At 37.1% G+C, this 72,089-nt stretch overlaps 5 protein-coding genes across 8 annotated transcripts; 2 read left to right on the forward strand and 3 right to left on the reverse strand.

The window, feature by feature from the left end:
* Positions 1-624: 624 nt before the first annotated feature.
* On the reverse strand, positions 625-6,005 carry LOC141685546 (uncharacterized). Its single transcript, XM_074490640.1, has 5 exons — positions 5,846-6,005; positions 3,501-3,602; positions 3,174-3,341; positions 1,201-1,355; positions 625-808 (listed from the first exon to the last, which is right to left on the reverse strand). Exons 1-4 carry the CDS (start codon positions 5,945-5,947, stop codon positions 1,233-1,235), a joined length of 495 nt encoding a protein of 164 aa, XP_074346741.1. The 5' UTR covers positions 5,948-6,005; the 3' UTR covers positions 625-808; positions 1,201-1,232.
* A 1,400-nt stretch (positions 6,006-7,405) lies between these two features.
* LOC141682781 (protein EARLY FLOWERING 3) lies at positions 7,406-12,858 on the reverse strand. 4 transcript variants are annotated; one of them, XM_074487476.1, is made up of 5 exons: positions 12,697-12,858; positions 11,838-12,166; positions 10,214-11,061; positions 8,793-8,844; positions 7,406-8,680 (listed from the first exon to the last, which is right to left on the reverse strand). In XM_074487476.1, exons 2-5 carry the CDS (start codon positions 12,048-12,050, stop codon positions 7,709-7,711), a joined length of 2,085 nt encoding a protein of 694 aa, XP_074343577.1. In that variant the 5' UTR covers positions 12,051-12,166; positions 12,697-12,858; the 3' UTR covers positions 7,406-7,708. The 4 variants fall into 4 exon arrangements, with proteins under 4 accessions (XP_074343577.1, XP_074343574.1, XP_074343575.1 ...); XM_074487473.1 differs by having other exon boundaries at positions 11,838-12,115; positions 12,697-12,857; XM_074487474.1 differs by lacking the exon at positions 12,697-12,858 and adding an exon at positions 12,400-12,670 and having other exon boundaries at positions 11,838-12,115.
* A 16,055-nt stretch (positions 12,859-28,913) lies between these two features.
* LOC141684848 (vacuolar protein sorting-associated protein 32 homolog 2-like) lies at positions 28,914-31,693 on the forward strand. The gene is made up of 8 exons (XM_074489987.1): positions 28,914-28,990; positions 29,078-29,200; positions 29,368-29,467; positions 29,738-29,823; positions 29,931-30,022; positions 30,216-30,330; positions 30,412-30,604; positions 31,405-31,693. The coding sequence occupies exons 2-7, from the start codon at positions 29,129-29,131 to the stop codon at positions 30,598-30,600; spliced, it is 654 nt and encodes a 217-aa protein (XP_074346088.1). The 5' UTR covers positions 28,914-28,990; positions 29,078-29,128; the 3' UTR covers positions 30,601-30,604; positions 31,405-31,693.
* A 1,219-nt stretch (positions 31,694-32,912) lies between these two features.
* LOC141684847 (transcription factor RAX1-like) lies at positions 32,913-34,483 on the reverse strand. Its single transcript, XM_074489986.1, has 3 exons — positions 34,180-34,483; positions 33,853-33,982; positions 32,913-33,756 (listed from the first exon to the last, which is right to left on the reverse strand). The coding sequence occupies exons 1-3, from the start codon at positions 34,313-34,315 to the stop codon at positions 33,243-33,245; spliced, it is 780 nt and encodes a 259-aa protein (XP_074346087.1). The 5' UTR covers positions 34,316-34,483; the 3' UTR covers positions 32,913-33,242.
* A 30,872-nt stretch (positions 34,484-65,355) lies between these two features.
* Positions 65,356-66,048, forward strand: LOC141686478 (protein FAR1-RELATED SEQUENCE 5-like). Its single transcript, XM_074491512.1, has one exon. The coding sequence runs from the start codon at positions 65,356-65,358 to the stop codon at positions 66,046-66,048; it is 693 nt and encodes a 230-aa protein (XP_074347613.1).
* The last annotated feature ends 6,041 nt before the right edge of the window (positions 66,049-72,089 follow it).

Raw genomic sequence — 72,089 nt, forward strand, 5'->3', positions numbered from 1 at the left:
TTTTTCAACTTTTCTCCACTACTTTATCATTTTTCTTAAACTCCGCGCCCCACCCAAATGTAAACATTTGGGAGGGACGGAGGGAGTAGTATATTATTTTTTTTGAAAAAAATGTGAATAAAAAATTAAATCTTAATATTTTATTCAAAAAAAAAATATCGAAAATATGCGGCAAAGACACCTTAAACTACGTGCAAAGGTCAAATAACACGATTAAATTGAAATGAATGAGTATTATTGGAGTCAGACACGGACATTAAGAAAAGTGAGAAGAAATGGATAGAAATAGTACGATATGGGCATTTGCTATGGCACCAAATGAAATTCCCCCTCTTCTCCCCAATAATCATTCTAACTTTTCTTCAAATTTCTTTCTGCATAAAAAAACATACATATAGATACTTATTTTTTAATATTTCTTTTATAAATATGGAGACGGAAGGAATAGTACATAGCTGCTGATTTAAAATCACTATTCATTGAATAGAAATATATGTAAAAACGAATTCAGCTGTTTATTTAACTTTACCAAAGGATTTAGCCAGGGAAAGTATACGTAATTTAGACGAGGTTGTCGATGCAGTGTTTCCATACGACTGAAATTAGATGGTTTGATATCAGAAGTAATTAATAGAAGTTTCCCTTAACAGATAAAACAGTGTATGGAGCTGCTGTCCATTTGATATTGAAAGCATTAGATTGTATCATGATCCTCATCAACACTCTCAAATGAATAAACATACACAATGTCATTGCAATCCATGGAAATCTTGAACCTAGAACACGGCAACGATCGCAATGCACAAACCTGCACAAACAGTATTAGAGAATTAAGCCACTTTGATGATCTGAGGACAGAGAGGAACCCATATTTTTCTCTTTATTACTTTATCACGAGTTAACGACATAATAAACTACTTCTAATCAACAGGTCAGATTTATTGTAATTACTCTGTCTTATCATATATCTACACAGATCACTATATCACTCCCAGACTTCCAGGTCCTCCAATGGCAAACCAAACTCAAAAAGTAACCATAACAGTTCCATCATAATAATTCACATATTGCATTTGACAGATGAATAAGTTGTGCTGCTAATCCATGTCCGCCTAGTTCCCGTTTATGCTAATATAGCTAATGTTCACATTAATTATATCAGACGGTAAAGAATCAATAATGGTATCAACTATCATATACCTGTCGGACATGAAATACGCAGATGATACAATCTACTTCACCACATCAAAAGTGGCACGGAGGTTGGATATCATAACTGGGCATTCTCCTTTCTCATCATATTCAGAAAATTCTCCTTCAGACAAGTCGATGTCCTTAAATTTGGTCCCTGCAATCTACACAAATAAAAAAAAGCACACAGGCTAGGTCAACTGATTGGGAAACTTAGAGCTCTACACATTTAAGTCTTCTAAATGTATGGAAGATCCACAAAGCCTATATATGTCTGAAAATTCAATTGCATTTACAAGAACATATATACATCAAGAAATAAGATACATCAATGTTAGCACAATAATAAAGCTTTGCAGTCTGGCAGTCCCTTCTTATGGGTTACAAGAGGTCGAGAGTTAAAACATCAATGGAGGCATCGCATAAAAGACATTTACAGTGACAATTCATCGCAAATTCACAGTTATTCTATTACCATATTATATGTGTTTGATTTGACTTTTGACTGATTCTTTTGTTATTGAAATAGAAGAGATGGATATCTGACACTTAGGGATAGAACTAGAGTTGAAAAGTAGTGGGTTTAAATCGGAAACTAATGGTTCAGTTTGGTTATTATTATAACTATACTATACTTGTATGATTTACTAAAAACTATACATACACAGATATTTTTTTATGTTACTATCATATAATTCATTAATAGTCATTTGAAAAAATTTCTCCAACATCGATATATAGTAAATATTTTTATTTTCACCACAATCTTTGTTTTATAGTACAAATACATTATCTAATTGACAATCGTCTATAATTCAATTTGTTAAGAATAAATCAATATTCTATACGAATACAAAGATATAACACTACACACACATATATATTTAGAGATAGAGAGAGAGGTGGGGGGGGGGGAGGGGGAGAGAGAGAGTAAATATTTTAGTTTGCTGTTTTTATATAAACTGAAACTTAACCTGGACCAAAATAATTACTTTGGTAATTATTGTTTTTAGTATTGATTCTATTTTGATTGCTTGCTCATATTTAATTATAACCAGAGATATACGACTTCTCCACTTAACTATAAAGGTTAAAATTTTGATAAGAGGGAAACAGCTGCCTTCCCAAGAAGGCAAGTAGGAGGTAATAGAGTTGAATCTTAAAAAAAAATACATAGAAACAAAACTGACCCATTATAACAGAACATAGAAAATCATGGAATTAATCTAAGTCCATTTTTCACTTTCACAATTTTGATAAGAGGGAAACAGATCCCTGCCTCTCCAAGAAGGCAAGTAGGAGGTAAATAGGTAATAGAGTTGAATCTTAAAAAGCAAATACATAGAAACAAAACTGACCCATAATAACATAGAAAGTCATGGAATTAATGCAAGTCCATTTTTCACACTCACCAAGTGGTAAAAATGTACGGAAAACTCAAAATGTATTCCGAATCTTAAGAAAACCTAGTTTTCTAATGAACTGTCAGCACATGTGTTTGGCATATTTGTGCATTTTAAGTTAATGCAACTCAAAAGCTAGCACAGGGAAATCAGATAGAACAATCCTTTCATGTGTCATGATTTAGAAGTTAGAAGTATTTGGGCGGAAGGGAAACAGACCTAAAAAAAGTCGAAAACATATCGAACAAGTATATCATGTAATACTATTCTGAAAATACAAAACCTATTACACATGAAAATATCCTATATGGTGTTTCTAAAATCAATACCATATAATTTCATCCTCAGTGCAACATGTAAAGAGCAAATAAGGGTTTCAAGATAAGTGAAACACACTTAACTAACAAAAGGAAGGCTATACAATTTTCTTGCAGGAATTAGTACACAAGGATATTAACTTCTAAGTGATTAATTTTATTGGTAAGAGTGTTAACTTATATATGGCTACCAGCCTACCAGTACAGCTTTTAACAATCCTGCATCATGAACTGGTAATATATACAATAGTAAGAGACTTACAGATTCAGCCTCCCAACCAGTGCCAAACACAAACTCCACAGGCTCATAGCCCCTACAATCAAACTGCATTACAGGGGCATATTTACCTGATTCACTTAGTTCTTGAGTCAGTGCACTGCCTTTGCCACTGATCATAGTCACATTTCCCTCTCTCCCACAAAATTTACACTGCAAACAAAATAGGAAGGTTGAGAACGGGTGACAAAAAATAAAAGAACGGGGTAGGACATTACACAAAAGTGATGTACACAGAACGCACAACTAAAACCGAACCTAATTTGAAAGATCCATTTTTTAGTTGAAGATGAGAGAGTGGGGGGGAGGTACCTTCTGAACGAGATTAGCAGTACCCTTCCCCATAGGCACCACTTCATTCAAACTAACATAGGTTTCTTTCTTCGTCAGCTCTCCACAGTTCCCGCATTTCATCTGATGATAACATGAAAAATGTGAAGTAATTTGTACATACAACAGTTAATATGAAGGATATTTGAGGATACAAAATTATACTGCACGGCATCAAGTTAAACAAATACAAACGATTTGGTTTTATTTATGTAGATAACTTGTCAACTTTGTTATAATGGAAATAACAATGGACATAAGATTAGGAAGAAACTGGAGTAACATACATTATAATAAAGCAGAAGTCTACAGACTTGCAAGTTGCCATGCCCATGGGGAAAATACATTAACACATACTAATCAAAAATTCAAAGCTATAATGGTCAATATAAACAAGGAATTTCGTAGAGAAAAACACTAACTAACTTTTAGGATAAGCCTCCTCACTCTAGTGGTCACTGAAAGATACAATATGACCCATCACACATATACATTGAATTAATTTCATAATTGTTTAAACAGGCATAGTTAGAGATAATATGCACATATTAGAATTAAGAACTTAAAATGAACTAATGATCTGTCTATATTTTAAGTTTGAGAGTATAGATACTGGGAAAAAGAAAATACAACACAAAATGAAGAATGAGATTACGAACCGGATAACTAACTAGGACTGCTCATCAAACCACCCACACTGAACCATATGTGGTTTATAAGTTACTCCCTCCGTCCCACTAGGTTATTAACATTTGAAATGGAGTGATCGACATGCATTTTAAGGTTCTTATCTAGTATAGTTCCATAACTCATTTTAAAATTTTTCTTTTTCTGAATAAAAGTATAATTGCAGAAAAAGAAAATTTTAAAAATAAGTTATGGAACTATACTAAATAAGAACCTTAAAATGTGTGTCCAACTTTCTATTTCAAATGTTAAGAACCTTGTGGGACGGAGGGAGTATAACATATGCCATTGTTCAAACTGCACCACACTATACAACTAATTATATTATGTTTACTTACTAATATTTTATTAATTTTTATAGGTAAAAAGTTTCCATGTTGTATTTATATTTTTGGTATTGCAAATTTTTCATTTCAAGTTCTAAAATTAGACACAATCTTTATTTTACCACATATTAACAACAACGAAATAATTTTGTTGTACTTGCTACCTACTTAGCTATTTTATTGACAAGCTTTTTTATGTTCAATAAAGGTCACCTGCTATTCTATATGCATATGTTGAAACAGGTGATTCTAATGAGCATAATGTTAATTATATGATCATATTGGGGCCTTACTTTAAGGCCTTAAGGTTATATATAAGCTGGTTACTGTCCTGTGGACCCTAGGCGCCTCAACACATAAAAATGCAAAAATGCATGTCATCATAATAACTAACTCCATAGAAAATACCATAATGATTCTTTTGTTGTTAATCTTATAGTAAATCATGGTTTGATGATTCATTTCGAGGGCAGAACACAGTAAACACAAAATATATATGCGAGCCATAAAAGTTAATTAAATTTAGTACTATTTTGTAAAAGTGCATTGAAGCGTGGTTTAAACAACATTAATAGGTTTTACACAACAGACCACGCTGCACAGCAATTAAAACCGCATAGAAAAATGTTTTAAACCCGTGCAAGAGTGCGAAGGTTTGGATGAACATCCCTAGTTACGAATACAAGAGTAACAAATAAAGTGAAAAAGTTACATTTAGTTGAAGTAAACGGCAATCAGTATACCCCTAGTTACTAATACAAGAGTGAAGAATGTAGTGAAAAGAATTTCATGTGTTTGAAAAAAAAATCGGAAAACCAAGGGCATACTAATAATCCAATTGATATTAAGAAAACACAAGGGGAACTCGTAATTTGTGCGCACGTATTTGATCAACTTAATTATTCCTCTAAAAGAACCAACATTAACAGACAAAACTAGATATCAAACACGTATTTGAAACAATTAAATAATGTCAAATTAGGACAATCCAAGACCTGTGATTGATAGTGTGATACGCAGTAGAAATAAGCTTAATAGTAACGCGAAGCTATGAGAGAGAGAGAGAGAGAGAGAGAGAGAGAGAGAGAGAGAGAGAGAGAGGAGGGAGAAAGAGATAGGAGAGAGGACGGAGAGAGAGAGATAGGAGAGAGGAGGGAGAGAGAAAGAGATAGGAGAGAGGAGGGAGACAGAGAGAGGAGGAGGGAGAGAGAAAGAGATGAGAGAGAGAGAGAGAGAGAGAGATGGATTGAGATAGCTCGTAAACAGATTAACAAAAAATCACACACAATACACACACATAAGTATAAGATGGACCTTGAAGTAGTAGCTGAAAGTAGGATTATCACAGCCACCATCGGGTTGAAGCTTGGTCAGATTCTCCAGCTCCGCGGTGATCATTAGCCTGTAGTTCACCATCTCTCTCCCCTCTCTCTCTCTCACACTTTTGCTCTTATATCATTTGTTGGGCCTAACTGGACCAATTCTATCATTAACATGCTTTAATTTAGATTGGGCTTCAATGGGCAGTCTACTACTGGCTTTTCAATTCATTTTGTACAAATATAAGTAGTATGAGAGAATTTATCAACCCAGTTCAATTAATTTCGGTTTTTAAACTTTCAACCCAATCTGAGATGTTTAAATTTGTAACCCAACCCAATTTGTATATTTCGGTTTGGTTCGGTTTGGATCGTTTTATTAAATACACAAAATTAATATACAAAATTATACTAAAACATAAGGTCTCAATATCTAAAATACTTGAAAATAGTTCAAAAAAATATTACAATCATCCATGTTCAAATAGATCTTAAGCATCCAAATTTCGACACCAAAAAGACAGATGATACAGTTCTTACTCTTTAAATATTGGAATGAATAAAATAAAGACCTCACACTAGTCAAATATCTATTGCTCTTACGAAATGAACTATGAATACTAAGGTTATAAGTTGCATTTAGAGCCACAGATAAATGGATATATGTAATAGGCCCAAACATATTAATTGGATTAACATGTACGTATATTTTTTAATCGGGTTGAGTTGGATTCATTTAAAAATATCGAAATCCATATCCAACCCAATTAAATTGGGTTGACATTTTTTCAACCCAAATATGTATCGGGTTAAAAAAAATCAGTTTGGATATGCCGAAATAAGGTCGGGTTGGCCAACCGGTGTACACCTCTAAATATACCTGTAAAATATACAGAGCAATAAAAAAATATGGCAATTAGTCAGAAGGTAAAAATCACATTGAAGTTAATTAATTAGTCGAATTATTTTTTTTGAAACATGTAAAATATCATCAAAATCAATTGAGTTTTTTACGTATTTGTAATTATCCCTATAGCTTCAAATTTCATTTTTGGATATAGTCACAAATATGCTTCTTGTGCTTATTACTATTATTTTATCTTCCTTTATATATGCCTCTTCAAACTTGTACAATGCATATGATTATTATTCAAAAGTATTTTTTTCACTAGTAGAACGCATTCACACACCCTCCTAATTTCTAAAAAATTTGAATACCCGACATAACATAAAGGGGAACAAGAAAGATAACGCTTGTACGTACCATAAAGGGAGCAAGAAAGATACAGATACATCAATAATAAATATTATTGGCAGTTGAATAAGAAACAACACCACCTAATGACCTTAATTATGATGATGTCAACAAATTCTAATACAGGCATTTTCTTCTTCTGCTCTGTTTAATCAAGTCTCTAGTTTTCATGCCAGAAGCTAGAGGCGGCAGGCCGGAAGCTAGCCCATCAGTTCAGTCATCTGTTGATTACTCGCAGATGACGAAACCCGGTTGAAAATGAAATTGTATCCCATTCTCATATTCAAAAATCTTAAGGTGTTAGAGTAAAACCCCAATAGGATCATATATTTAACAAATACATCTCTATTTTTCTATAATAGAGTCAGCTTATAGATACAAGACAGTTCCTTACATAGTTAAGGGCGGGTATCATGCATATACTTAAAAGAGTTGAAATACAACATAACAAGTATCATGTATAGATCTATATAGCTCTGACAAAACCCTCTCACAAAACAAAGCAAGGTGAAAACGACAAAGCAGCAAAATAGTTAAGGCGGATATCGCACAACATCACAACCATGGTGATAGTTAGCAGCCATTGATATCCATTTGTAGATATTAAACACCATCATGATGCCTCCTTTCTTCCTGTATTGACTGGAAAATCCGAGCAACAGACTCTGTGGCTGATCTAGCATTGTGAGGAACGACTTTGATCACGCGTGTTGGGCGGTCAGTGCCTGCATTTACCACCTGATCAACAGGAGATGTAGGAAAAAGAGGAAGTGCATCGCTTCTTCTTTCTTCAGTCTGAGCTGACCTAGATTTTTGTTTCCTCTCACTTGGGCTACTTGCGGTACTTAGCTGCACCTCAGTGTTTTTTGATGGATTCAACTTGACAGCTTTTGGAATGTCTCCAGTCATTTGACTTGGCATGTCTACATTCTTTTGACTAGGCACGTTGCATGAGGCCTGGTTTTGCACATTAAACTGTTCCATGTTTTCCATAGGACCGGCGAAGGGTGGATGCATTACAGGCATGCCAAATGGGGGGAAGTAGCCATGACTAGCTGGATGAGGAAAAGAGGCAGGCCCGAGTCCTTGATAAGGATACTGAGGAGTTGGAAGCCCGTAATTGGGGTAGTTTCCCATTACTGGAGTTGACCCTGGAGGCGCATAAGTTGGATTCATAAATCCAGGTGCTGGGTATGGCTTGTACACAAGTCCTTCAGTAGGAGTCATAACTGGAATTAACCACTGATGGCCAGATGGTTGATTAAAACCCCAAGGGCTCATGTTTGTATCTGACATTGCAGGCATTGGAGGTGGATTACCCAAAAAAGAACCATAGTTAGGAGGCTGACTATCTTTTTCCAAAAGTGAGATAGATGTCTTCTCAACAGCATTCTCAGCAGAGCTCTCCAACCTGTTATCGGGTTTCTCTGGAACATCGTTGTGCCTCACAATCTTGGGAGTAGTTTTTACAATACAATCAGAGGCATTTTTCTTTTCAGATGAGCCCTTTAGATGTTTTCCTATGAAGGCGTCTTCAAGCAAAATATGTGGTGATTCTGCAATCAACTTCTGCACCTGTTAAAATCATCAAAATCTTATGTACAAATCGAAATAAATATACATGTACTTTAGATTGCATTCAGCTTTTAAGCAAATGTTAGGGCCCTTAACCTCAAGAACACCATACCTTTATCAATCGGTGCAACTCAAATACTTGAACTGCAAATACCCTTTGCTGACTGTAAATGCAAAAGAAAAGATTCAATCAAAGACACATTTAAAGAAGATATTGAAACCAAATAAAACAACTGCATTGACAATACATCGGTTGGACTGCAAAGCATGTAATCAATATACTACAAACAAACATAGATACATTATAAAACCACAAAAGTTTCACCAAAGTGGCTCTTATATTATTAGTTGCATGTATGAGAAAATGTCCTAATTGATGATACACTCAACAAAGACATAATTGAGAACAAAGTCAAACTCTTCTACATTAACATAAAAGGACTCCTAACCAACACGTCACAATTCTATTTTGGTTACGGAAAGTTGAAAATACTGAGACATCACATATCTTCCCCCATTCATAACAAAAGAGATGAACAGATTAAAAAACAATCCAGAAGACAAAAACCTCATGACAGAGTATTACAGAAGGCATAATGGAGCGCTTTTGACCAATGTCCAATCATATTAGTGTTTTATCTCACAAAAGCATATATCTTATGAGGATGACTACATATTCCAAGTTCAGGTAAAAGAAGACACAGTTTCATCTATATGCCGCCCTTAAAAGAAATTTGATTGGGATATTATCTACCGAAAACTTATACCAAGACCTTGTTTAATGTTGCGTGGCATCCCTCACACACTTATTTGTTATTTGTGTATATTGTACAGAAGATACCTTCTTTTTGCTGATATATTTATCATATTAAACTTACACCAACAATAAATGTAAGGAGCCAAGCACCCTTACTGTAAAATTGTTGGTACGCTAGTTTTGCCATGCGTAAACATTCTTGAATGATCAACTTTATATTAAGTAGCAGAACATGATCTATCTTTACGTAGAAACACGGTAAAGTTGTACATGTACCATATTACACTGTAAACTGGCACAACCACTATAATTTTAATTAAGACATAAAGAGAGTAATGGACAGCCATGATACCATTTACCATTGATGCTCGAAAATCCATGAATCCAAAAAAAGGCTGCAAACCTTGTTGTGGCCATTCTAATTCATACCAAACTTCTCCAAATATAGTGGGGAAAAATTCCAAACTTCCAATATAGAAGTTTAGGTAAAACATAACTTTGGAAACTATAAATTTAACATTCACCCCCCCTCCTTTATTTTACGGGGGGTCCGGTTTTGGGCTACAAGCTCCTGGAAATCCGCCCTTTTCTCTCCCCCCCCCAAAAAAAAGAAAAAGAAAATAGTTTTTAACAGTTTATCGGGCGGCAAAATAATAATATAAAAACATGTTCAGTTATATGGAAAAGGATGGGATCATAAGTTTAAAATGCATCCTCAAGTCTAATGCACCAGCAGGAAACATCTTTCAGAAAATATATTCATATACATAACTTACTTGACAATAGCTCGTCTTGCTTTCCAAAAGTGTTTCTGGCCTATTACACCTACGACGTCATCAGGACATAAATCTGTGCCGGACATAGAATCTACCATTGAATTCTCAGATACATCATCACCTATGTCCAAAGTTTCTGTATGTACAATTCTACGATTGTCTTCACGAGACTCGGCATCATTAGTAGGTATGCTGGGACTTCTCTGCTTGTTGTGCTGAAGATCTCCAGTATAGGTAGAAGAATCTCTGCAACCCATTCCCCTAGAATGATCGAGCAAGACACCAGTGCCCCATCCGGTCTTCATTGGCTGTGACTCCTCTCTATAGTCAGGATGTAAACTATCATGACCATTATTTAATCTGTTTAACAAGTGTGTAGGATGATCGTTCTGCTTAAATGTTGAAGAGGCGCTAAATTGCTTTAAGGGGCTTTCAGATCTATCTCTGCATGATTGATCTGGATTGGAATATTTTGAATTCACCTTAAGCTCTACCAACTCATTTGATTTTCCTTCACTCCCCCTATTATCTTCATGTCTCCTGTTAACCCTTGATGTGTCGGGTTGTTTTGGCCCTTTCTCACAGGTTTTCTGAATGTTCACAAGGCGGTCTGAATAAGATGTGCCGAAAGGAGACGGTCTTTCCCTATCTATGCCATTATTGTTTACACATGGATCTTGAGCCATGTTGGATTGGGAAAATATGGGAACAGTAAAATCTTCTTCTTGCCTCCTTTTCATCCCCGTCGGCTCCACTGATGGGCTCAAATTTCGATTTGGCTCCTCGAATCGATGTACTGAGGAAGGTGGCTGACGTTGAAACAACATGGTTCGTTCATGTCCACTCCCCTGAATCATACATTGTTTAACAATTAGCAATATGAATATGATAATGAAAGAATGAAAGTTAAAGCATCTATGCATGTGTAGCACGCCATAGTTGAAACCAAATTTATTTAATACAATATTGTAGAATATGAAGCTACTCCCAGTAAAAAATAGACAAAAAAGAACATAAATATTGGTGTGGGTAAATAACTATGTTGCTTTAAAGCACTTTATCCTTCCCATGACATAAGGGGCCTGAGGTCTTTCCGTGCAAAGACCCTTACAAATGTGCTAAAGACTAGTTCTTAGTACCTGCATTATTATGAGCTTGCTTCAAGATACTTATATCACCAACATGAAGAATATAAATAGAGCAGGCGGTTTTTTTTATCAGATGTCAGCCTTAGAATCAGACACCGTCTACTCTTAACCAAGGAAAGAACTGATAATTTTTCCCACCAATAAGTGATCTACACTACTGTCTACAACTCTACGCTTATGTTCATCGTCATAGCCAACACAACTGAATACAACTGATGATGTAGACTTTGAGATTAAATATTTCCCTCGAATGGCCAAACAGATGACAAAATATCATCTATAAAGTAAAAAATTACAACTGCAACATCTGGAACAGAAATAGACGATGACTGTCATATCAAAAGAAAACACTGATTTTCATAAAACAGTCATTTTAATTATTTAAAATAAAAGCAAAAACACAAATAAAAGTGACAAATATGTCAAGGAAACCTTAACTAAAACAACAAATCAAAGTATGCATATATTCGACTCACCTGGCTTGACGATGGATGATTCAAACTATTACTACTATTAGGATTAGCAGGCAACATCCCAGAATTGAATCTCTGAGAAGGAATACTGAGCTGTTCATAGAGTGCCATCTTGTTCCTCGGAGGAGCTCTCGGCCCTCCTCTCTCAGTATCGTTCACATGAAGCCTAGGAAACATAGGCTCCACACTTTTGTCATCATCTTTACCTCTCTTCATCTTTCTTCAACACTATCTCCCCCTCTCTCTTCTCTCTTACACACAACCTCAACCAAGAAACACACCTATTTCAACAAATTCACCAAAAATCCATCATCACAAATCACTTCCACAAACTACAAATCCAGAAACTAAAATAAGTCCTCTCTATAGACAATCTAGTAACTACGAAATCAAGCCTCAAAATCAATAAAACACACACATACACACACACAAACATACACACACAACCTTTACCAGAAATTAAAATAAGTTATTTCTATAGACAATCTAGTAACTCAAAATCAACAAAACACACACATTTACACACACAATCTTTAAATACTTACATAAAAACAACAAGGGTTACCTCAATTTCACAAAACCAAACACCCAAATTGATCCAAATCAAATTCTTGAAATTCAACACAACCCCACTTGAAAAAAAACCAATCTTTAAGCAAGATCAATCCAAGAAAAGCAAAACCCACTTACAAATCACCAAAACAACACCACCCCAGATATCAAAATCAGATCTTTTTAATTTCTGACTCAAAAAAATCCAAGAAAAATAGCTTACACACACCACAAGTACAAGTATTACGCTCAGTACTTTCCAAAATGTAAATAAATAAAGAAAACAATGAAAAAAGTGAGAGATTCTTACAAAGATGGAGAATTAATGTCCACTAAAATGAAGAAAGGGGCATAAAGTGCGATTTTTTTGGGCCCGGATTTCGGATAGAACCAACAAGCAGAACCTAGAAATAGAGAGATACAAGTGTGTAAGTATAGTTTGTATGTATTTGTACCACGGTAATAAACTAACTTTGGTTTTTCTTGCACAACCCACTAATGTAGAGATTAGATAATGAGTTGTGTCTTAATTTGTGTGATTATTACAGGTTATTATGACATGTACAAAATCTTGTTTTTTTAAGTGGAGGATCAGCTCAAAGTCTAGAAATTAATATAATATTTACAAGTTGTGGATAGTTTAGAATATTTGTGTAGTGAAAATGACAAATAAATGTAGATGAAAGTGGTTAGTGTAAAGTATGCTGCATTTTAAATCTAGTACTTGGTTATTGGTCTATTTGTAATTTATTAGTATGCAATATGAACTAATACTAATAGTTGGATTAAATTATAAATTAATGAATAAACATTAATAACCTTTATTAATAATTGAAATCATTTTTAAATTAATACTATTAATTTTGGTTTCACCAATTTTTGTCACCAAAGACTTTTGGTTTCACTTATTATTTCACATTTAGTATGCAATTTGAACTAATACTAATAGTTGGATTAAATTATAAATTAATGAATAAACATTAATAACGTTTATTAATAAACGAAACCTATTACTATTAATTTTGGTTTCACCAATTTTTGTCACCACCGACTTTTGGTTTCACTTATTATTTCACATATATCTTCACTTATCCTTTAATGTATATCTTATAATTCTATTTTTGTATATCTTTTAATTCTATTAAACGTTTGATTACACCATTTATTCTTGTTATACTTCTACATATATTATGATTCTATTAAATTTGGTTTTATTTTTGTAATCATATACTTCTACATGCAGTATAATTCTATTAAATTTAGTTTATTTTTTTGTTTCCTTATACTTATATCTATTAATAATTAATAACTTTTATTAATAATAAAACCCCCTTTTCAGATGGTAATATTAATTTTGGTTTCCCCGATTTTTGGTAACACCAATTTTTAGTTTCACTTATTATTTCACGTATATCTTCACTTATTCTTTCATGTATATCTTATAATTTTACTTTTGTATGTATTTTAATTCTACCAAATTTTTGATTATACCATTTATTCATGTTATACTTATACATTTAATTTTTGATACGACCAACTTTTGGTTTCATTTATTATTTCATGTATATCTTATAATTATACTTTTGTATGTCTTTTATTTCTACTAAAATTTTGAATACACCGTCGTTTATTCATGTTATACTTCTACATGCATTATGATTATATAAAATTTTGTTATATAATTTTGTTATCTTACACTTCTACATGTAGTATGATTTTTTTAAGTATAGTTTTATTTTTGTTTTCTTATACTTCTACTTATTAAGGTTTGTTTTATTTTTGTTTCACCCTTTTGGCTTTAATGTGTTCTTAATTTCTTTATGTATTTCTAATTCAATATATTATACCTATTTGATTTATTTCGAAAGAATGCCCCAAAATACACAACTTTTCACCTTCAACTGCCCAAAATGCTCAGATGCGCGCGGACCGCCCAAAATACCCACGAAATACGCATTTTGGGGATGCGTACCTACCATTTCAAATTTTTACAAACAATACGCATGTTCTCACATGCGTATTCAACGGGTATTTTGGGCGCACAGTACCGCCAATTAGCATTTTGGACATTTTTTCCCAAATGGTGGGTATTTTGGTTTTTCACCCTTTGATTTCATCAATTTTTTATTTCACCCTTTTTTAAATTTCATTATAACCCTGAATGTATAATTTTTATTCTTCTTTTACTTTTATACGACTTATAATATTATATGTTTTATTTTGCCCGTTTTTAATTTCAATTCTTATATTAATTTGAACTCAGTAATCCTATTTTTCATATGACTCATTAGTATAATTTAATGAAATAATAAAACTTTTGAAATCGTATAATAATTGTAATCTTTTTATTATAATCATAACACGAATATCGTAATCAATAATTTGAGTTGAATTTTCTAAGTAAAATTTAAATTTTTTGACATAACACTTAAATTTTTATAATTTTTAAAAATTATTTAAATAAATTAACTCGGTTCGTGCTTTCCACGGGTTATCAACTCGTACGTTATAAATTAATGAATAAACATATATACGGCAGGGATAAATTTATACATTATCGATGTGTTCATTGATAAAGTTTAAAAAATTTACTATACTAACATTTCCGGCGTACAATATTCACATTTAGTATTGTATTAAATATTTATATAAGCATAATTTTCATCCAAAAACCGGAATGCTATTATTTCGTCTAATTTCATAATAGTGTATTTTCATGTAATGAAAATGTTATTTTCAAATCTAATATTTTGTTTCCGGAGAAAAAAGTATAAAAAGACAAAATTGCCCTCATATTAGATTTTTATTTTGCCTTTTATTGTGCATCCAGGGGCATATTTATCTTCCATGCGAAAAATTAACGTTATCGTGCCATTTTTATATTTTTGTATTTCATGAATATAAGATATTAAAACAAAAAATTAATTTTCGTATCATTTTTATATTCTGATACTAAATTTTTGTATTTGTTATGTGAGTATAATCTAATATAATCACTTGTACTATTTAGTAATTCATACATGACATCCTTACATTCTTATGTCATTTAAATTACTAATTAACTTTTTTCCGTAAATTTATAATAATTATCAATGGACTTTTTTGTCATTTAAATTACTAAATAACTTTTTCTTCGCAAATTTATAATGATAATCAATGAACAATTTTACACAATCAAATTCTTAAAATGAACTCATTTAGGTTTTTTTATAGTAGAGAACTCGCAGCTGTTACCCTTCGGGTGCGCACTGGGTAAACTTCACGGCCTCACGCAATAACCTGCAAACCACGTGAATCAAGATAAACCGCATTTAAGCGTCAAACTCTGACTCATGAGGCATAATCATAAATTCTCCTGCCGTGGGATTCGAACCTGTAACCAAAGGATAATTATCCTCTCTTTAACCAACTGAGCCAACCCTTGCGGGCCTCATTTAGGTTAGATCAGACTAAGAAGATTTTTGGGCAATGCAAAATGACCCGGAAATAAAAATTTGTTCAATGACACGTGTTATTTTTAATTCATGAGATTTATATTAATACACGTAAAATATATTTCTTTTATGTGAGAGCAACTAATAACACGATGATAAATTATTGTTTAAAAATTGTTTTTGAATTATTATTTTTTGAAATTAAACATTTCTCATTACTTTTATGAAAACAGGTTTAATGGTCACCAAATAAAAGACTACAATACTATCATGCAATCTACCATATGCTTAAAGCATATGCACCCATAAAGAGCCTTGATTCATCAATTCATCAATTGTATTAATGGCGTTTGTTATTATTCACGCAAAATCAACTTTTTTCTAACATTCTTATACACCCATATAACTCCATCAACTCACCAATTACTATTCGCCAAATAAATAATTATATAATTAGTTATCTTACTTATTAATATAGATTAAATATCATATATTTAACTTGAGCTTAATTATTTATTAGTCCCACTGATAATATCCTTGAAAGTAATAATGAAATATTAATAATTTAATATTTTTTTGATAAGATTGTTGATAATTTTAGATTTCCGATAAGATTTTCGTTGAATCATATTTTGACACGTGTCTTAATCTTAATTTAATGATTGAAAAAATGTTTATAATTGACATAATCTTCTAAATTGTAGCCATCTCAAAATCTTTTCCAATCTTTTAAGCAAGAGAAACTTTGCAACAATGAATTCACTGAAAAGATTGTTAAGTCAGAGACAAAAACACAGTCAAGAAGAGGCCGAAATTATGAATACGATGGTGACGGAAGCAACATTGGTAGTGGAATTCATCGGTACTTCAGATCAACCACATGGACTCGGCTCACGATCCGGAAAATATTCCAATCATCCAAGGTAAAGGTTATCCAGAGGAAAAAATCTCATGAAAGCTATTACTCCGTTGATCGTCCAATATTCAATGAAGGTGACTTTCGTCGGAGGTACCGAATGCACCCTCGTGTTTTTAATCGTATTATGGCAGCTCTTTGCGCTCAAGATTCTTACTGGCATAAAAATCAGATGCAACTGGATTAATAGAGTCGCTACCTCAATAAAAGATTATTGCAACACTACGAATTCTAACTTACGGTGCAGCTGCCGATCAATGTGCCGAAATATGTAGAATAGGAGAATCAACTACACTTGTGTGCATGAAAACATTTTGCCAGCAAGTTGAAGAAAACTTTGGCGAATAATACCTTCGTGCTCCCACACAAGTAGATTTACGAAGGCTTTTATCCAGGGGAGAGCAAAGGGGATTTTCGGGTCTGATCGGAAATATTGATTGTATACACTCGGAGTGGAAGAATTGTCCAAGAAGTTGGGGAGAGGCTTATAGTGGTCGGAAAAGACGCCCTACCATCATTTTAGAGGCAGTTGCTTCTTGTGACACTTGGGTATGGCGCGCCTTTTTTGGTGTTCCTGGAGCTCAAAATGATATTAACGTTCTTGGCCAGTCTCCCGTATTTGATAAAGTCATCACAGGAAATAGTCCAACGGTGGTGTTTCACGTCAATAACAAAAGATACAACAACGCTTATTATCTTGCCGATGAAATCTATCCTAGATATTCAACATTTGTAAAAACTATAACAAACTCTGCCACTCAATCACAAAAATTGTTTGCTAAGAAACAAGATGCGTATCGCAAAGATGTAGAGTGATACTTTGGTATATTGTAATCTCGATGGGCTATTCTTTGTCACGGTTCTCGGATACATAAACGTTCCACACTTAGAAGTATCATGATGACTTGCATCATATTGCATAACATGATAGTTGAAGATGAATTTGTGGAAGAAGAATGTGAAGAATCATTTAAGAAAGATTTAATGAATCCATCAGTATCACAAGTTTATGATGGGTCGGTAGATTGTAATGGAGTTCTAATTTCTTTTACACCATTACAAAGAGATGGAAGAAATCAACAAGCATTTTGGGAACGTATTGAGAACTTAGAATCAACTTATATCAATACAATACTTCAAAATGATTTGGTGAAGCACAACTGGAAAATACAAGCAGATAATTAGTTATATATGTACGAGTTGACATTTCAAATAAAAAATCTTTTTATTGAATTTAAAAGCGTTGAACATAGTAAAATTAAAAAATAGAATAAATAGTTGAATTAGAAAAATAGAATACAAAGCTTAGTCTAATCATAAAGATCATCGTCAAACTGAGGAACATAAGCACCATCACTTGCAGTCTCATTCACTTGATCTATTATCTCGGCCTTCTTTCTTTTAAACCACTTTTTGGTATTATGAGTCATTTGGCTAGTATCCATTGTCATAATCTTTGTTTGCTCCCTTAATTTCTTCAATAGCCTCGCGTTTTTCCAACCTTGCTTCTTTTCGTTCCTTTTGCGCATCAAGTCTCGCCTGTCTTACTTCCTTTTGTTTCTCAAGTTCTAAAATGTCCCTCGACATTTGAAGAGTTTCCTCACCTCTCTTGAAGATGGCCTCCACCAGTTGTTTCCGATTACAATACATATTATTGAAAAAAAATATCGACATCTCTTCTTTTTTGGTCAACCTTATTTTCCTTTATTTTTTGCTTATTTGGACGCCTTAACTCCCATTGGTCTAACCGGACTAGAAGGATTTTCTGTTCCTTGATTAGAATTTGGAGTAATGAATCCTTCTTCATCAACGCAATCATCGTTATTCAGATTGATTGGTGATTCCATTTGTGTTGAAAACTTTCTTTGAAACGGAGGAAAACTAGTGGGAACGTCTACAAATTGAGGATGTGCTGCAACTGCTTCATAACATTTTCATTTGTCGAATGTTTTATTCGTTTCCTTGAAATATAGTCCTTAAGCCTGAGTAATCTGAAAAATCACAATTTTTAATACTAAATAATTACATAAAAAATAATGAATATTATAAAATAAATAAAAATATTTACCTTTTCCACCAAATTAGTTCCGCTTGCACTATACCTACTAGCTTGATTCTTGGCACAATGCCATTTTTAGTGATCTCTTCAACGGTGTCTAGTGTGAGTCAAGTACAACTTTTGAACGAGGTTCGGCATTAGAATTTTCCGGAGTGTCACACCAATTTTGTGCATAATCTTCATGAATTCGCCCACACAAATTATTCTTATTTGAATATCGACCGGTAATGGGATCAATATATTGTCGAACCCACGAAACACATAATTGTAATTCTTCGGAGGGGAGCCAATTAGTGCCCATTAAATATTTATATAAAGAGAATATGAAAGAAAAAATGAGATTGAGAGATTAAGAATGTGGGTAATATAAATTTTTGTGTACAAAAATGAATACAAAGGAACCCATATTTATAAATAAATATATTACTGTTATAAAATAGAGCCGTTAATCAGCACTTGTCAACATATATATACGTTAAGTAGCTGTTGTGAAAGGCGTTGGCAAGTACAATTTGCAAAAATCAGGTGGGTCCACTCAATTGCTGCCCATCAGCTACTCCATTGATTATTAAAGTTTTTATTAATGAATTGTTGCTCCGTTAATAATTGACGGATTTGAAAAAAAATGGCTACATCACTCTCTCTTCATCAGCCCATTAATAAAGCCCCTGAATCAACTAAAACGGAAGTGCGGTGGATATGCTCTTATATTGTACGTGAGCTTTTGGTTGAGGACTTGATGGTAATTAAAATAGGGAAAGTAATTATTTTCATACGTTTTGATGTTTGTTTAGTGAAATTTATCATTTATTTTCTCATTTTTTTGGTTTTAACTTTAAAGTTTACCTGGAAGGGCCGACATCTCGCAACCCTCGTTTGGGAATGAATGTACATAGGAGGGTTGAAGTTTATAGGGGTTAACGAGGGGTTGTCGTCCTATTGGAAAACGTCAGCACTACAACACCTCAAATAGGGGTGTTGTGAAATGTGTGAAGTGTGACGCATGCATGCTCATATCCAAGGCAGAGTCACCTAGAGATGTTCAAAAGATCTGAAGCCCGTTATCAGATCCGATCCGATCCGGAAAAAAACCCGAAAAGCCTGATCCGGAAAAAAGGCCGGCACGGTTTGGGCCGGCACGGTTTGGGCCGGCCCGCGGGCCTTATATGGGCCTCCTTTTTCTCGAAAATCTGGCCCGGCCCGAAACCCGAAAAGCCCGGATCTAAAAATGCCCGGATAAAAGCCCAGATAAAAGCCCGGTTCGGTCTGCATAAAAGCCCAGGCTTTTTGAAAAGCCCAGGCTTTTTGAAAAGCCCGAATTAAAAAATTGATTTTTTTATATAAAATTTGAAAATATAATTACTTTTTATAATTTTTAAAATATTATATTATAATATTAGAATCAAATAACGTATATATGATTATTTATATGTTATATTAAGAAATAATTATTAAAAAATTATTTATAATTCCCAATCGTTGGTGATATGGGCTAAGAAAGAGCATTTCATGTTAGATTCAGAACTGAGTTCTTTGAATGGATTTTAAGGAGTGTTTTAGCTCTTGACTTTCATACAATTAGTTCTTTACCACCAGGTAAGTGCTCAACTGCAGGATAATTTACCTTTACTTTAGACTCTATCTCTATACTCTATCTGATATATCAAGATTTTATTTTATACGGTATTTAAATTTCTCATAATTCGAATTATAAAATATTTAAAAATAATATATAAATAAAAAGTCCGGATAAAACCCGGTTCGGCCCGACTCCGGGCTTAAAACGGGCCTTATATTTTTTAGGAAGCCCGACTCGATTTTTAAAAAAACCCAGCCCAATCCGTTTTAAAAAAACCGGATTTTTTAAAGCCCAGTGCGATGGATTTTTTGTGCATCTCTAGAGTCACCGTCAAGTTGATGTTACCATATCCCTTTGATTTTCTCATTTTAATTATAATTTTGTTCGGCCAAACAGCCCAAAGAGTGTCTCATAATGTCGATGTTCGAGAGATTTAGTGATTCAAGGTTTAATAATATTAATATTATGACCAGGTCCAGATTATCGTATACTCGCATGGATAATGCCCCTCAACATAACAAGATAGTTGGTTCAGTTAACGGTTTAGTCCGTTTTGTTTACAGAATCATGTTTTCTTGTTATGAAGTCCAGTTAGGTGACTGCAATAATTTTTTACGAGCCAAACATAATAGAGACAACTTGATAAATGACGATTAATGAATAAAATATTTCGGTCCCAAGAATATTCATTAATTGAGGTTTAACTGTAGCCCACACCCCAGAGTTGTTGGGAAAATAAAAGGTTTTATGAAATGTTTCGCGGATTTAGTTGGGATTATTTGGAGAATGAATATAAGGTTGTTGTTTGCTACAGAGAGCAAAAGTCATTGCAAGGGATTATTTATGGTTCTAATTATTTAGATTCATGGAATGGGCTATTTGTCCCTAATACCTTCGTTGGTAAGCGTTTCATGCCAAACCCTGCTGTCATTGTTAATGAGTGCCCTTATTGGACTGCTCGTGATGGAATTTGGACTGCTGGTAGTGGATACGGTGGATCTGTAGTTAAGTTTGAGAGTGGAACTGACCAATTTAAAAAGTTCTGTGTTGCCTTCTGAAATTACTCGTGAAGAGTGTTATACTATTGTCAATGTAGATGATCGTTTTGTTGTGATATGTTAGAATAATATAAGATCCTGTAAATGGTCATTCTCTAACACCTTGAGGTTTTAGAGTAACTGTTTCCTTGACATGGTATCAGAGCTCAGGATGACAGAGGACTTAGGTTCGATTGTTGGACATGTTACATAACTATTACTCCAGCCGGACTTACACATGGACATTTATTGACCACACACTAGTATTGCTTAGCTGTTAACAGACAGATAGATTAGTTAGTGTTCCCGCTCTTTTTGTAAATACAACATGTGTAACTTATAAATAGGCTAGTTTACATCTCTTGTACTCACTTGAACATTTTATCAATACAATGAATATTTTTCATCTCTTTCTCTTTGCATCTCTCTGCATCTCTCTGGTTTTCTATCTTTCTCAAGAGGTCTGATGAGTTTTAACATGGTATCAGAGCACTACGATTTTTGTGACGACATAATGTGATTTACACCAACATCTCCATCAATCTGAGTTTGTTTTAGCTTCCGCAATCTCTTTCTTTGACGTTTTTTTACATCAGCTCTAGTATAATTTCTTTCAAATCTTGATTGTTTACTAGTTAAATTCTTGATAATCATTGAGTTTTCGATAATTCTTGTTCGTTGATATTGTGTTTTCAGTACATTTTTCTTAGAAAAATTCAATGCACTCAAGGTGTTTGATGTTTTAGGTGAACAAGCAATTCACATAATCATCTCAACTCCATCTTTTCTTTGATATTTCTTCGATATGTCTGATACATCTGAAACCTCCCAATCTCAACTTACACATCATAATCATCATGATCAAGATAATCCTCTGCATTTACAATCATCTGATAGTCCAGGAATGAAACTCGTTAGCGATGTTTTTGACGGTACCGATTTTAGTAATTGGAAACGGTCGATGACAATTGCTTTATCTGCTAGAAATAAGCTGTGTTTTGTGGATGGCTCACTTCCTAAACCTGATTCAACACACATCTCTTATAAAAGGTGGTCAAGGTGCAATGATATGGTCACTTCATGGATCTTAGGAGCTTTTTCAAAATCAATAGGCAGGAGTGTCATTTACTCTAACTCTGCACAAGAAATTTGGAAAGAATTGGATGAGAGATATGGAGTCTCAAATGGAGCTCAATTGTTTGGTTTGCACAAAGAACTTGCCGAGGTCAATCAAGGCTCCAGGAACATTGCTGATTACTTCACCAAAGTAAAAATGTTATGGGATGACATTGACTCTCTTTGTTTGATCCCTATATGTTCTTATGGATGTAAATGTGGTGCTTCTCAGAAGTTATCAAGATTTCAGCAAGATCAGAGAGTTATCCAATTTTTGATGGGTCTGAATGATTCTTACTCTGTCATGAGAGGTTCAATACTCATGAATTCACCTCTGCCTTATCTTGGTCAAGTCTATAGTTTGCTATTGCAAGAAGAATCTAAAAGGGAGATTCACTCTAGTGGACATTTTCTATCAGAATCTGCTTCATTGAATGCTACCTCCTTCAAACCACAGTTTTCCAAGAAACCTATGGATGTCAAGAAATCAAGTCTTCTATGCAACTACTGCAAAAAGCCTGGACATCTCATTGACAAGTGCTACATGATACATGGTTTTCCTTCTGATTTCAAATTCACCAAGAATAAATGGCTTGCTGCACATGTTGAAGGTCCATCTGCTTATACTCAACAGTCTTCTCAGGCATCACCAATGACTCCATCAACTACTCCATTCACTACTACATCTTCTGGATTATCAGGAATATCACCTGAATTGTGCTCTCAGCTGATGAATCTTCTCAAGAAGCATCTGTACCTCAATCAGAATCTGCTGCATCTGCAGCCAACTTTGCTGGTAATATTTCTACCTCACCTCATCATTTAAATCACTCCACAACATTTACATGGATTATTGATAGTGGTGCTAGGGACCACATGTGTTTCTCACAAGACTTATTCTCTAATATGCAAGAACTTTCCACTCAATTATCCATTTCTTTACCTAATGGCCAAATTGTATATATTACTCATAAAGGCACTGTTATTCTATCCCCTGACATCATTCTTGTTGATGTTTTGTATGTTCCTCTTTTCAAATTCAATCTTCTATCTATTAGCAAACTGACACATCAACTAGGTGGTGTAGTCATGTTTACTAATGATTGCTGCTATTTGTAGGGCTCTTCTCTGAAGAAGCCACTGGTTCTTGGTAACTCTCAAAGAGGCTTGTACATCTTTCCTCCTTCTCACAAGCATCTGTCTTCACAATCTATGTCTTCTATTACTGCTCTTTCATCTGTTTGTAATAACAAAACTAATGCTATGATTTGGCATACTAAGCTAGGACATCTTCCTTTAGCTAAACTGAAATCTATTTCCATTTATAATATTGATTCTATAACTGCTGAAAGTATTCTTACTTGTGAAATCTGTGCCAAAGCCAGGCAACACAGGTTACCTTTTCCTCATAGTCAAATTCACAGTTCTCAGATATTTGAGCTTGTTCATGTAGACATATGGGGACCTTATCATACTCCAACATACAACAAATACAAATACTTCATTACTTTAGTTGATGATTTTAGTAGAGCCACCTGGACACACTTGCTTACTTGTAAAAGTAATGCATTCACTATTATCAAATATTTCATTGCAATGGTTGAGAATCAATTTAAAAGTACTGTTCAAATCCTAAGGACTGATAATGCTCTTGAATTAGGATTGAGTAAAGAAATTTTGGCATTTTTTCTATCTAAAGGCATATTGCATCAAACTTCCTGTCCACACACACCACAACAAAATGGTGTTGTGGAAAGGAAGCATAAGCATTTGCTTGAGACATACAGAGCTCTTCTTTTCCAGTCAAATTTACCAAAACAATATTGGGGTGAATGTGTTCTGACCTCCACTTATTTGATCAATAGATTTCCATCTAAAGTTTTGAAAGGTGTATCCCCCTATGAAATGTTGTTCAAATATGCTCCTTCCTATATACATTTAAAACCTTTTGGTTGCTTAGCTTATATCACTGTTCCCAAACCTCACAGAGACAAGCTATCTCCTAGAGCACACCCTTGTATATTTCTAGGGTATCCTTATGGTAAAAAGGCCTATAAATTCCTAGATTTATACACCAATACTATACAAGTGTCCAGAGATGCTGTCTTCCATGATACAATTTTCCCTTTTATTAAAGCAACTTCATCTGATTTTGTTCCACTTTCTACACCTGATTTTTTATCCTCAACCACTCGTGATATTCCTTCACAAGATCACTCTAGCTTTCCAACCACTGATTTCACTGAAATTGTTCAGTCACCTCCTTCTCCAACATCTGATATTTCTCTTCCTCTAAATGTAACACCTGAGATTATCCCTAGAAAATCTACTAGAGTTCACAAAACTCCTGCATATTTACATGAATATGTTTACAATGCTTGTTCTGATTCTGCTTGTTTTTGCACTTTATCATCACTCTATCACACAACCTCTGCTACTTCTAGTCCTTTGAACACCTGTTTTAATGCTTCCATCATTCAAAATATGCCTCCTATTTCTGAACCAACTTCTTATGAAGTTGCTAGTCAATATCCTGAATGGCAACAAGCCATTGCATCTGATTTTTCTGCTTTAGAAGCAAATAACGCATGGTCCCTTGTACCTCTTCCTCCTGGAAAGAAAGCAATTTCCTGTAAATGGGTCTTCAAAGTTAAACATCATGCTGATGGGTCTATAGAGAGATATAAGGCAAGGTTAGTTGTTAAGGGTTTCACTCAGAAAGAAGGCATTGACTACACTGAAACTTTTTCACCAGTTGTCAAAATGACAACTATAAGAACTTTAGTAGCTACTGCTGTCAAGAAAGGTTGGGAAATGTATCAGTTAGATGTCAATAATGCATTTTTGCATGGAGAATTACATGAGATTATCTATATGAAACCTCCTCCTGGTTTACACCTCACTGATCCCTCTCAGGTCTGTCTTCTTCAAAAATTTCTGTATGGTCTCAAACAAGCTTCCAGAGAATGGTATTCTAAACTCAGTTCTGTCTTGTTAACTAGAGGTTATGTTCTATCTAAAAATGATCCTTCCCTGTTTTATAAGAAGACTGGTCGTTTTGTTGTGTTCATGGATGTGTATGTGGATGACATACTGATAGTTGGCAATCATTTTTCTGAGATTTCTTATGTTAAAGCTTATCTAGATTCAGTCTTCAAAATTAAGAATTTGGGTTCTCTTCATTATTTTCTGGGCCTGGAATTTAATAAAATTCCTTCTGGCATGATTGTATCTCAGCGAAAGTTTACATTAGATTTACTTTCTGAGTTTAATTATCTTGATTTACCTCCTATGGTTAGCCCTTTGGATATCACAACAAAATTGTTTCCTGATCAAGGTGACCCATATCCAGATGCTTCTTTATATAGAAAATTAGTTGGGAAACTTAATTTTCTTACTCACACTAGGCCTGATTTCTCATTCAGTGTTCAACATCTTAGTCAGTTTATGTCTTCTCCAAGACAGCCACATTAGAATGCTGCAATTCATGTTCTCAGATACCTCAAGAAAGATCCTTATCAAGGTTTATTCTTTAGTTTTAAACCATCCTTTGGTATTGAGGCTTACTGTGATGCAGATTGGGATGCCTGTCCAAATACTAGAAAATTTGTTAGTGGTTTTGTTATTTTTCTGGGAGATAGTTTGATTTCCTGGAAATCAAAGAAACAACATACTGTATCTCTCTCCTCTGCAGAAGCAGAGTATCGTTCTATGAGGCGTGTTACTGCTGAGCTGTCTTGGCTCTCTCGATTATTATCTGATTTTGATGTTTCAGATATTATACCTATTCCTGTTAAGAGTGACAGTCAAGCTGCCATATACATTGCCAGAAATCCAGTTTATCATGAAAGAACCAAACACATAGATTTTGATTGCCATTTTGTTCGGGAGAAGTTATGTTGTGGGTTAATTTCGTTGTCTTACACTCCTACTAAACTCCAGCTAGCTGATGCTTTCACTAAACCCCTTACTAGAATCCAACATCATCTTCTTCTTCGCAAGTTGGGTGTACAGTCTCTACCCTCCAACTTGAGGGGGGGTGTTGGACATGTTACATAACTGCTACTCGAGCTGGACTTACACGTGGACATTTACTGACCACACACTAGTATTGCTTAGCTGTTAACAGACAGATAGATTAGTAAGTGTTCCCGCTCTTTTTGTAAATACAACCTGTGTAACTTATAAATAGGCTAGTTTACATCTCTTGTACTCACTTGAACATTTTATCAATACAATGAATATTTTTCATCTCTTTCTCTTTGCATCTCTCTGCATCTCTCTGGTTTTCTATCTTTCTCAAGAGGTCTGATGAGTTTTAACATCGATCCCGGCCACCCCCAATATTTCTCACAATTTATGAGGGACACGAAAGATAAATTAAATTTATGCCCCAAAGATGAACGCGAGTGAGGGGGAGTGTTAGAAAAATATTAAATCTTGGAACTCTTCGACCCATAAATGGACTTTCGAGTGAGGGGGAGTGTTAGAATAATATAAAATCCTGGAAAGGTCATTCTCTAACAACTTGAGGTTTTAGAGTAACTGTTTCCTTCACATGATGGACTACTATCGAGGTTATGAAGAATTGGTACACGTATTTCACCTTGACGAGGAATGTGGTGATTGGAGCAAGACGTGCAGTTTTGAAACAATAAATGTTTTTATGAATAGGCTATTGCTGTGTTTTAAGTACGGTGGTGAGATTGTGTAACAATGGCAATAGGTTGTATGATCCAAAACAAATGAAATTAAGGTTATAGGTGATTAAACACCAAATTTGGAAATCTGCCAAATTCCACGGTGACAAAAAATTTCTCTCTCGCATGAGAGTCGGCCGCCCTAGTTTCACCTAACCCTAGCCGCCCTACCTTCTTTTTCCCCCTTTCTACCCATCTCTATCTCCATATTCATCTTCATCTTCTTCTTTTATTCACTTTTTCTTTAATAAAATCGAGATTTGTTTTACAAAACTCGAAAAATCCATTACAGTTTTTCACTTTAGTTTTCAGATCTACTAAGGTAAGAGCTTGGATTTTATAATAAAATTCAGTTTTTGGATTCAAAATCTTTGGTCTAACAACATATTACAATTTGGTGTTATTCCGAGATTTTTGAATTTTGGGTTTTTTCGTATTGTTCTGTTTAAGTTATTATTTGTGTGTTTGATTGTCTCGCTTTATGCGATGTGTCTCGCTTTGTGCGATGTGGTGGTTGTGTTGAAAATGAATTGGATGGTGTATTGGGAGATCTGGATATCTCACATCAACAACACTTTCGGCAGGTCTATAGCTGGTGTCCGGCAGGTAGATAGCTGGGGTGCGTTTGGAACGGTGGTGAAAATCACATGTGCTCACCTCTCACAAAAAATATTTGTTCATAATATGAGGCCTCTAAACTCCGTTGTTGCAACTGAGTCCTCTGAACATTGCAATATCAATCGAATTAATGTGAGGGTCAATTGTGAAGCTACTGTTTTCGGGGGAGATGCGTGCTGGATTGTCCGGGAAACCATTACCTTCATTTTTAATTTTCAGAATATTTGTATTCAGTTTGTTAAGCAATCCGGAAACAAAATGGCTAATTATTTAGCTCTATTTGTTTTTCAACCTGGTTGCATGATCAGTTGATGATTTGTCCCGATTGAATCTCTTTTAAGTCATTAATGAAATCTGCTTTAAATTTGGCAAAAAAACGGTTATAGGTGATTAGTACTGAGATCTCAGAAGTGGTTATAGTTATTCGCCTAGCTTAGTGTTTCTTCAATGGAACCGTTGCATATGCAAAGTCACTTGAGATCACCAGAGGCAGAGAGATCGGCATTGGTACCTACACAAAGCCACTTGAGATTAGTGCTTACCAAGTTTTTGATTGCTTCCGTTTGTACTATTAGTTCATGTGAATGAATGTAATGGATTATAGAAATTTACATTTATGTTAAGTGTTTTTTTATGCAGAATTTTTATTTTCTGAATCATAGAAGTAGATCATTCAGGATTGTAATTTGAATCGAGCTGAACAATCAAACTCTGGTTTATCATTTATAAGCTCGAGTTTGAGTACTTTGTCACATAATGGCTAGTTGATCATTTATAAGCTCGAGTTTGAGTACTTTGTCACAGAATGGAGCTCGAGAACTTAACGAACATAAAAACTGGACTGAAATCTGACTGCGATTTTAATTTCTTATTACAAGTTTATCAAACTTATCGAGCACATATAGGCTATTATGATTCAACCAAGTTGAGGCAGAATTATAATGAGTAGAATAAGAATAAAATTTATTTATTAAAGTGTGCATAATGTTATATATAAACACACGTTATTTCCTAGCAACTACTAGTACTTAACATCGGCCTTGTCTCACTTCATACAAGCTTTGGGATCATCACTTAATTTATCTCATCTTATAATTCAATTAACTATCTTCAAATTTTCTTTTATCTTTCGTTGCAGTTTGCAGGTATGTACTCTAATTCCTGTTAGATAATTTGAATATATTCGGATTGATTAATCTATCTTATCGATATGTCTGTGTCTGTGTGTTCAGTTTTGCAGGCCTTTTTTCATCTAAAGTAGATTGCAGAGTGTAATTTACAATATGTTTAGCAGAATTTTCGGAAAGCCTAAGAAAGAAGAAAATGCTGTCTCAACGTTAGACAAATTAACTGAGGTTTTTTCTATCTGTTGTTGTGTTTGTTATGATTATGTGATTTTGTTTATTTGTTATAGTGTAATTTACTTGGATTTTGTCATTGTAAATAATTTTGCTGTCGCGATATGTTTGTGCACTTTTGCGGATGTTAGGATTTGCTGAGTGTGGTTTTATGCTGTTTTCAGACTCTTGAAATGCTCGAGAAGAAAGAGAAAGTTCTTATGAAAAAAGCTGCCGCAGAGGTAGAGAAAGCTAAGGAATTTACGCGAGCTAAAAACAAAAGGGGTATGGATAGTAGATCAGCTGTTTCTTTTTGTCGATTTTATGACTTATGTGAATGTAAATGATTCCCTTCTTTATGATAATGATGCCGTATATGTTAGTGATACCGAGGTTCATAACGAGGTATAGGTGATCTCATGGCTAATCAATCAAGCTTCTTCACCTGCAAAGTGGAATATTTATACATTGAATTTATAATTTATGTTGTGTTGCAAGATATGTATTCTTTTGAGATGTTTTAAGTGAAAACTTTACCTTTGTTCTTGGGTACAGCTGCCATCCAGTGTTTAAAGAGGAAGAGGCTTTATGAGCAACAAGTAGAGCAGCTCGGGAATTTTCAACTACGTATACATGATCAGGTGATTGTGTGCTAATTTTATGGAGCTAATTGTTCAGAGTGGTTTGTTTTTGACTTGACTAGAACTGTTATACTTCTGAAATATGCCTAATTAAGCTTTAATGTCAGATGATTATGCTAGAGGGTGCAAAAGCTACAACAGACACCGTTGATGCTTTGAGGACAGGAGCATCTGCTATGAAGGCCATGCAGAAGGCGACGTAAGTCTGACATACCTGAGCTTCGTATATTGCTTTTATAGTCCTGGAATCTTGATAAGAGTTTTATTACTGCAGTGGATAGTGATTACATGCTAGCACTTTCTCACAGATTTTTTAGATGATGATGATAAAAGAAATGTCACTAGTTATATGGATCTTTTTCCTCTTATACCAATGTCTGTAATTTTTTCAGAAATATTGATGATGTTGACAAAACAATGGATGAGATTAATGAACAAACTGAGAGCATGAAGCAAATTCAAGAAGCACTGTCAACGCCCATTGGCGCAGCAGCTGAATTTGATGAAGTATGTCCTTGATGTTAATTCTGATGGTAAACATTTCTAAACAGAGGAGATGTGTTACAATTTTTAGGTCCATTGCTGCAGGATGAATTAGAAGCGGAACTTGAAGAACTGGAAGAGGCCGAGTTAGAGGAACAACTTCTCCAGCCTGCTACAACTGCCCCTGGTGCTCCAGTGCCTATGCGTGCAGGTAGACCAGTACAGCCAGCTCGTCAGCATGTTATGGCTGAGGAAGATGAACTTGCTGCATTGCAGGCAGAAATGGCACTATAGAATGGTAATCTCCTTTCCGTTTTTTGTTTTCAAATTTTGACAGTACTATATATAATCATTATAAATTCTTCTGTGAGGTGACTGTTCAGTACTAATGGTATTATAAGTAATAGTTTGAAGCAAATAAGCGATGAACTTGTTTATCCTCTTGTCTCATAGCTGTTAAACCCCTCCTCTGTCTCATACTCTCATAGAGATATTTCATTTGTTATCACCCTTTGCCACCATTGATATCTATACCTCCAAATACTAGAAGAAAGATCATTTGGTTATACATGGGAGGCCAAATAGATTGCTAGGAAAGGAAGTAACACCGGAGACCTGAAGGTTGTGAGTTTATATAGTCAACAGCAGAATTGCTAAAATATTCATTATCACTTTATCAGTATCTATCTGATGAGAGTTTAAAAAGTGATTGAAAAAATATGATTATCAAGTCAACTGACTAGTACTGCATCAACATTTGATGATTTTAGCTATTGTGGCATTGGCTTTTAATAAGAAATAGGTTACCATTAAACAAAATGATTTATATTGTGGAGTATGAACAGATAATCAACAGTTTTATTTGGTTTTGTGAAATGTAGTGCTAGCCTGAGAGGATATGATGTTTTCTGCCTGTAGTAAGGTTCTGTCCCTACTATAAAGAAATTCACCGGACAGAAAGGTGTTGATACTAGTGAGAAAATCACAGGCTTATGTGCCTGGAAGTTAGAATTACGTAGAGAACTCTATTTATTATTTGGATAGATAGATATTTTTAAACCGATGATCATATCTGACATTCCTTTGTTGCTTTTGCAGTCGCAAAGATGAAGAACAAGATTGGTGTAAGATTTTAAAGATTCACATGTACTCTTAAATGGAATCTGTAAGTTTCATTTTCTCACTGGGCAATTGCTGGTAAGAAAGCAATGTAGATGATAATAATGCAAAGACTATTTTTATTCCATCTTGAATCTTGCTTTCGTGTTCTAGTTTCAGTTCATTATATCTCATGGTTACATGGCCAAGTGTAAAATCTGGTGAATCAAATGTTGTAATTGGAACTTAGACTTTTGATCAAACTAGAGATGACTCTACTGTGGATCATATTGGGTAGAAAGTTTGAAGTCGACGATAAGATAAACAGAGAAGTAGTGAAAAATAAATTGCTCATCTTTCTAATACTTTGTAGACATTCTACTAAACTATGTATGCAAAACAACAATTTCTTCTGTTTTATGTCACTGTCCTTGGGTAGGATGGAAACAGTCATCTATAATGTACATTGACTTCAATTAGCAATAACAAATTTTGCTGACTTCAACAAATATGCATTCAGTATATGTGTCCTAGTACACATTGATGAAGGTTCAAGTCAAATGCTAATGGAAACTAATCCCCCTCCCCCAAGCTTGTTAAAGGGATTGTATAAGACCTAAAAGTTTGAAGAAATGTACCTATGGAATGAACTGAATAATGTCGATTGTTCAGGTTCTAAAACTCCGAAGAGATGTGCCTATAGTCCTATATAATGGAATGAATAGAATAATGTTTTTCTTATATTGGAAAAACGACATTCTATCGTGACAAACCTTAGTCCATAAATCTGTCGGGAACTCTAGTATACTCCAATAAAATTACAATCTCAATATGAAATTGCAGGAGAGTTGCCAGATAAAATGTGAAACAGAATAAAACTAAAAACTGGAAGAAAGTTTTTGAAGGTCTTTTCTTGTGCATAAAGCCATGGACTACAAATAGACATGGAAAATGACTCCTAACTTCCCAAGAGCCTTTATTTTAGCACAATGAGAACAGGTCCTACTTGGTTTGAATTTGTCTTGTCCACAGCTAAATATCTGTTTGTGTGCATTCTTAGTTTCTTGCCTATCTTATTCTTAGTTCACATCAGCCAGTAATGCCATTATTCCCTCATGCAACTTTCATGACATTGACCAGTGTGAAGCAAATCTGCTGCTTTGTTCCCTGTCTGACACTCATGTATATGGCACTTGAAACACCTATATCAGTCAATCATAAACTCATTCTCCGTAATCTGTAATTCTGTACTGTCTAGATTCTCGTACTTAAGAAAGTTCAATGACTGTTGAAACTGTTGAAGATGAAAATCGACAGGCTGGTTTTTAGCAAACACTTTTAAACTGTATCGCGTATGTGTTTGGCAGACTCTTATACCTTCTGCGGTTGACACGTTATCTATGGATGTAGATTATAAGAGGATTAGTATATAGCTACTGGTGCAGCTTCTCGCTAACTTGGCTATGTAATGATATGAATGTATTCGGAAAATAAATTTGCAACATTTAGGAATTGAATAATAGGTAAGCTTAAGCATGAGTTCTACAAAACCAGTAGATGTTATTAGCATAAAAAGTGATAGACTTGCAGAAGCATGAGTTCTACAAAACCAGTAGATGTTATTAGCATAAAAAGTGATAGACTTGCATCAACTGCATTGCTACTTAAATACTCTGAAACTACATTAAGAACTTATTTAATAAATTCTAACAAGTCAGTAATGATAAGACATACTGTTAAACTATATCTCTCTTGATTCTGCAACAAATTCTAATCCAACCTTCATATGTATATTCTTATATGCTAGTATCTAGCCCACTATTTAGCTTTATTTCCCTCTAGTAATTTCCGTAAAATTGGTTACTGGTGAAATTGTGACACACTGTTAAATTTGCATAGGAACTTGTAGGATAATTGATGATAGCTTCTTCAAAACTCATCTGATATTGATTATTATCCCAAATCCCTGTACTCATCATCTGATCATAAGCAAATCCGGGTTCAAAATCCATCAGAAACTCACAAGTACTGTTGTTTACTACAATTGATGAATCTGAAACGCTTGAATAGTCTTGTGCTGTATAATTTTCTGTTTGTGTATAATTCTCAACATTAGCAGAAGTCATTTCCGGGAGGAAACCATGTTTATTAGTCGTTGAAATTCCTGGATTGTAATTATCTTCGATCTGAGTAGTAACTGATGGTGCTGAAATTGAGCCTTGAGCAGTTTGATTGATGTTAGTGAAGCAGGAGTCCATTGTTGCCAGTAACTTCTTCTTTAGCTTGGTGTTCCAGTGATTCTTTACATCATTGTCTGTTCTTCCGGGTAGTTTTGAAGCTATAACAGACCACCTACAATTTTTAAACTAATTTAGATGATAAACCAAAGTTGTACATTGTCAACATCTACATTTACTTAGTATGTGTGTGTTTGTAGAATTACTGTACCTGCTTCCAAGATTACTATAGAGATTAAATATGACGTTGTCTTCTTCAGGAGTAAAAGAGCCATGCTTAATGTCTGGCCTTAGATAGTTAAGCCATCTCAGGCGACAGCTCTTTCCACAGCGCTTAAGGCCTGTTAATTTAGACTATTTAGTTTAAAAAACAATATCAAGGCTGAAGAACAAACATAATTAACATGTCATGTAACATCTACGAAACATGACTTGTACACATTGAGCAATTTTAAAACATCGAGCAAGTTAAATGGAACAATGTGTATCCGATAACAAAATAACAATGTGTGTGTATAAGAGGGAGGAATGTAGATGCCTGCTTTGAGAGGCAAAGAAATCCAGTTACCACCAGTGCCATGGTTACTGATATAGTTTCGGAGAATTTCATCTTCATGGGGAGACCAAGGCCCTCTTTTCACTTTACTCTTGTCACAACAAGGTGCTCTTCCCATCTCTTTCTTCCTTTTCTCCACAAACTTTCAAATACTCAATGTATATTATGATATGATGAAGCAATGGGGACAGTGAAAGGAGATGTATATACTGACATAAACAAAGTACTGGAGTAAAGTGAAGACTTGAATCCATTTTTATAAGCCTAAATTTGCATGGCCTATTACATTTTTATGAACTTTCTTGGGGTTTTCCTTCACTGTGTGTTTAGGTTTTGAAAAAACTTGAGGTTGGTTAAGATTTGTAGGGGACCGGTCAATATTCATGGAATAAGCAGGTGATGTCAAAGTTTACTTGGTTTACTTGCATTATCATCTCAACACATACATATGAAAAATTACACCATGATCATGATCATTACTATTTGGTTCAAGTCTTGAATCCATTTCCTTCCAACACGAACCATGAATTTCTTAGCATAATTTTTACTTATTTTTAACAACACGACAAAAAGTTATAACCGATATTAGAATAGATTGAAGGGCGGAATGAAACTTGGGGGCATCGGAACTTTAGTAGTTAAATGATCTGGAAACCGAGTAAGAAACACAAGTAGGTCTTATTTTAACGAGGGTACCACTTCCTTTTGAGAGTGATAAGAACCTTTAACCATGGCGAGAAAACTAATCCATACACTATGTAGTAACCCGCCCAGGGGCATCGTTTGGACCATAGTAAAAGGACTTCACATTTTCTAGACATGCAGAAGTACTTGGTGAAATTAGTTCTGGTAAGCAACGCGGCAGATCTGTTGACATATTCTTCCACATACTTGTTTGGGTTGTTTTGAAAATATTCTTAAATGTTTAGGTAAAAATAATATTGTTTTACATATCGGATACTCTAAGGGTCTCGGCTAATTTTCATTTTTTTGGCACAGAACGCCACTTCCTCCGGGGTTCAACCCCTGAGGCTCAGAAGAAGTGGCGTTCTGGGGTTTTTCCCTTTTTTTTTGTTTTTTTTCTTTCCTCCCGGATTGAATTGCAGTTGGGTTGAATTGTTTGTAAGTGTTTGCAAGTGGGAAATATGTAATGGAGACCTAGTTTTGAGTCTTCATATTAAATCGGAAAAAAATTATTTTGGTGTAATTTTTTTTGTTGGGTAGTCATGCAAGCCTATTTTTAATACGTAATTTTTGTTTTTTTTTAAAAAAGTGTATGTATGACTTTTTATGCCCTCAAAAAGGGTATCTTGGTAGTCGGCAACGAAAATATTCAATAAAGACCTAGTTTTGAGTCCTAATATTAAATTGGAAAAAAAGCATTTTTGTGTAATTTTTTTTTATTGGGGAGTCATGCAAGCCTATTTATAGTACGTAATTTTTGTTTTTTTAAAAAGTGTATATATGACCTTTTGTGGCTTCAAAAAAGGGTACCTTGCGAGTCGGCAAAGAAATGTTTTTATGAAAGGATAGTTTGATTTTATTTTTTTTGCTGTAATATAAAACAATAACATCTTTTAGTAAAAATAACAAGATGAAATCGACTTGTCAACTTTTAGAAGTCCAAATCTTCAGACAAATATGAAAAGTTAAAAGAAGTACTGTGTGTACGTAAAAGAAATGCTGATTTTCTAAATTCACGGGAGTAGGCACATGCAAATTTTTGAAATGATTTGACAAGTCAACTTTTGTTTTGAACTGAATGACACAGGTGAATAATTTCATTTTAAAATTTATAGGGTCAATAATATCAATTATTTCCACATTCGTAACTGCACAACCTAATATTACATATTGACCATGTATAATTATGCCTATAAATAGCTGCAAAACTATAAGCCATCAACTAAATTCCCCCCTTTGTAGTATATTAGTTTCTAAATTTTGAGGCTGCTATAGTCAGGTCATGGACAAGGGCAGGGAACACGCTGATCCTCCTATACAGCTCAGACAGCAGCCCCGTAGAGCAGTGAAAGGAAAGGGGAGGCTATGCCACACCGGCGGAAGGTTATATGGCTGATCAGTACTATTTCCCATATTTGCAGACTTGTTATTTTTAGTTTCCTATTTTTTATTACATATTCAGTTCAGACTTATTTTTATTAGTTCTCGTCATTTTCAAACTTGTTATTTTTCTTACCCCACAATCTAGTCACTTCAATTCACTGTATTACATTTCAAGGTGTTTCGTAAGTAATATTCAAAACGTACATACTTAAAGAAATTACTGTTTCGTATTAGTAAACAGTTGAAACCACATGCAAGCATTTTCAATAATTTGAGATAAACAGTGAAAAAGTTAAAGTGGAATGACAGTTTCAAACAATACATGACACGTCAAATCCTATACATGACATAAAGAGGAAAAGATAAGGCTTTGTATGTAAAGTCATTGCATGTACAGAGTTTTCCTGTCACTTTACAGCGGATAATGATTCCATAATTTTCAAAATAATGCAGGTGAGAGCAACAATGACAAGTCATAATCAAGTTTTGAATATGAACTATAATTGTATAGTATGTTTAGCACGTGAACTGTCCTTCAAAGTACCTCATGTCTTCTTTACCAAATCACTTATAAATAGAGAGTTACAACCTCATGAAGTCACACTCGTCAAAAGTAATTATGTCATCACTCCCAAATTTGGATTATTATTTTTGTGAAAAATTAGCTATTGTAGCGCACTACTGGAAGGGTAGTGACGCAGGAAGGCGATTTATCAAATGTCCCGACGGTGCTTGCAATTACGAACGTTGGATCGAAGAGCCACTTGAACCTCGTGCAGCATTTCTCATTGAAATTCTTAGGAAAGAAATTATCACAGAGAATGTAGCCCACTATGCAGAAATCAGCGAGTTGCAGCGTGAACTTGAGGAGTCAACGAGGGAATTGCAGAGAATGAAGGCGTTCATCGAGTCCCATACCTGGAACATCAATGAAGATGATTATGACTCCGATGATGATGACTCCGATGATGCAGATGACTGATCTGGTTCATATATTGTTGGCTCTTAATATTTGTATTATTATATCGTACTCATTTTTATTCATATATCATCTTATTATTCTGTATCGAACTACGCACATTTTTTTAACTGTGTTTTATTATGTAACTGATGTTATGTAATAAAATTTGTGTTTCAAGTCAAGTATTCATTATTAGAAAATTAGTTCATATCAAATATAAGGCCTCGTCAATAACAAATATTCCCCCATGATACACTATTCCATGAAACTAAAACATTATAAAACAAAATTTATAATTAAAGTACAATTTACGTACTACAAATAGGTTTACATCACTAGTCAACAGAAAAAAAATTAAACCAAAATAATTTTCTACGAATTAATTATGGGATTTGCTAAACATGCCCGCACGTAACAATTGCACACTCGAGTACCTTGGCACCCTTTTCAAAGCCAAAAAAATCATATATAAACTATATTTTTTTAAGAACAAAAAATACGTACGAAAAATAGGTTTGCATGACTATCCAAGAAAAAAAAATTACCAAAACAAATTTTTAGTAATTTAATATCAAGGCCCAAAAATAGGTCTCCAGTGTTGATTTCACTCTTACAAAGTTTACAACCGTTTACACCAACTGCAAGTCAATCAGGAGGAAAATGAAAAATAAAAAAGGAATTACCCCATAGCGCCACTTCTTCTGGGCCTCAGGGGCTAAACCCCAGAGGAAGTGGCGTTCTGTGCCACTTTTGGAACAATTTGAACGTCTGTGCCAAAAAAAATGAAAACTCCATTCAACTGTGCTAAAAAAAGTCCGGGAGCCATACTATCTCCATCCACTCGTTTCTTTACATTTTTTCTCTCATGACACGTATTTTAAGATTAATATATAGTATAGTTTCAGAATTTTTTTTAATTTTTTTTTATAAAATTTGAATATTATATTTTTATTTAGAAGAAAAAAAAGTTAAAAAATAATTATGCAACTATATTTTACAAGTGCCTTAAAATACGTGTCGATCCCTATTCCAATTTAAAGAATTTTTCAAGCACATTTTGTAGGTAGTGTAAAGGTGTTCTACTGTTCTCTATAAATCTATTATTGCTCTGTACTCTGTTCTCTCAAGCCTAGCTTAGGTATGTGTTCGAACAGGGTACTTTACACAAGCCCGGTTTCTTGAGCCCACTAACTTTTTTGTATGAATGAGTGAAACCCATTTATATTTTCATTTATGCCAACAGTCCAATAAAATTATTTATACTTTTGGCAAACTAACACTTGAGTGCTTCTTGTTACCACATCTTGTAAATTTAGGCATTATTTTCCATAATCTTACACACCAGCCCATATATTCTTAGGTATTTTCAGGAAAAAATGGAAAAAAAAATAATAATTCACCGGTTCAAACAGTTTTGGATGGCTCAAATTACTTACTTGGTCTCAATCTATGCGTAGCTTTCTTAAGAAAAAGCGAATCTAGCGGTATGTCAGCGAGGATTTTACTATTCCTATTAAAAAGAAAGATGAAATTAATTAAAAATTTAAGGATCGAATAATGAGATGTTAAAAATCATCAAGGTATCATATTTTTTTAGAAATTCTTCAATTTTTATAATCAAACAGTTCAAAAATTACGACACAACAAGAAAAATTTAGGATTTGCCTGCATCAAGATACACTACATTTGATTTTTCTCTGCAATATCGGATATTGGGTCCTCTTAGTAAGCAAAAGCAAGCGTCTGGTCAACCAATTTCTGATTTTCTTTCACATGTACAATCATTTTGGGTTCAATTAATAATAATGGAACCAAAGTGGTTACACAAAGAAGATGGCACACTCTAGCACACATATCGTGATCAACAACGAATCATCCAGTTTCTAATGACTCTTACTTAGGATTTTGAACCAATTTAGAATTGTTCCTCTCCATATTGTTTCGCTACCATCTTTGAAAAGTGCTGTGGTTGAACTTATTTATGAAAAAACCCGACTCGACATCGGGAAAGGAAGACTTGTAGAAGATATGGTCTTAGCAATATCTTCATCACTAGCCACTGAATGAACCATTTTACAGGTTTTGTAGACAAAGTGAAGGTCTGATTGGGGATTATTTGCAACACTTCCCTATCATAATTGCCAACATTGTAATTAAAAGGGTTGTTAGTTAACACAGTTTTATAAAAGACCATCCATTCAGTCAAACAAACTTTCTCAACTCCCCCATAGGTGCAGCCTCGGATTCCACACCGGAAATTGCAATAACCAGTGAGCTCAAATCTTTACTCTAATAGGTTTTGTCGAAAACTAATTATCCTACCACCGCATCCACGGTCATCCTAGGGTCTTCAAACATGACAGACTCTTGAGATCGTCCGTGAAAGTACTATATTAACATATATATGTATTTGTTGGTGATTTTAACGTATCACAACATAGCACACATACATATAAACATTATAGTCATATATATGTAAAATTCAGTATTTTCAAATCACACACATATATATTGATTGTCAATTTAGCCACCAACATTGTATGATTCATCTACATTTTGTTTACATTTAATAAATTCACCCCCATGCAATCTTCAGTTTGACGTGGGGCGTTAAGGTCCTTATTATTTACATCTATTAGTAATTTCAATAGTCAAAGCAATAGTAGCTCAAGCATAGTAATTTCAATAGTCAAAGCAAAACAATAGTAATTTCAATAGTCAAAGCAAAAGTAGCCTACTACCAAATCTAAGGGGGAGATGATGGAGCCCAAGTTAAAATCAAGCCAAATTGAAGATGATATTGAGATTGAAAGACTCAAGATAGCAGCTGAAGGCCCTTATCTTGATAAGGAGTTTGCTGATTTTCTTGAAGACCTGAGAGTCTCACTCAACTCAAATCACTTCACCTACAAAAAGGCTATAAACAATAATGTCAAGTTCCTGAGAGTAGTGCTGGTTACAAGACACAACTTCAAAGAGAAGAGAATTGTGGTGAATGTAAATGATTCTGGTGTTGACAGGTGCATGCAGGTCTCTCTCTCATTTCTACAATCAAGAAGAGCCTCAGAACTGGACATCTTCATCAACAAAGTAAAGGTGATAAGTCCACAGGACACTCTTTTGCTTCATGAACTAAAGAATGGTCAAATATGAGCTTTCCCTGAAGTCTACCTACAACCAAGCAAAAGAGTGGCCTACATTTACCCCAACACTAGAAGATGCAAACACTTCCAATTACCAAAGCACTGTGTCATGGGTAACAAGAAGTTGATGATGACTATAGAGACTAAGCTGAAGACAAAGAAGAACAAGACAAATGAAGATATTAAGATGATAAAGATTTTTTCTAGATATTTGAAGAAGGCAGACACAATGCTACCAAAAATACCGATAAATGAATAAGATGATGATTTGGATGATGACGAGCAAAAGAAAGGTGAACACAAATCTTTTGGCTCAAATCCAAGTCAATCTAGCAAAGATAGTGAGAGTCATAAGGATGCTCAAGATATCAAGGATAGTCAGAAGAAGGAAAATGATGGAGGAAAGAAGGGAGATGGAAAGGGTGGAAAAGACTCCAAGAAAATACCAGTAACCTAAATATCCAAAACTTTGCCAACCCCAACCCAAACACCTAACCAAACACAAACTCATAACATTCAAACCTCAAAGCCTAAGTACCTATACAAACCTTCAGCCAACTCTCTACTCAAAATTCCTATCATATCAAACCAAACCTCCTTAAAGAAACACTTCAAACCTCCAACTAAAACTCATTTAAAGTTTACTGGGAGAAAACCAAAGCTAATAAAAGTTGAAGTTGGTGCCCTTTGGAACTGTTTTAATCAGGATGATTTTCTACCTATTTCTGAAAACATAACATATGATGAATACCACAAACAACTAGTTAAAGAAATAGTCAAAGTCCGTGTTGAATCTTTGGGAGAAGTGAGAATTCACTTCAAGAATGGCATTTTCAACTTGATAAACAAAGAAGTTACCGAGAACTACTCCACTGTTAAGCTTGAAAGGGTAATTAGTTTGATAAATGAAAAGGATGTTTTTACCAGGATGAGGAATGCTGAGTTAGATGAAAGGTTGAGAGAGAGGAATGAAAGACATGCTAGAGAAAAGGCTGAGAGGGAAGCAAATGGGATAAATTATGTCGAAGAAATTGAGATGTTTGAGTTGAGGTCTGATGAGCTAAAGACTAAAGGATATGTAGTGATCATGGAGGTGGATATGTTGAAACCTTTAGGAAATTTTGTTAACATGGTACAATCCATGAGGTCACTGCAACATACTCCCCACAGTCAAATGAAGTGGCTGGGAGGAAGAATCGTACTCGAAAAGAGATGATGATGTTGTGCAAGACATGCCTGTATCTGTATATAACAAGACTAAGTCACCTTAATAACCCTAAGGATAAGTTGTATGATAATCCCATTGTATTATGTAATTCTATTTCTTGAGTCTGTAAAAATGCTAAGTAGATTAGACTGGAGGATTTTTTTGTGAACCATCAATCTAAGGAATAAACTCTGGAAGAAGATCAATCCAGATCATGCCTCAGAGAGAAGTATAGAAGCTTGGAGTTGAATAATGTTGTTCTAAAAAAATATTCTAAGTCAGATATCGATAAGTCACGAATCAAGGAATATAGAGATGTATGTCGAGAAGTCACAAATGGCTTATAGAGATATCGACAAGTCATTTTACTTGTAGAGAATTGGAGATATCGACAAGTCGAAATCTTATTTAGAGAACTGGAGATATCGACAAGTTAAAATCTTAAGTAGAGAACTGGAGATATCAACAAGTCAAAAGCTTATGTAGAGAACTGGATATATCGACAAATCATTCTACTTATAGAGAACTGGAGACCTCGACAAGTCAAAAGCCTATGTAAAGAACTAGAGATATCGATAAGTCATTTTACTTATCGTTATGTGACATCTCTACATAATAAAAGAGATTTCAAAAAACAACTTTAGAATTCAGAATACAGACAACTTGGAGATTCAAAATTTTCAGTCAACAAACAATTATATCAATGAATTGGAAAGTATACAAATGCAGCTTGAAGAATTCAAAATCAAGGGCCAAGATGAACTCGACAAAGGAGGGTCACAGACCTAGTAGATTCTGCACATATATGTTGCAATAGAAATAGAAACAGACAAAAGAGATTTAAAAAATTTGTTAGTCTGTTTTAGTGCAAGTTCTGTAAACCGTGCATGTTGATCTATAAAATATATCACGGGTCCTTTGTTTAGGGGTAACAAACAGATCTAGAAAATCTTGTAATTCTTTTAAGAAAAGTAGTTGAGTTCTTATTTTCCAGAACACATATTTGTAGCAAAACAAGTTTGATTTAATACAAATCAAGTGAGTTTTTGATAGATTGCTTGTGTGTTTACATATAGTATTTTATCACTGCAAATACATCTTGATGTTTAGTTCCACAAGACAAAAACATTCACAATTCATCAACAAAACAAGAAAACACATTCACCTCCCCTCTTTGTGTTGCACTTCATACCTAACAGATGAATGTAGTGTTGTCAAGCTCGGGACTTCCATAGTCGATGTGTGGGGAAGATGACTTAAGTGTAAATTATCTTATAAACAAAATGATAAGCAAGAATAAGGAAGTAAGTCATTATGGAATGTGGAAAAAAGAGAAACCAAGTTACCAAAACCTGAAAGTGTGGATTGATTGATAGAGTATATATTTATATATATATTAAAGGATTTTATTCTCATATTTATAATATTATATCATTAATTGGATATTATTAATTAGAGTTTATTATTTTATGACAGGAAATTAAGAATTCCCAACTTTATATGGAATTGGGCTTACTTGTACTTAAATCATAAGGAAATTCAGATTTATTGGGTTGCACGCGCATACATCACTGGGTCGTAACTTGAGTTCTAGACATCAGAATTGGGCGATCTTACAACTCATGCGAAGCTAACAAAATTTTCTACGGTTTAGAAGTGGTCCAACATCAAGAATCCAACTGGAGAAGCCTAGAATTAGGCCTGAAAGACAGCCTACAAATTTTAAATCATAATCCAATTTATTTTGGGAAACGGTTTCATATATTGTATAGAGAGAACTATAACATATTGTATTAAAGAATAGAGATACTTTGTAATTCTTGAGAGAAGGGAGAGAAGAAGCTTGAGAGGGAGATTGGAAGAAGGAGTGAAGGGATTCATTCAGATTTCCAAATGAACTTTAAAGTTATATTCTTTATACATCAATTCTTAAAATCATGGTTTGTGTTCTTAATATATATTTTATTTATCTTATCATGAGTAACTAATTCCTTTATCCAAGAGTTGGGTAATATTCATTGGCTTAATATGTTTGTTTCATTCTATTGTGATTTTTTTGTTATTGTTAATTTGTCATTGAGCGCTTTATACAATTAGAGGAGTAGCTAACTTCTAATTGAATCTTTAGGAGTTATAACGAATCGGGAGAGGAGTTGTAATTCTAGTACATGATATGATAGACACAATTTAAGTATTAGATCGGGAGATTGATATGAGAATTGTGAAACTTATAATCCTTGACTTTTAATAGTCTATAATTGTACTTTGTATGACCATGGGAGTGGCGTTCAATGGATACTTATAGACACTATAATCTACCTTGGGAGAGGATTTTATAAACATTAAAAGGATTATTTTTAACAAAATAAGAACATAAATTAGACATTCATGATAGCCATTGAAGAGCCCTGATTCTTGGATTGTTTTCTCTCATAGTTATTATATAATTTTATTTATTTATTAGATTAATTATTTGTTAATTAGACACATCCACAAATTATTCTCCACACTTCTGAATTGTGAGAAATAGGAGACTTGAGATTGATATTGGTATTAGTCCTTCCCTGCGAACGATACTCTTAAAATACACTTCAACAAATTGGCACCGCTACCGGGGAAGGCAACAATATTGATTTTGAGTTAATTGTTTCTTGTAGTTTGGATTTTATCTTTGTATATAGTTTTTTTTCCTTCTTTTTATTTTTCTTTGGTGTGTCTACAAGTTTCTTTGAGGTAGACAGCGTAAAGTTTTGAGTTTGGGAGACAACATGTACAACAATTTTGGCTGGGATAACGCTCAAGATTTCATCAGCAATCAAGAACGATATCAAGATTTTAATTTTTTTTCAGGATTTTAATGCGTATCAGGTGAACTCGTTCGATTGTTACAACTCATATTATGCTTCATACCCTCCTATCACAGATTTTTCATATTCTTTTGGTAATCAATACCATGATGACTCATATGTATGCAATGGTGTTGATGAGAGTTTAAGTCATTCTAATCCTTCTTTACTTTCTTTGGAACTTCTTAAACACTTTGATGACTCAAATTCTGGGATTGCTAATAAAAGTGATATTCCATGTGAAGTAGAATCAATAGGTTGGTACGAGGAGAATGCTAAAAGGAAGAGTTTTATTAAGGAAGTTCAACTTGTGATGCATGATGGTTGTCTTCAAGTTCCTCCTTATGTCAATTTTCCAACGATCCATGATTCTTGTTTAGCAATTGATGGTAATTTTGTGACTGATGAGTCTACTTATTTAGTTAATGATAGTCCCATGTGTGATAACGATAATTTGGATGCAATTGAAATTCTACCAAATTTAGAGAATATTGTTGAGCTTAATAAATTGGTAGACGAGATAAAAATTGATGAGTGTCCAATTAAAATTGAGGAAGGATTTAAGATTGATGAAATTGAAAGTCTTGCTTTGGAATATAGGGATCCAATTTGGGAGGAGTTTATGAGTCGTACTTATGATGATTATTCTGACGACTTTTCTAGTTACTTTGATTTTTTTGAGTCTCTTGAGAAAGTGTGGATCATAAAAAGTCTTTTATATTTTTATGGATCAAAGGTATATTTGCACATCATATTTCTAATACTAATTCGTAGGTATGTGCATTTATTTATTTTTTTACCACATTGATAATGTTAGTTGTATGTACCGTCAAGCTAATGACATTAAAGAAGCGTTGCTTGGGAGGCAACCCAAGATTATGAGATTAGTTAGATTTTGTCTATGTTTTTTTTACTCCCACATGGTGCTTTAATGTGTTTGTTTGAAGTGATTCAGGCGTTTAGAATAATTTTGGACAAGAATGGAGAAACAACATGATCATGCAGGGTGTCCAACATGGTCATGCAGCACAATTATACATCTTGGCTTGTTTTTCAAAGATTGGCATGATCATGCAGATTTTGGCATGGCCATGCAATAGTAAAGAACCTCGCGACTGATTTTTAAAGGTTTAGCATGCTCACGCAACTTCATCATCATGACCATGCAGCTGGAAGAAAAATCCACGGCTTGTTTTTAAGGGTTTAGCATGGTCATGCATGCTATTGGCATGATCACGCACTGGATTGGTATGCTCGTGCAGTTTATTAGCATGCTCATGCAACATAACTACATCAACAAAAGAGGTATTTGAAAATAATTTTTTCAAATACACATATATTTGTTGATGATTTTTTTTCACTATAAATATATTAATACACATATATGTTGATGATTTTTTTTCAATAAGAGGTATTTGAAAATGACAATATTAGCAACTTAACAAATTGATAATTTTATATGTGTTTATAAAAAATAAATATGTTTTGATCAAAAGTTAAGTTTTAGTTTAGAATAATAATTTATGATTTATACTTAGTACTGTATGATATTATTTATCTCAGATCAATAGTTTAAGTTATTGTGTTATGATAATTCGTTTATCGATATAATGACATCGAACAAAAATAAAATAAAATATATTACTCATTCATTCGGCTAAAATAAAATAATATTTTACCCGGATAAATAAAAATTTAAAAATAATTATTGAATTCGATTAATATGACACGTTTAGGTAATTATGGGTTTTCTTTTATATTCATATATCTAAAATAATCATGAATAGCACAAACAGACTTAGGGTCCGTTTGTGATTTCTTAAAAAATGAAACTTATGACTTAAAGTTGAAAATTGTCGTATAAGTGATATGAACATCGTAACTTATAAGTTATTTATAAGTTATTTAGGGGTTTGGATAATTTTTTATATAAGTTACTTATAAGTTGGTGATATGTTTGGTAAATCATTAACTTATAAATTATATTTTTTTTTAAAAAAAATTCAAAGTTATAATATAACAATGTAATACATGAATATAAAATTCAAAAGACAAATTTTGAAATAGAAACATTGAAATACAAATTCCTTAAAAATATAAATTAATATTATAAAATTCATATAATATGAGCATCATAATAAAGTTAAAATAAATAAATATTGCATAATAAAGTTACAAAAATGAAATTGTTAAAATGGAGTTTCAAAAATTATGTACATTTGTAACAGCCCGCACTTCCGGACTATTAATTCTAAATCAAAACTAATATAAAATAGATTCTTATTCGATAATTCAAAATATCATAAAGGTCAAAGCAGCGGTCAAACTTATTAAATCAAAATTATAAAAATAGAGACGCGGCTCCACAAATCCGATAATAATTGTCTAAACAGATAATCAAATTTATTCTCTAAAAATAAAGTTTTTATTCTAATTCAAATAGCACGAAACTAAGCACAGATCTCCACATAGTTCTTAATCCTTATTCTTAATATACTCCAAATATTTTGAACCTGAAATATTAAAAGGGGTGAGCTACAAAGCTCACCAAGTACAAATTGACTAACTCTTAAACAGAAAAACAACGGGTGTTTTAATAAAATGATTTTTCTCAAAACAATAATAATTTTGTAAAACATTTTCTAAAATAAAGTCGACCAAAGTTTTATATTTTAAAATTCAGAATTTAAAATAGAACAGAGCAGATTTATGACAGATCAGAACTGAGTAAAACGGTACAAAACAATAATTCTTGTAAATATCAGAGTTTTGATCTACGACTACACATTGCCAGTAGCCGGCATCTTATTCTTATTCTTATTTTTTATACCACACTTTGTCAGTGGTCGGCGTTTAAAGTTCAATAATTACGCGCCCTTAATAAGTATCTAAAGTTGCACAATTGTGCGCCTACTAAGGGTATCTAAAGTTAGTTCCGGAACTATAGCGTAAATTACGAACGGGTTCGAAAACGTAGAGACTGGGTTCTAAAATTCACAAACACTTATATCTTATAATTTCGAAATCAAAATTCTTATATCTTATACGAAATTAAAAACAAAACTGAAATATCTTTTCCGAAAATTAAAACTAAGTCAAAAGTACTTACCTCGAAGTAGACACTTAAAATCCGAAAATAATAACACGAACAAATCCTAACATTTAGCCGGTAGAACATAAATTAATTATTTAATTTATAAGCAAGTCTTATACATGCACTGCACATAAAAGCCCAGCTGAACATCTATACTATTATATTAAAAACGAAACATTAAAAGTTTGGTTTTTCGTTGTTGGTCATTTTATTATATTTAAAATAGGACACTTGATATTATATTTAAAATAAGACACCTAAAATTACTCGCACTTATATTATGACACTTAATATTATATTTAAAACATGACACCTAAAATTAATCGTCTGTCAATTCTATTATATTTAAAATAGGACATTTATATTATATTCTTATCTATACTATTATATTAAATACGAAATATTGAAAATTTGGTTGTCGGTCGTTGTTGACCGTTAGATTTATTCTTAAAAATTAGTATTATTTCAGAGGTATAAGGTTCGAATTCTGCCGGCAACATATTAAAATTATAAAAAAAATTAGTATTTTTTAGGAGGTATAATTAAAATTAGAATTTATAATATATATGATAAAAACAACCGTATATCGCACAGGTTATATACTAGTATACTTTATTCATAAAAACTAACATAAAACTCGCATAAGTTTACAACTTATACAATGAAAACAGGCTAGGCAGACCATGCTATTTAACAAAGCAAAACAATTTAAAGCAAATGGGCCTTAAACTCATCGTATGCATGTAACCAGCAGTCCAGATCCAATTAAAAGGCATATGCGGTAAGCCGGTAACCATTGTTTCTCACTTTAACATGCAGCATGCACATTAATTAATACATCATATTATTTACTCTTATCTATTTCTAATGGTTAATACAAGTAGAGGTGGCTAGAAGGCCGGTTTGACTCGGCCCGGACGTGAACCGGCTCGTTAAAAAATTGCTTAACTCGGCTCGTTACGTGCCGGTTAATTATTCGGCACTAATCGGCTACAGAAGCGAAACGAACACGGCATGCATGTATGTTACAAACAATCGACCAGGCCTTAATCTCTAATCATGCAACATGTTATAATCATCAGGTAACATTAAAGCCTTTCATCAATGAAGTACATCTTGACCCAATTAACATATAAACAAACACCTTATAATTTGGTACTCTCCCCGTCCCTAAAATAATTTTCTCCACGTTTGCCAATGCACACTTTTGATTGTTAATATCTTTAATACCGTATTAGTATTAAATATAAAAATTTCATTGTATTAAAGTACTCATAAATACGAATCCAACAAAATCACTAATGACTATGTTTGATCTTATAGATTAGACGTAAATGAGTAGTCAATCGCTTACCACGAAGAGTAACGAAAATCAAAATGGGAAAAACAATATGGGACGGAGGGAGTATAGGGAAATAGCAGGCATGCATCGCTAAAATAAACTAAATTTGGCTACTAAATAAAATTACAATATCAAGTCTTAATTTTTGAAGTTTTTCTTCTTCTTTTTTTTAACGAAAATAAAATAATTATCATATCGAATTATCACAAAAAAATGTTTTTTTAATCACATAAAACAAATAATCACACAAATAATTATACATGCAGTTAGCTCATGTTTTAAACTAATTTACTAATATAAATAGAAGGCAAACAGGAGGCATAAAGTAGTACACTTATTAGTAAATTAACTTACATCATAAATTAATGTTCATGAAATTGATAGACCCCTTTTAAAACAATGCAAGTCGTATTTTATAAAACTATATTTTCTCTGCGTGACACATATGATGAGCAGGAGCCATATGAGAGTAATAAAATACTTATTTGGAGCATACAATATTGGATGCAATAAATGGATGGTGTTGACATAATTTTATTTATACATAATTTAATAACTACTGAGAGAGCATAAGCATACAACTCGTACACAAAGATACTCCCTCCGTCCCTTGATACGTTTTTTATTTTGACTTTTTACACTGTTCACGATAAACGATTGATTACTAATTTATATCTGATCTATAAAAGCAAATATAGTTATGAGTGATCTTGTTGAATTCATATTTATGAATATTTTAATACAGTAAAATTTTTATATTTAATACTACTACGAAATTAAAGATATTAACAATCAAAAATGTGTATTGTCAGACGTGTCCAACACAAATGTGAAACGTTTTTAGGGACAGAGAGAGTACATGACACATTCCAGATATAATTAACAGAGGTGCAAAACAATTCATACTAAAACAATTCACCAGCAGAAGACAAGAATTTGGCATATCATTTTTTTTATCTAGTAACATGTCACGATTAAACATAACATACAAATATCGAGTCACATAAAATTAAAAACATGTTTCATACCTCAGAAATGAAAAGAATGCTATCATATTAAATTAGTTATCCAAATTGCATGGCACACACACATATAGGCAACTAGCATGGCAGTGCAAATATACACAGTTATAAAAACAATGGAAGAAAATAAAGCTGTAAAGCAAGTACCTTTCAGCGTATTGCCGAAGCCTGTTCGAGTTATTTTATTGTCAAGGGTTCTTGTATAGGCACACAAAAACCCTAATTATATTTAAGAAATTGTAATTTTTTTTAAGATTAAGACCTTTCCAATTAATTTCCAAAAAAATGATATTTGATATGCACAAATACCTACATTAAAAGATTTTGATTTATCTAATTTATTATCACACTTCTTTTTACAAATAACAAATTTTTTCCTAACTCTAATAACTTGCACATAAAGTTTCCGGAATATTCTAAATAAATATTTTTTTAAATGAATTAATATCTAATATTTAATAAATAAGTTAAAAATAAAATTACGTATTTTACAACATTATAAGCAAAATACCTAATACATTCAAACATATTTTCAAATAAATAATTCCCAAAAATAAACTAAATATAACAAAATTTCACAATATTAAACCAGCAAATATGTCCTAATCTCTCTCGCGTCGACCGTCCTAACTTCACCTAACCCTAGCCACCCTACCTTCTTTTTCCCCTTTTCTACCCATCTCTATCTTCATATTCATCTTCATCTTCTTCTTTTATTCACTTTTTCTTTAATAAAATCGAGATTTGTTTACAAAACTTGAAAAATCCATTACAGTTTTTCACTTTAGTTTTCAGATCTACTAAGGTAAGAGTTTGGATTTTATAATAAAATTCAGTTTTTGAATTCAAAATCTCTGGTCTAACAACATATTACAATTTGGTGTTATTCCGAGATTTTTGAATTTTGGGTTTTTTCGTATTGTTCTGTTTAAGTTATTATTTGTGTGTTTGATTGTCTCGCTTTATGCGATGTGTCTCGCTTTATGCGATGTGTCTCGCTTTGTGCGATGTGGTGGTTGTGTTGAAAATGAATTGGATGGTGTATTGGGAGATCTGGATATCTCGCATCAACAACAATTTCGGCAGGTCTATAGCTGGTGTCCGGCAGGTAGATAGCTGGGATGCGTTTGGAACGGTGGTGAAAATCACATGTGCTCACCTCTCACAAAAAATATTTGTTCATAATATGAGGCCTCTAAACTCCGTTGTTGCAACTGAGTACTCTGAACATTGCAATATCAATCGAATTAATGTGAGGGTCAATTGTGAAGCTACTGTTTTCGGGGGAGATGCGTGCTAGATTGTCCGGGAAATCATTACCTTCATTTTTAATTTTCTGAATATTTGTATTCAGTTTGTTAAGCAATCCGGAAATAAAATGGCTAATTATTTAGCTCTATTTGTTTTTCAACCTGGTTGCATGATCAGTTGGGGGTTTGTCCCGATTGAATCTCTTTTAAGTCATTAATGAAATCTGCTTTAAATTTGGCAAAAAAAAACCCAGCAAATATATATTTACGAACAAAATATACAAATAAATACTTGAAAAAAAACAAGCACGCATACATAAAACAAAGATAGAATACAAGGAAGACTGCAAGGGAGAAAAAATGAAACGCTAATGAAGCGCTGAATATTGGCATTCCCAGCTTTCATTTTACCAACTAAAATGGGTAAAATAAGATCATTATTTTATTGGGTCCTGTTCCCCGACAATCATGTGTCAGGGAACTATTAACCAACACGCTTCATGTCCAACGGCCAGGATTTAAAAAAAGTATTTCCCCGGTCCGCGCATATTTATAGCGGAACATACCGCTTTCCGCGCTTATTTATCGCGGAACATCTTTACCTTCCACGGATAATAATAGCGGAAAAACTGTACTTGCAGTCTATAACCCTAAAACGATCACACTTTCCTATTTGTGCAACATTTGTCAAATTGGAGAGGAAATTTGGGGGAATTCTTGGTTTTGTTCATCCTTACTCACTAATTACATTTGGTAAGCTCAATTTCTTACTTTTTTCTTGTTGTAATTATGGATAAGATGTTTGCTAGGTTTGAAGGTAGAAAAATTTTGAAAAAAAATGATAATGTTGTAAATAGTGAGGTTGTTGATGTTAGTGGTATTTGCTTACGTAATGTTATGCCCGCTTTCGGCCATGGGCCCTAAACAGGTCCCTGTGGGTGCACTAAATAGCTGGACTCTTGTGTGTGGGCTAGAACCATGGATTTATATGACTTGGGCCGGCACATGCGGGCTGGGCTCGCAACATGCGAGCTGGGTTCACATGCGGGCTGGGCTCGTAACATGCGAGCTGAGTTTACATGCGAGCCGGGCTCATGACATGAGAGCTGGGCTCAAACATGCGAGCTGGGCTCAAGTGAGGACATGCGAGCTGGGCTCACACATGTAAGGTGAGCTCATATTTGTCATTTGGGCTCTCATATGCGAGCTGAGCTCGGTTGTGCCCACGCGAGGTGGGCTCAGGTACCTTCATGCGAGGTGGGCTTAGCTGCCCATACGCGGGCTGAGCTCATGAGCCCACATCTTATAGAAACAGAGGTAACATTATATTTATTGTTTGAAGGCGGTGCGGGCCGAGGTGACCAGGCCGGCCCACATCGAAAGACTTTGTGTGCAACATGGAAAGTGACTCATAGATGACTGAGTTGCTCGTAGATTTCGGGGTCGACACGGGTTGTTCCTACAATCACGGGAAGGATTGCGGAGATGCCGCGAGATTGTAGGAAGCGTGTGGAGCCGATCGAGATTTACGTGACTAATTGGCTGAAGGCCTGACTTTATCGTGGGTTTGGGCTGCACGGGCTGAAGAGTCCTAACCCTAGCCTACGTGACTTGTTCCCCAAGAACTACGTGAGGCTTGATCCCTATAAATAGGGTACGTAGGCACTTGTTTGAGACATGAGTCGACACTTGACAGAGAATAACAAACCCTATTCTTTCTTAAGGAGTCCACATACAAGCTCAACCACCACCAAACAACCTTCCTCCGCCCTCAAACACCGTTCTTGATCTTTGTTCCGCCCATTAACCTCCACAACATTGTTATACGAAATTCTCCCTATAACATTTGGCGCTAGAAGGAGGGCTACGTTCATCTTAGGGAGAAAGATGACCAAAGAAAGCAAGCAAGCAACGACACCAGGGAGCGGAGGCAAGAAGGACCCTACTTTCGAACACACGCCCCCAGAGAATCAGGCGCCACCTCCACCAATTGCAACCGTGGACGGGCAGGCTGTGATGACGTATCTCGAAGGGCTGGCCGATCAGATGAATCAGATCAACGCCCGAATGTCAAAGGTAGAAAGAAGCTCGGTCTGGAACGCCAAGCGTAAGGCACGCCGCCTCAAGGTCTCACAGCGTAGCTGGAAGGGCAAAGGCCCTCAGAAGAAGCTGATCCACGATTTTGATGACGTGGCAACCGAGACCAAACAGAAGAAAGAAACATCACGCGAAAAGGAAGATATACCCCGAGGCCATGATGAGCGGGGCAGCCAGATCTCTACGAGATCGGGGCCGAAGCCAGCTTCATCTGAGGCAAGGTCAACTAGCGTGCTAGACCGAGTGGGTAGAAAACTAAGCGAACATGACCTCAGGCTCAAATTGGAGAATAGTAAGAAGGAGAGAGAAGAGAAAGAGCCCGTGGATAAAAGAGGCTCGAAAAGGGAACGGGCAACGACCCCTCCGGAAAGACGTCAACACACCTCACCCAGAAGGGAGGAGCGACATAGACGCAGATACAATCGTGAAGAGGAGTCGCAGGACCGAGCTGGAGGAGGGGAACGCCGCGAACGACCTCAGGGCTCACATCATTCGAGTAATGCGGGAGGTGACAGAGAAGGAGAAGTTGTTAGAGTAAGGGACCTGAGAAGGATCTTAGATGAGATGGAGCAAGAGAAGAGAGGGCCCCCTGCTTCGGCTGCCCCCTCTCCGTTTACGGCTGCTATCCGATCATCCCCCCTACCTCGGGTGTTTAGGCACAACCCCGACCTTCTATTCAACGGCGAAGCCGACCCGGCGGAGTACCTTATTCAATTTAACACTGAGATGGAAGTCTATCAGGTGCCGGAGATGACCCGTTGCAGACTCTTCGCGGCATCACTCAGAGGTAGTGCCCAACAATGGTTCTCCAAGTTGGGACCGGCTAGCATAAGAACGTGGAGGCAATTGGAGGACTTGTTCGTCAGACAATTTCAGTCGACCCTCCACTATTCGCCTCCTGTGGCCACGTTAGTCAACATCAAGCAAAGGGAGGGGGAGCCCTTGGAAGAATACTTTCGTCGGTTCAACGCCGAGGTCCCCAAGGTGAGAGGAGCCAGTGAGGAGACCATCAAAAATTTCTTGATAGCAGGGCTGAAAGAAGGATCGAAATTTTGGAAGAGCCTCCAAGCGAGTGAGCCGAGGACCTTGGCCGAGTTCTATGAGCAAGCCGAACCCTTCAAGAGGGTAGAGAAATTGATGAGAGAGCTGAAAATCAGCGAAAGCTATCGAGACAAGAGGGACCGATCCTCAAGCCCTGACGAAAGGAGGAAGACATATCGGCGTAGTTCGAGCCCGAAAAAGTCTGCCCGTGGCAAAGAGACCACAAAAGATTCGGGGAGGCCTTATACAAGCAAATGGCAGACACACACCCCTCTGGTAGCCTCTATCGACCACATATATGCTACATATGTGGGGAAGGGGGTATTCAGGAAGGCAACTCCTCTCACAGACTACAATAAAAGAGATACTTCGAAGTATTGTGCATACCACGAGGCCACCGGACACGATACAGCTGATTGTAGACAACTAAAGGATGAGATCGAGACTTTGATTAGACAAGGGAAGCTTACGGAGTGGGTTGTCAAGGAGGTTCGAAGACACAGGACGGATTATCATACCGTCCCTCCTCCACCCCCAGAAGACAAAGAAAGGGTCCCTCGGGCTGGTAGTATTCATATTATTCTAGGCGGGTCTCACATTGGTGGAGACAGCCGGAAGGCGATGGACAGATATGCCCGGGAAGCAAAGGACAAGCCGCTCACCAACGTCAATCATCTAAGCCAAAGGCCCCCGGAGCTCTTTGAAAGGGAGGTCGATGATATCGTATTTAAAGAGAATGATGCAAAATGGGTGCATTACCCTCATACCGATGCCCTAGTCATAAAAATGAAGATTGGGACGGTGAATGTTCACCGAGCAATGGTGGACACCGGGAGCTCGGCTGATGTTTTGACTTATGATGCCTACAAAAAACTGGGATTATTGGATAGAGAATTAACCTCAACAGGTGGGCACCTGTACGGGTTCACGGGAGACTCGATCGGAGTGAAAGGGACAATTCGGCTCCCGGTGACCATAGGAGAGGAGCCTCATGTGGCCACCCAGATCGCTATGTTTACAGTCGTAGACCAGCCTTGTGCCTACAATGTTATAGTGGGCAGACCCCTTATGAGGGCAATGAGGATGGTGACCTCGATCCATCATATGACGATAAAATTCCCAACCCCCACGGGGGTAGGCATCTTGAAGAGCTGTCAATACGAATCCAGGGTCTGCTACAACCAGGCACTCAAAGCGGCCGAGTCAAGAAATGCCTCAAGGGAGGTAGCTGAAGCAGGTCAGTGCGACATCCCCATGGAAGAGGCAGAGGGCAGGAAAAGAATACGTCCTGAGGGCCACGAGACTTGTAATTTGATTTCAATTGAGGAGTTGCCCGAGAACTACTTCGAACACATGGGAATTCATGTGGAACCACGCCCAGGGGCCTTACTAATGGAAGCATCTCAGCCCATCATGTTGATACAAGAGGGGATTGTAGAGGAAGCAAGTGATGAAGAAGAGAGCCCAGAACAAATCACTGCAACACTTAGGAGAGGGAAGTGGACACGCAAAGAAACAACAATCACTATGGACCCATCCGACGGAATCACTCGAACTGTAACTGCGACCTCTGAACGCTTGATAAACCCGACCCAAGCTCACCAAACCGAGCTCAAGGATGCGGAAGGTTTGGCAATCACGGAAATGGAAAAAACTAGCGAGGCTCGAGCAGATCTAGACCCGAGAATGTCCTCAATGGTCGAGAGGGCCGGGGCCGCAGAGGACACAATCCCGATCTTGGTAGACCCAAATGATCCCTCCAAGGTACTCAGAATAGGCTCTAACCTAAGTCCTGACTTGAGAGAGGATCTAGCCCGCTTTCTAAGGGAGAATTTGGATGTCTTTGCATGGTCACACTCCGATATGATAGGGATTGACCCAAATGACATATGCCACCGGCTCAACTTGGACCCGAAAAAGAAGGGGGTTAGGCAAAAGAGACGGCCGATTAGTGGAGAGAGGGCAGAGGCCCTCAGAGAAGAAGTGGATAGATTAATGGAGGCAGGACTTGTGAGAGAAGCCTTCTACCCCGTGTGGCTGGCCAACCCTGTGCTTGTCAAGAAGCCCAATGGCAAGTGGAGGACATGTGTAGACTTCACCGACCTGAACAAAGCTTGCCCGAAGGACAGCTTTCCTCTACCCCGAATCGACCAGCTGGTTGATTCCACGGCTGGGCACGCGCTGCTTAGTTTTATGGATGCTTATTCAGGATATAACCAAATCCCCATGTATGGGCCAGATCAGGAGCACACCTCCTTTATTACTGATCGGGGCCTTTACTGTTACATCGGGATGCCCTTCGGGCTCCTTAATGCGGGGGCAACCTATCAGAGGCTGGTGAATAAGATGTTCAAACATCAATTGGGGAAGACTATGGAGGCCTATGTAGACGACATGCTGGTGAAATCGAAAGAAGCGAGGGATCATGTCCGCCACCTGGCAGAAATGTTCCAGATACTAAGGGAGTACAGAATGAAACTCAACCCCCATAAATGCGTGTTTGGGGTTGAATCGGGGAAGTTTTTGGGATTTATTGTCAACCATAGAGGCATTGAGGCCAACCCAGCCAAGATACAAGCCCTACTCGAGATGAGATCCCCTCGACGGGTGAAGGATGTTCAAAGCTTAACGGGACGAGTGGCTGCCTTAAACCGCTTCGTCTCAAAATCCTCCGATAAATGCCAAGAGTTCTTCAAAGCAATCAAAGGAGTGGGGAGGAACTTTAAGTGGACCGAAGAATGTGAGAAAGCCTTTCAGAACATAAAGAAGCATCTCAGTAGCCCTCCCATGTTGTCCAACCCAAAAGCAGGAGAAACTTTGATCCTATACTTGGCCGTCTCCGACTTTGCAATAAGTGCAGTATTAGTCCGAGAGGAGGATGGTGTCCAGCTCCCGGTATATTATGTGAGTAAAAGGCTAGCCGATGCCGAGACTCGATACACAAGCCTCGAAAAGCTAGCGTATGCTCTGATTCTGGCCTCCCGAAAACTCAGGCCCTATTTTCAGGCACATAAGATAGAAGTGCGAACCTCCTACCCCCTCAGACAAGTGATGCATAGACCAGAATCTTCTGGTCGAATGTTGAAGTGGACGGTTGAGCTCGGCCAATTCGAGGTGGATTATAAGCCAAGGACTGCGATCAAAGGCCAAGCCCTGGCCGATTTTGTGCTAGAATTTCCCCCTCATCAAGAAGTGGAGCCGGGAGCCCTTATTGTTATACCTAGCACAGAAGAAGTTGGACTGGAAAGACAAAATAGTGCCCCATGGTGGAGCCTATATGTGGATGGTGCCTCTAACGGTGATGGAGCAGGAGCTGGAATCGAGCTAATCAGCCCAGAGGCTCACAAAATCAGACATGCGACCCATCTGGCCTTTCATGCAACCAACAATGATGCTGAGTATGAGGCCCTGATCAACGGTCTCAAGCTAGCTTTGGAAATGAAGGTCGGGAATTTGAATGTATTTAGTGACTCCATGATTGTGGTCTATCAGATAAATGGGGGGTATCAAGCTAAGGGGCCGAGAACAGAGCTTTACCTGAAGTGCGCACAGAGGATAATCGCAAGATTCAATGAGGTGAGGCTGGAACTAATCCCGCGTGGACAGAATGAAGGCGCGGACGAGCTAGCTAAGCTCGGCTCACGCCGCGAGAGCACTTTGCTAGGGACCGTGCCCCTTGATATACAGAGGCAACCTAGTGTGCCCGAGCACGAGGTGAGCAGCCTCAATAATGAGTTCGGCCCCACGTGGATGACATCTATTCTAGCATACATAAGAGAAGGTTCACTTCCGGACGAAAAGAACGAGGCAAGGAGAATAAAATACAAAGCAGCCCGCTATGTGATATACGACGAGATTCTATACAGAAGAGGGTTCAGTGTTCCTCTTCTCAAATGCATACATGGGGAGGAATGCAACTACATCCTAAGGGAAGTACACGAGGGTATTTGTGGCAATCACTCGGGGGGTAGCTCTCTAGCTCAGAAAATCCTCCGTCAAGGCTACTACTGGCCAACGCTGAAAAAAGACGCCTTTGAATTCTCCCGAGCTTGTGATAAGTGTCAGCGATATGTCAATTATTACAACAACCCCGTGGCCTCTCTCACATCCCTCATGAGCCCCTGGCCCTTCTCCATGTGGGGAATTGATCTGATTGGGGAACTCCCGAAGGCCAGGGGAGGCGTCAAGTATGCGGTAGTTGCGGTAGACTATTTCACTAAGTGGGCAGAGGCTGAGCCCCTAGCCACTATCACATCGAGAAAGCTCAGGGAGTTTGTATACAGGGCTATTGTATGTCGCTATGGCATCCCTTACAAGCTGATATCTGACAATGGGAAACAATTTGATAGCAAGGAGATGCGAGAGTTTTGTGAGCAGCTGGGGATTCAGAAGAGCTTTAGCGCAGTCTGCCACCCCCAAAGTAACGGGCAGACAGAGGCGGTTAATAAAATCATTAAGCATACCTTAAAGGCAAAGCTTGAAGAGAAGAAAGGAGCATGGCCAGAAGAACTCGCCCAGGTCCTATGGTCTTACAACACTACACCCCGAACCACAACTGGAGAGACCCCTTTCTCTTTGGTGTATGGGTGTGAAGCTATGGTGCCCGTTGAAGTGGGAGCAGGATCTTTTCGAAGGGACAACTATGACTCAGAGGCAAACGAGGTCAATCATCGGCTCTATTTGGATATGATCGAAGAAACTCGAGAAGAGGCTCAGATCAGGATTGCGGCATATCAGCAGAGGACAGCTAGGCATTACAACAGTAAGGTTCGAGCCCGAACTTTCAAGGTGGGAGATTTAGTTCTGCGCCGGGTCATGCCAAATACCAAGGTGGTGAGTCACGGAGTCTTGGGAGCAAATTGGGAAGGCCCTTATAAGATAAAATCGGTGCTCTGGGAGGGAACCTACCACCTCAATGATATGCAAGACAAGCTGATCCCAAGAGCCTGGAACGCGGAACACCTTCGCAAGTATTATCAGTAATATTATTCTTTTCAGACTTAGTATTATCTTCAAATATTCCTAAGTCTCGGGGGGTAGTGCCATATAGGTGCCTCCCTGAGACCACAAGCATGTATTCCTTTCACTTCCCATTATCTATGAATAAACGATTGATCTCTATTTGTGCACTTGATATTTTAACTTCTGTTAATAGATTAAATACCCAGCAGGGGACCCCATCCTTGGGAACCCATGCGAGGACAGAACAGTTGTTTTATTAACATATTAAATCAAGCTGGGCCCCGACCCGCTTGATGCCAAGAACATGAAACGAGCCGGGCCACGGCCCGCTTAGGCAAATACGAACACATAGTAGATAAAAGATGTGGATAGAGATATAGGCCCGTGATGCGAGCCCATACCCTGGCCCTCAAAACCATAAATGCGACCCAGGGGGCCCAGCCCTCCATCAAACATACTCAAAGTCGCATGATGCGAGGAGAAGACACATACGAGCTCCTAGTGCGAGCACACCTACAACACCTGCGAGTCGATGCGGGCTTGCTCCACTTGGCATTCTCTTTCAATGGTTGTTTGATTGAACAAATGACACGAGCTGAATAAATTGGGCTCGTAGTGAAGGGGTAACGCTCGCCATAAGCGGCCAGAGTTATGATTACTTTTTGGTCAGTAGAAGCATGGTAAAAAAAAAACAGCTAGCACCGTAAAGACATACGCGGGCACAAAAAACTTAGACATTTTATACAAACAAAAGTTAAATAAGTTATGCCCCGAGGCAGAATATTTCAAATACAAGCGCGAGGCGAGAGGGGTGCCCGCTTACCCAGTCAAAAGTCTAGTTCTAATCAAAATTACATTAAGGGTTATCAGCCTCTGCTCCCTCACGATTTTCACCAGCGACCTGGGCCTTCTCGGCCGCGAGCCTAGCCTCCTCAGCAATTTGGGCATCCCTCTCCATCTCCAGCTTCAACTTGTCAGCATGCCTCGCTGTGCTCGCACCCAGAGCCGCCCAATCGAAGTCAGGAACCTTCTTCATAAAGACTTTCATGAAATTCCTGGCCCCCAGGTTCCTAGCATCAGCGAGGGCGGCCTCATGGCCCTCGGTCAGGGCAGAAACTGATCCCTCCAGCTCAAGCACCCTCTCCTCGAGGGCATCCTTCTCCTTTTTACATGCCTCAGCAGCCAGGTCATGAGCCTCCTTCTACTCCCTTAGGGCCTTGTCGTGAGCAGCGTTCAGATTAACTATCTTCTGATTATAGTTGTTCACCAGCGTAACTTTCTCTTGCCCGTGCTCAGCGACCTTACTCTGAAGGGACTTGACTTTAGCCTCGAGCTTTGTGTTGGTCTGGCTGAGGGCTCGCATCTCTCGAGCCTTAGATAACTGACGATAGTATACTTCGGCCGCGGCTCGGGAGAGTGCATCCTGGTTAACCTCGAGAGCAGAAGAAGACCAATCCTTTAAATCATGCTCGCTGATGTGACCTTGGGCGAGCCGGCCGAATGTGGTCGCAACCGCATTGGCAGAAGAAGAAGAGGGAAGAGGAGCATCAGAGGGAGCAGCTTTCTTTGGCTCAGGCTCGCCAGTTTTTCCTTCTTTACCTCTATGCCTCTTTAGTCGAGGAGAGGGCCCGGAATCCTTGAGATGCTCGGAGAGAGTAGTCATGCGGGCCGGAGGATTGGCCTGAGATCGAGCCCTTGTGCTCGCAGCTGCGGGCTGAACTGGGCCCGAGGCCGCAGCCTGCTCAGCCTCTTCCATGAAGGGGATAGGGGAGATGGCCATTTCTGAAAAAGAAAACAACAAAGCAATAGATTAGTCACAGCATGATGCAAAGGAAAGAAGTAATGCGAGCAGGTGAAAAATACGGAGAATTAAAGTGCGATGTGAAACAAGATGCATGCAGGAAAAGTGAGCACACGAGCTCGCGCATGCGAGCATCCAGGCCCGGACGTGCGGGCCCGATATTCTTACCTTTTCTGGATCTCTTCCTAGATTTTTTCTGAGGAGTCAGCCTCACTCCTTCCTTCAAAAACCCACATGCGACCAGATTGGAGGTCGTTATGAGTTTTCGGATGTCCCGGTCTGCCTTAGGAAGGTTTAGAAGACTGTCCGCGTTTATCTTTTCCTGTCCCACAAGGACAGTACGAGGCGGGGTGGCTGGAGATGAAAGAAATTCTTGTTAAAAGGAAAGAGCTATGGTAGAAGAGACGAGAGCGGGCAGGAGAAAACTTACATGGATTATAATAAAAATGAGTCTGGACTCGAGGCACCTCGTGGATATAGAAGTAAGGGCTTTTCCACTTCCCTGAGTTGCTCGGCCCGTTGTGGATGAGGTTCTTCTTGTTGAAGCACGGCCAGACAGAGAAGTAGAAATATCCAAAGTCGTTAGGAGAATGCTTCAAATGGAGGAAGTAACCCAGCTGCCTCGCGGTTAGAGAAGGGTACCCGCATTTGTGGTACATGATGTACAATGCGAGGGCGGCCCGGTATCCGTTTGGATTGATCTGAAGGGGTGCGAGCTGGAAGTACTCGCAAACATCTTTGATGAAGGGATGAAGAGGAGAGGAGATTCCCAGCCTTAATAGGAAGGTGGACAAGACCATGCGAGGCACCCTGCCTCCATTCTCCGAGTGATTGAATCTATAACATCTCATATGAGGTAGGGGCAAGACAATATGGCCCTCGAGCTGAAACTGCTCAATGTGCTCGGCCAGATATTTCTGAGTCAGCGAGGTAGGAAGGTCGCGGCAAGCGAGCACCTTAACCTCCTCGTTTGCAGTTGAGCTCTCCTCCCCATCAGGAATGATCTGCCTTTTGAAAACAATCTCACCCTCGAGCTCGGGCTGGGCAGGAGGCACATAAGGCTCAGGAGAGGCCGCGGGGGCATAATTATAGTTATAAATCTTGTACTGACTTGTAACATCTGCCACCTCCTCGCTCTGAGGAGAGTCATAGGACCAATGCGAGCCGTCCTCTTCACCCTCGAGTCCCAGGATGGGATATTCAGCAGCTACAGGCTCTTTTCCTTTCTTCCTGGTGTCATAGTATGCACTCCCCAGGTCGCTGTCAGTTGATTCTGAGTCAAGGTGAATGGGGTCGAGGTGGTTAGCTGCTGCTTGCCTCAGACGGGCTGCCCTCTCTTCAGCCATTTCTCTTAAAATCTCCTCGGCTCGGTCTTTATCCAAGGGAGCAGGCTCGCGGTTTAGCAGCTCTTCTACCCCAAGGGAGGCTGGAATATGAGAGAGGTCCACGGGCCTATTTCTCCAATTATATATATTCTTCTCCCTGGTAAAATCCTCGGGGTTCGGGTCGAGGTGAATATCAAGCGAGCCGGATCCAGCTGCTCGCATCGAGTTCTCAACTCTGGCAATGTTCAAAGCCCCTTGAGGGGTGATAGCCGAGCCGGGAGAGATAGGTTGGCTAAGACGACCAGAAAGAGAGGTCAGCTCGCGTTGGAAGTCCTTGGAGCCTCGCTGCTCAGGAGGGTATTGGTTTAATGGAGATGGAGTAGCTGAAGAGCAAGCCGGGCTAGCAGAGGTGCGAGCCGGGCTCGAGGAAGAGCGAGATGATCCATAGGAGCGGGCTGAAGACGCACTCGACATCTGTAAAAGATGGTGAAAATTAGTGTGTGGCCCTAAAAAGAAAACAAAAAAAAAACAAGTATGGGATCGCACCTAAGTGTCCTCACATCTCACACGGGATCGCACCTAAGTATCTAAACGAGCGAAAGGGCTCGCATCGCGCGTTGTGGTTGTGTGTGAACTCGTATCGAACATGTGGTGTGTGCTCGCATGGTGTACGTGAATAAAGCATGAATAAAGAATGGGCTCGAATCGAAGAGTACCTGTGGGAGAGGTGTATGAAGATCCTGATGAATCTGGTCCCGGAGAATATCGCCGCCGGTAGACGGTTCTTGTTGAAATGATAATCTTCGCCGTGGTAGATCCTTGAGCAAATTGAGCAGCAATTCAGGAAGTGTTTTTGGAAATGTGAGAAATGAATTGAAATCTCACATATTTATAGGAGATAGGAGAGAGAAATGAGGAGGCGACACGTGTCGTCATCTCATAAGATGACACGAATCCCCACGCCAGCTGTCCAACGGCTGTCAAAATGAATGCAAAGATGAAAGGCATGCGAGGCGAGACACGCGAGGCGGCTTGGTGCGGCCTATTGGGCTCACACTTGCGAGGCCATAAAAAGATTAGAAAATACCTAGCCTCAAGATGCGACCAGGAATTTTGGGGGGTAGTTGTTATGCCCGCTTTCGGCCATGGGCCCTAAACAGGTCCCTGTGGGTGCACTAAATAGCTGGACTCTTGTGTGTGGGCTAGAACCATGGATTTATATGACTTGGGCCGGCACATGCGGGCTGGGCTCGCAACATGCGAGTTGAGTTCACATGCGGGCTGGGCTCGTAACATGCGAGCTGAGTTTACATGCGAGCCGGGCTCATGACATGAGAGCTGGGCTCAAACATGCGAGCTGGGCTCAAGTGAGGACATGCGAGCTGGGCTCACACATGTAAGGTGAGCTCATATTTGTCATTTGGGCTCTCATATGCGAGCTGAGCTCGGTTGTGCCCATGCGAGGTGGGCTCAGGTACCTTCATGCGAGGTGGGCTTAGCTGCCCATACGCGGGCTGAGCTCATGAGCCCACATCTTATAGAAACAGAGGTAACATTATATTTATTGTTTGAAGACGGTGCGGGCCGAGGTGACCAGGCCGGCCCGCATCGAAAGACTTTGTGTGCAACATGGAAAGTGACTCATAGATGACTGAGTTGCTCGTAGATTTCGGGGTCGACACGGGTTATTCCTACAATCACGGGAAGGATTGCGGAGATGCCGCGAGATTGTAGGAAGCGTGTGGAGCCGATCGAGATTTACGTGACTAATTGGCTGAAGGCCTGACTTTATCGTGGGCTTGGGCTGCACGGGCTGAAGAGTCCTAACCCTAGCCTACGTGACTTGTTCCCCAAGAACTACGTGAGGCTTGATCCCTATAAATAGGGTACGTAGGCACTTGTATGAGACATGAGTCGACACTTGACAGAGAATAACAAACCCTATTCTTTCTTAAGGAGTCCACATACAAGCTCAGCCACCACCAAACAACCTTCCTCCGCCCTCAAACACCGTTCTTGATCTTTGTTCCGCCCATTAACCTCCACAACATTGTTATACGAAATTCTCCCTATAACACGTAATGATAATGCAAATTATGTTAACCTTGTTGATGATTGTGATAAAGATATAATTGTTAGTGAACATAGATTTGAAAATGAAGATTTGCATGAAAATAGTGAGTTTATGCATGATAGTAGTGAGACTAGGGATAATAGTGTTGTTGCGGAAGAAGATATTATAATTCATTTCTTGAGTCAAAATTTCCCTAATTTGGTAGCCGCCGAAAATGTAATTAGAGCCTACGCTTTGAAAAATGGGTTTGCAATTAAAATCCAAAATACACAAAGGCGTGTGGACAAAACAATATATGCCCGTACTTATGTTTGTAATTTAGCGGGACAAAACCGCGATAAAGAACCCGTAGAGGATGAAGAAGTTTTGATAGGAAGTGTCGGTAGCGAGAAGAAGAAAATGCGTAGAAATAAACTTCCTATAAGTGGATGTAAATTTAGGATTTATGTAATTAATCGGCAAAATACAAGACATTGGGAGATAACATCGTTGGAGTTAAATCACAATCACGATGTTGTGTCGCCTTCTAAGATGAGTTTGATTAAAAGGGAGCGACATGTAATCGCCGCCCAAAAGAATTTAATTAAGAGTTTCCATGTTTCGGGTATTGCGCCTAGACAACAAATAAATATATTTGGAAAAATGCACGGAGGAGAGGAGCAAGTAGGGTTTCATGTCCAACACTTGAGAAATATCGTGCGTGATTTTAGAAAAGATAATTTGGGTGTGAATGATGCGCATGCGGGATTGGATTTGTTACATAGGTTAGAAGAGGAAAGTGGAGGAAATTTTTTATTCGGACTCTAATTGATGAAGAAGGAAGATTGAAGTGTCTTTTATGGGTCGACCCCCAGTCATTTTTGGTCTACAAAAATTTTGGTGATGTGGTTGCATTCGATACAACATATCGAACAAATAGGTATGCTATGCCGTTTGTGCCGTTCACCGGGGTGAATCATCACTATCAATCGGTTCTCTTTGGATTCGCACTAATGCGTGATGAATTGAAGACTACATTTGAGTGGGTTTTGGGTACTTGGTTAGAGGCCGTTGAAGGAAAAACACCTTTGGCTATTATCATCGATCAAGATCAAGCGATGGCGGGGGCAATTCAATCTCAACTACCAAACACGACACATTTGTTGTGTTCGTGGCACATTAGTAACAAATTTCCGGAGAAGCTCTCAACCTACTATGCAAAGGAAGAATTTAAAAGTGACTTCAACAATTGCATATATCACTCGTTGATCGAAGAAATTTTTGAGGATATGTGGAAAGCATTGATCCTGAAATACAAGTTGGAGGATAATACATGGTTGCAAAGCTTGTATAATTTGAAGCATAAGTGGATCGATGCTTATACACGAAACATTTTTTCCGCGGGTCAAAAAATAACATCAAGAAGTGAAGGAATGAATGCCTTTTTTGATGCTTATGTAGGGTCTTGCACAGGGTTGAAAGAATTTGTTGAGGGTGCACAAAAAGCTTTAGAAAGACAATTTATGCGTGAGAAAGAAGAGGATTATAATACACATCATAAAATTTGTTGCATGCGAATGAATACCGCCTTGGAGAACCACAAAAGAGATGTTCAAAAAATTTCAAGACCAATTGGTTGAGGCCGCAAAGTACTTTGTGGAAAAGGATAGAGATCGTTCTTTAGAAGATGTGGATGATACGTACTACAAATGTTATCGACCATTAATGGTTGAGTCTAATAGAACCACTTATCTTGTTATCTTCAACAAGTTGTCATTTCAGGGTTCTTGCAAATGTAGAATGTTTGAGCATTCGGGCATGTCGTGTCGTCATGTTATTGCCGTATTGACAAAGAGGTGTGTGGCCGAATTACCGGAATATTTTGTGAAACGGAGGTGGACTAGGGATGCCAATAGAGTTGATGGTGTGTTACTATATCACATGCCCAGAGATGATGCCTCGTCCCATGATTTGACTCCAACGAAAAGATTTAATCACATGACTTTGCTCATTATGGGGTTTAGTCATAGTTGCATGACATCGAAGGAGCGTTATGAGTATGCCGTGAGAGTTATTAATCGAGAGACCGAAATTATTGAGAAAATGTTCGTTCATGGGGTGGAAGGTGTCGAAGTGAATTTGATGCCAAAATAACTCAAGAAAGTGGAGAGAAGTTGCATGAAACTATTATTGACCCCGTTGTTTCGAAAACCAAATGGCGCAAAAAAGAGCACCGAATTAAAAGTCCCGTTGAGGAACTTGCAAGGAAAAAAAGGAAATGCGGACATTGCAACATTGAGGGACATGATGCTAGAAAATGTTTAGTGAAAATGGAAGAGTTGAGAAAAAGTCAAAGTGGTCAATTGTAATTCAAATTTTATATAACACTCTCTTATATATTGTTTTTAGTAGTTCTACCTCATTTTGCTAACATGCATTCGATGTCTCACGTTAGCAACACATTCTCGGACTCGGACTCGGAATTCGAGGATTGTATGTCACCAACATTTAGCGAGTTGGATGAAATCGCTCGTGAATGGAGTGAGGACCTAGCACGGTTTAACGAAGGACCTCCCCAAGTGGAGGAAGAAGACCCGGAGTTAGGTTTGTCAATGGAGCGGGGATCCGGTCCGATCCGATTCGATCCGGAACTTGATAAATGGATATGGATTATATAAAAAAATGTCCGATCCGCTAAAAATCCGATCCGATAAGGATCCGATCTAGTAAGTAGCGGATATGGATTTTACGTGATCCGATCTGTTAAAAACTCGATCCGGCTTATATTATATATATATAATAAAATCTATATATTTAAATATTTTAAGTTTCTAAGTACAAAATTTTCATTAAATTTAAATTCCTTAATATTTCTTCCTTGCAATTTATATATTGAACCTTATACATAAAATATTCAAATGTATTCATATATTTGCCGGTTATGCAATTTTCAGAATATATCTATATTTAACCGTAGAAAAGTGAAATTTTACATAATTAATTTACTAATAATTTAATTTCGCTACATGAATCCTCAAAACTGAATCTATGTGCAAATTTTTGTGATGTAACTATATCGGTGCTATATTTTAAAATTCATAACTTTCGATTGACTCGTTTCAATATGCAAAAATAAATAAATTGAAATTCGATGACACAAGTCTTTGAATGGCTTGCACATTTATCTAAACACACATCGTATCATTTCATATTTTTCTTCGTTCGTTCCTTTTTAATGTTATTCTCCCGACAAAAAAAGATGATATCAGGTTTTTTCCTCACATTTTTAGCTTTATACACTTTATTTTACAAATATTTTTCTTTATTCGTTCATTTTCGATGTTCCTCGTGTGATAAGTTGAATAATTAGTTTATTCCATTTCGAGAGATTTTTTTCATTAGATGATAAATTGATTTTACGCACATTATACACTTAATTTTACAAGTATTTTAATTTTCTTAAAGTTACTTTTCGTAACTTTTGGTAATTTAAAAAAACTTACAAAATTATTGTGCAATTAAATAGCGTAATTAATAAATAAAATAAATATTTTATATCATAAATTATTCGATAATCTAATAACCCTTCTAAATTCTAAATAATAATTGAGTCTTAGAGTTTTAACTCCCACCAAATACCGTAATTGATGGGTCTGAAGACTATGTCATTGCATATTTGCAATATTAGATAGCTTTAATTTCCAAATATTTTTCATTTTTATTTTTAGAAATCAGCATGTAGCAAGAATAATTTAATTTAAGAAATTTTATATATTTAGATCTAAATGGATTGGAGCTCCGATCCGAAATCCGAAAATCCTAATGGGGCGGATATGGATTGAGCTATAATTTATCCGACACGCGATCCGATCTGAATCCGATCCAAAAAAATTAAATGAATTTGGATATGGATTTACTTAAATCCGATCCAAATCCGACCCGTTGACAAGTCTACCTGGAGTTGCACCATCCCGAAGAAGAGGCATACCGTTCAAGGGTTTGGGCCGAAGCATGCCATTGGTTAACCCTTCATTGCAAGTTTGTAAAAGTGTGGAGCAATGTGCCGCCTTACTTTCTCTCCTATTTGAACTTGGATAAGGAGTCCCCCGATGGCCCATGGAGACTATCCGAATGGGATGGCGGTAAAATTGTGAAATATGATAGGATCGCGGACATACCATAAATGAAATAAAAAGAACAACATAAATGAAAGAAGGTCAAAGATTATACCATGTAGGCATATATGATCCTATCATCTAGCCAATCTTTGGGTTGCAAATTCTGCATAACATCTGTGTTCAAAGTCCACTTAAGATCGTGTTTTATAGAACCACTCCCGAGCAAACCTCTCCATCCCCAATCCCTCCTAATAGCCTCCATCCTCTCCCACTTCAGTCTCTTATTTATCTCCCATTTCTCTTCCATATGGCGGCGGATATCCATCTTCTCAGCCCTCGAAGACGAACCTGATACAAATAATGATGCTTGTGTAGGGGCCTGTGACACCTGCTGAGACGGCTGTGTCATGTCAATGACATCGAGCTCCCGAGTCTCTCCAACTGTAGGCCTCATCGCCTCGGTAGATAGCTGAATATGCTGGAACACTGGAGCCTTATATGCCGAACCTCTAACATCCTGCATGAATCGACAGTACGGCTCAATAAATATAGGGGCAATCCTCCCAAACTCCTGCTCATACTCAGGGGGAATGCTGTTATCCATAGCTTGCAGACATGCCAACCCCTTATGTATCTGCAGAATACATTTGTGGCATATAATCAGATGATACTATAATACAAAGGAGGAAACAATTCTAAAAAATATGGAGGAAACATATATAACAAACTTACAAGGTCAAATGCCTGGGAGTTGTTAAACAACTCCCATGTGCTGTACTGTGGCTCTGGCAAAGGCTATGGATTCCCAACACGTATCCGAGGAATGCCTGAGTACCACTGCATGTAGCTTGTGTCATCCACTGAGTCTGGCTGATGAGCCACTACAACCTCGGGGTGCCGACTAAAACGGATCCACTCACCAATCTCAGCAAACCATATACCCCGCCAGTCATAGGGATTAAACAGAATTATAGGCTTCCTATACTCTGTCATGTTGACAGGTGATCGTGGGATACCCTGTCTGAACCCGAACTGTCTCATCACCCTATTAGAATGCTGATACTCAACAATATCATAGCATAGTACTGGAACCCTGGCAAGACCAAAGAAATGAGCCTCCCAATCCTCAGCTGATATGTCATGATCCCCATCTGAATCCTCCTCCACCTCGTGAAAGTGGGCATATGGCGTCCATGTCACAATATCAGCTGCAACTCCATCAAACTCGCCTCTATAATGTGACAAACTATGATGAGGCGCCAATCTATTATCACGCCTACCTATAGCCCGTTTCCTCTTAACAACAATCCCAGTCCCAGGAACATCCTCATCCATAGTATCATCAAGAACAACAGCAGCCTACACCTTAACCTTCCCTCCCTTTCCCCTACCCTTACCCCTATCCTCATTCACCTCCGTCACCTTCTTCCCCCTAACCTCCTTCCCTTGCTTCCCTTTCACCTCCTTCCCCTTCACCTCCTTTCCCTTCTTCCCCTTCTTCCCCTAAGGCTCCTCCCCCACCTCCTCCTCCTCCTCATCAACCAGCTTCTCAACCGGCTTAGCCCAGAACTCAGCAACTGGATATGAATTCCTGATAGGATTAGGAAGAGGTCTCCCAATCAAGAACCGCTCATATGGCCACAACTGCAACAACCATGTACAACAAGCAATCCTCTTCGCCCCTTTCTGTGCTGCATGCTCGAGCCCCCTATATAGATATGAAGAATCACAGAACCCCAGGACCATCTATGCATACTCGTAAGAAAGCGGAGGTGTCCAGTGTACTTCGGGTGCACCACATTCCTACTACTGGTAAGAAACAGAACTAAACCAACAACCATGAGCAAGTATGCCTGTGTGTGGATAACAATCCTCCTCGGATCAGGACCCGAATCAACTCTCTCATATCTCTGATACAACCACGTGTACTTTATGCCGGCTCTGGCCCATGCCACCTTCACCTCCTCTTCATCCAACAGCTCAAACCAATGTCTCACAAAATACCCCAAGCCACTATCCAGACCGTCTCCAACTAACGGATGCCCAGCAACCGGTAAACCCAAGATATAGCCAATATCCTCCAGCGTCACTGTCATTTCCCCCTGTCTCATGAAGAAGGTGTTGGTCTCGGGACGCCACCTCTCCACAAGTGTGGTGACAAGCCTCGCATCATTCTGCAAAACCACACCCGAATTTGCAAACACACCAAAACCAATGCTATACAACAAGTCCTTCTGTGCATCAGATAAAGCCCACATACGCATATTCATGTTCCCACAATAACACTCCAATGGACCCCGCTCATGTCCCTCCCAAACATCTAAACTCGCATGATACTCGTTATCAAAGATAATGTCATGACTAACTGGACCTGGCAATATGTTATCCATCCTGAAACAATATACATACAATTTAACGTTAGATACTTCCACATTTAAAATTGACCATATAATCACATTCACATGTACCAAAATTCAAAATTTAGGCCTTGTTAATTCAATCTCAACCAACGCATATCAATCAACATGAGGGATCCTAAAGTTAATATCAATGACCGGAACCAAGACATTCTCACATTACGTATTCCGAAACAACCACAATCAACAACATTCAACAAAACGCAACCAAGACATTCTCACATTACGTATTCCTACACAACCACAACCATCAACATTCGACAAAACGCAACAATTACGATTAACTAATCACGATCAACTGGAAACAATCAACGATAACATATTTACACAAAATTTACACATAAACTGGAACAAATCAGAATACGCACAAAAACTGGAACAAATCAAGATCAACTGGAAACAATCACGATCAACCATTACACATAAATGGGAACAAATCAGAATATGCACAAAAATATATATGTAAACGTATATGTAAACAATCAACTGTAAATAATCAGAATACGCACAAATCGTTATAATCGTTTTTCCGCACCAACAAATCAATTACATAAAAACGGAACTACACAACGGAACTGATTATACACACAAACGTAGGTGATTATACATACAAAACGAACCAATTACAGTTCATTATACATACAAAACGAATTACAATACACACAAAACGGAACTACACAACGAAATCATCCCTAATTACAGTTCATGAACCCTCACCCTAAAAACCCGAAATCATCCCTAATTGCAATGAAATTACGAACCTGGAACGAGAAATCAACGAAAAAGGATGGAATTGGGTTGTAACCGCCTGAAAATCGCCTGAAAATCGCACCAATCGCCTATGTTTCAAACTCAGTTGGATGATTATGTGATTATACTGTAAAACAGGTTCTTTTTCGGGTAAAACTGATAACCCGTCTTTCCGCGTATATTATCAACGGAAGGTAATTAAGGGTACTTCTGTTTTTACCTGTTCCGCGCATAATAAACGCGGAAGCCCCTCCCTTCCGCGGAAAAAAACCGCGGACCACAAAAATACTTTTTTTAAATCTTGGCTATTGGATGAACCCAATAGCCATGAAACAATGTATTGATTAAGGATTACCTGATATATGATTGTCGGGAACAATACCCTATTTTATTTTG

This window comes from Apium graveolens, chromosome 9 (assembly GCF_009905375.1).
Source record: "Apium graveolens cultivar Ventura chromosome 9, ASM990537v1, whole genome shotgun sequence".
Classification (NCBI taxonomy): Eukaryota; Viridiplantae; Streptophyta; class Magnoliopsida; order Apiales; family Apiaceae; genus Apium; species Apium graveolens.

What these genes read in the sequence shown, in the direction of transcription:
- LOC141685546 (XM_074490640.1), bottom strand. Translation starts at nt 5,947, where the DNA reads ATGGTGAACTACAGGCTAATGATCACCGCGGAGCTGGAGAATCTGACC. An exon ending in CTGCTAATCTCGTTCAGAAG is followed by an intron (nt 3,342 to 3,500) that starts GTACCTCCCCCC and finishes TTTTGTTTGCAG; the next exon opens with TGTAAATTTTGTGGGAGAGA. An exon ending in CTGGTTGGGAGGCTGAATCT is followed by an intron (nt 1,356 to 3,173) that starts GTAAGTCTCTTA and finishes TTATTTGTGTAG; the next exon opens with ATTGCAGGGACCAAATTTAA.
- LOC141682781 (XM_074487476.1), bottom strand. Translation starts at nt 12,050, where the DNA reads ATGAAGAGAGGTAAAGATGATGACAAAAGTGTGGAGCCTATGTTTCCT. An exon ending in ATCATCCATCGTCAAGCCAG is followed by an intron (nt 11,062 to 11,837) that starts GTGAGTCGAATA and finishes TGTATGATTCAG; the next exon opens with GGGAGTGGACATGAACGAAC. An exon ending in AGTTGCACCGATTGATAAAG is followed by an intron (nt 8,681 to 8,792) that starts GTATGGTGTTCT and finishes TGATTTTAACAG; the next exon opens with GTGCAGAAGTTGATTGCAGA.
- LOC141684848 (XM_074489987.1), top strand. Translation starts at nt 29,129, where the DNA reads ATGTTTAGCAGAATTTTCGGAAAGCCTAAGAAAGAAGAAAATGCTGTC. An exon ending in CGTTAGACAAATTAACTGAG is followed by an intron (nt 29,201 to 29,367) that starts GTTTTTTCTATC and finishes TGCTGTTTTCAG; the next exon opens with ACTCTTGAAATGCTCGAGAA. An exon ending in GCGAGCTAAAAACAAAAGGG is followed by an intron (nt 29,468 to 29,737) that starts GTATGGATAGTA and finishes TCTTGGGTACAG; the next exon opens with CTGCCATCCAGTGTTTAAAG.
- LOC141684847 (XM_074489986.1), bottom strand. Translation starts at nt 34,315, where the DNA reads ATGGGAAGAGCACCTTGTTGTGACAAGAGTAAAGTGAAAAGAGGGCCT. An exon ending in TTCTTTGCCTCTCAAAGCAG is followed by an intron (nt 33,983 to 34,179) that starts GCATCTACATTC and finishes CTAAATTAACAG; the next exon opens with GCCTTAAGCGCTGTGGAAAG. An exon ending in TATAGTAATCTTGGAAGCAG is followed by an intron (nt 33,757 to 33,852) that starts GTACAGTAATTC and finishes TAAAAATTGTAG; the next exon opens with GTGGTCTGTTATAGCTTCAA.
- LOC141686478 (XM_074491512.1), top strand. Translation starts at nt 65,356, where the DNA reads ATGCCGTTTGTGCCGTTCACCGGGGTGAATCATCACTATCAATCGGTT.